General features: G+C 37.9%; 1 protein-coding gene across 1 annotated transcript; it reads right to left on the reverse strand.

Annotated features, from left to right (window-relative positions):
- Positions 1-17935: 17935 nt before the first annotated feature.
- Positions 17936-56792, reverse strand: eng (endoglin). The gene is made up of 14 exons (XM_030743344.1): positions 56666-56792; positions 55503-55650; positions 39624-39763; positions 32089-32199; positions 28606-28795; positions 26259-26427; positions 26021-26126; positions 25572-25776; positions 25088-25239; positions 24252-24482; positions 23947-24013; positions 18745-18855; positions 18601-18648; positions 17936-18526 (listed from the first exon to the last, which is right to left on the reverse strand). Exons 2-14 carry the CDS (start codon positions 55558-55560, stop codon positions 18405-18407), a joined length of 1710 nt encoding a protein of 569 aa, XP_030599204.1. The 5' UTR covers positions 55561-55650; positions 56666-56792; the 3' UTR covers positions 17936-18404.
- Between the last annotated feature and the right edge of the window lie 4156 nt (positions 56793-60948).

Here is a 60948-nt window from a genome sequence, read left to right on the forward strand (position 1 = left end):
CCCAATCAAATGTTACATGTCCATGCTTTTTACTGCAACAAATGAGGGTGATGTGTCTCTTTTCAGCTATGGTCAAAAATATCCATTAAATGGCGTTTCCCATGTTAAATTCAAGTAGGCTGCAAATCCAGAATTTGAACTGGATCCAGATGATGTTCAGTTTGGCATTAGTTCTTGGCGCACCGCAATGTGTACTGAATATCAGATGAATCCAATAGGTTTTGAGGGTAATATTTTGTTGTTGTTGTTGTTTTTGTTTGTTTGTTTTTGCCCTATGTGGAGACTAGGTTATAATTCGCTCTGAGCTGCCAGTGGGCTACTGGCAGGGTATACCCTGGACAGGTTTGTCGCAGGGCTAACACAGAGAGACAACCATTCACACTCACATTCACACTTACGGCCAATTTAGAAGCACCAGTAAACGTGACCCACTAAGTGCATATATTTGGACTGTAGGAAAGTGGTATGTGTTGTGAAATTATAAGCAGCATAGCATCTGAGAACATTTGATCATTGTAGAACTGGCATGTGCCACTGCAGTTGCTAATGTCCCAGTGGTGGTTTGTATTCTGTAAGACTAAATCCTTTGCAGTCATGTAGTCTGTGTTGGCTGTAAAACAACACTAATATTTTTCTGTTATTTCATTACAGTTTTCTATAATTTAGTAATACAGCACATTATTTTTGCTAAATCCAGTAATCAAATTACATTTGCAATTATATCATTATCTTGTGTTACAAAGGTTCTTCAATTAGCCTATGTGCACAATGGGTGGATTTAAAAAAAATAATAAAACATGTCTTTTCTTTTTTTTTCTGCACACCTGTGCTACAGTCAGCTCAGGCAGTCTTCAAATTTTGAGAAGAAGCAATATGGACAATGGGCATTACTTTTATTTTTACTGAACATAAGGAGAGGAACATGATGTTAAAGTACACACTGTGTCCAGGACAGAATCCACTGCTGCTAACGGGATATCAGTTCTTTGCATGTGTCTGCAACAACAGCATGCTAGCACACAGCTTGTAGGGAAGAGTCCAGAGTGATGTTAAAAGTGACTGTTTGCAGACACCAACCCAGAAGCCAGAGCCTGATCTTCAACAGGTAACAAAAGCAGTGATGAGCAGTCAGTTGTGTAGTATTGTAGCCTCTTCACCTGTTTCTACAGTAGAAAAGCAGTCATGATTGCAATGAAGTGCTTGTTGAGCTGGTTTTCAGCTTTGCTATTGGCTTTGTGTTAATACTTAAAAACTAAAAGACAGGGGCTGTGTGTCCTTATGAGGATACAGATTTCTGTCACTCTGTGGGACTGTAGGCAGAGATTTAAAGTAACAAGTAGTGTAATTATTTTCTTCAAGGAGTTATTAAGTAAGGCAAGGATTGCTTTTCATAAAAGTAATGTTTAATATATTTGTTCTTTGAATAATAGTCTTTGGATAGTAACCCCACCACAGTTTGCAATATCCCTTGATGTCAATTACTTTCTCTTGTTTTCTCCTGATCAGGTATTCAGTATAGTATTCACCACCTGCAGTTACTGCAGCATTTTTTTTTTTCCACTCCCCATGAAATACTTTGATAAGATATGCCGTTTCTGGTTCCTCCTTGGACACCACACTCTAAAAAGAAAAGAAAAATCTGTAATTTAACAGAATTTTTCCTAAAATTTTTTACAGAATTTTCCTGTTATTTTTAAAATTTGAAATATCAGTAAAATTAGACAGTGAATTACCACGTCTAATGTAAAATAATGTGAAAAACCTGTACCTGTGAATAAATGTGATTTTTAATTTAACAGAAAATAGTTTTGTTTTTGTTTTTTCTTTCCACGCAAAAATACATTCTCATGTTTAGCATAAATTCACAGTGCTAGTAGTCCCTTAGTTAGTACTTAGATGGGGGATCACCTGGGAATACCAGGTGCTTTTTAGGGTGGCTGTAGCTCTGGAGATAGAGCAGGTCACCTACTAAATGGAAGGTTGGTGGTTGAATCCCTGGTTGCTCCAGCTTGCATGCAAAGAATCCTTGGCATGCAAATTGAACTCCAAGTTGGTCTGTAATGCATTTATCACAGTGTGAATATTAGAAAGCATTTAGGTGTAGAAAAAGTTCATTTGAAATGTTATTTTGAACCAGGTGACGGAGAACAAATGGGCCTTACCAGACCAACCAGCATTTGCTTTCAGACAAAAACCACGGACACAAGAATATTGTAAAATTGTTGTAAAAACATCATTAGCTAATTCTGAGGGAGGAAAAAGGCTCATTCACAATGAGCAGTGGGGAAAACAGTAGCTACACATTGCACCTGTATGGTAAGTATACTAAACTCAAACTCAGTAGAATTAGCCTGCTAATCTTTACTCTAGCTTGGCACTAAATCTCTGACCAGTCATGTTGCATATAGAGTTGCTTTGCTAGCAAAGCTAATAACTGACGTAATGTTAGAGGTTTAAGCCGAGCAATAGTTAGCATTCCATACACATGCTTCTTTGGATTTAGACAGATTTACCTAATAAAGCATCCCCTGCACTCACACAGACTTGCTCTTCTTTCTTTCAGTAGATTCATTATATGGCAGTTGTCATAACTATTCTGTGAAAACCCCAAAAATGTTATTTATTCATCATGAAGTATGCATGTTGTATAGCAGGTTGCAAGTCTGACTTTGAAGATAACAGTGATTTCAAATGTCTCATTTAAGGTAATTATCAGCTTTCATCATCTCTGTGACAACATGAGACTTTGTGGAGCCATGAGAAAAGTACAAAGTTAAGATAGTCATGATTACAGACTTTAAGTCCTTCTCTCAGTGTTCCTTCCATCTGGTCCTCTAGTGTTAATTATTCTGTAAAGTTCTTGTCTCTGTATCACCCTGTTTCTCACTTCCTGTTTTATATTGCTAGTTATTTGTATCCTGTGTCTTGCATTTAGTTTTGCATCCTTTGTATCATTGTCTTGATCACTGTCCCTCACGTGCTCCCTGTTCTCTGAAGAAGTTTGGGTTTTCCCTCTGTGGACTTCTGAATACATCCTAATTAAAGGTTAGTTTTTACTCTAACCTGCTGGTTTCTGAGTACCGCATTTGCATTCCCTCTCATTCCACACATTATATTACAGTAAAGTACACATTTAGTTACTGGTTACTTTTTTTGTATTCAGCAGATGCCTCTTCAAAATTAATCCCAATAAAAGATGAAAAAGGGAAGAACAACACTTTGAGCAGGCAGCTCGCGGTCATCTTGCCCCAAAAATGTATGAACCTGCTCTCATCTGTGAAGAGAATGGAATGTCGGCCAGTTTCTCTGGGGAATGTCAGTCAATCTGCATGGTGCTAGGCTGTGACCACAAGTCCCACTAAAGGACTGTCAGTGTTTGTTCAGTTCCTCCTTGCACAAAGAAGCAGATGTTGGTCCTGCTCCTCAGTGATGCCCTTCTATGGTCCTGTCCTGTCCTGCTGTCCTTGTGTAAAAGCCATCTCTGGGTATCCCTGCCGTACTCTTGAGACTGTTTTTAGAGACACAGCAAACCTTCTTGCAATTGCACCTATGGACGCTCCATTCTGGTTGAGCTGGATTACCTGTGCAACCTGAATGGACTGCTTGTCCCACCTCATGCGGCCAGTAGAAAAGAACTTGTCTTTGTCCATCTTTCCTTGAGGGTGAGCAATTGTTTAATTGTGTTTTACAGAGAACCTGAACTGTACCTGAAAATCATAACTTTGCTGTCTACAAGTGTCCAAACACTTGTGTCTACAGGATCAGGGAAACTTGCCATGTTCAGTGTGACGCTAAATGTAGGCGTCCTTGGTTTAATTGGTAGATGTCATCATTTTAATTCTCTTTTGTTTGTGCAGCTCAAGTTTTCTGTTGTGGTCTATTTATTAACAATTCAATGTTACAGGGAGTAAGTGTGCCCTAATTGTTTAAGAGGCAGAATTGTAAAAAAAAAAAAAAAAAAAAAAAAAAAAAAGGTCACTCTCTAATATATGTCATAAACCCCATATAATAAAAGCCAGCTGATAACTTTTCGGCAGTTTTAAGACTGATTAATTGTATTTGAATAGTGTTTTACCATGCTATGCGCTAACATCACTATTTTTGCACATGTAAATACCTTTAATTTAATATAAAAAATCTGTAAAAGAATAAAGCTAAAACAACTATATATTGCCATTATATATATTATGTAGTTTTTGTTTCCATTGTAGTGTTTTCTTTCTTAACAGGGCTAAACCTTTGTGTGTTTGGATCACAGGGTGCAACTTTAACAGCAGTCAGGGAGCATTGTGGAGTTTAGCAGTTGTGAAAGTGTGTCATGATGGATGCTTGGGCCCAGTGTTGTGGAAAAAGTGATTCTACTTCACACCTAATGGACTGGCAACCCATCCCCTACACTGCTAGCGATTCCAAAATAAAAGCCCAGTCATTTGTTCAAGCTGACAACAGTGCTGCCATCTAATTAAAACTTTATGATCCAACTCCACCAGCATAATAAGACAAATACTCCTAAACACAGTATATTTTATGACTAAAATGCTGAAATCAAAAGAAATCAGAAGAGCTGCAAGCAAAACTACAGCAGGAAATGTATTGAATGTTCCTATAGATACTCATTTTATTCATAATTCATCATTATGTGACGTTCAACTTTTAATGTATTTAAAATAATTCTGACCTTTATCTAGTGTTCCCTCTATTTCATAACAGCAAAATCAGAAAGTCCATATCTCATCTCAGGGCAGTGGGCTTTACATAAGTACACATAACCACATAGACAGAAAAAGAAAGAAACATAACCAGAGCCAATGAGGCGAAACATCATGCTGCTTCTCACCTTTTCTTAAAACTCTCCAGTCCTGGGTATTTAGGCATCACAAACATAGAATAGTGCAATGGGCAAACAGGGAGGCTGCCCTGGTCTGACCTCACTAGTAATGGGATGGCTTTGATATTCCCTGGGCACACGACACAAGGTACTCCGATTAAAAGCCTTTTATTCACCGTGACCTTTCCCTCAACATCTTTCCTCAGAGAAATCGTCCCTCCTTCTACGGCCATCACAGTGACAGGCCATCCCCACGAAAACAAAAGGCCAAGTGGTAGGGTGACACAAAGTCAATATGGGAGACTTGTTGATGTTTGAACACGTCACAGCGTATCCTCTGGGTTTTGTTGTTTCTTTATAAAACTCACAGGGTGAAGAATGCAAACTTTGATGATTGATGTTGATTAATCACCATTGTTCAGAGTCTTATTCTTTTCCACCAAAATGTCAATTAACTATATTAATTAATGCCAGTGTTGTAAATATTATTTATCACATTCTTTCACTAAACGTTTAAATCCGTCCTTTGAGTCTTGGTTTTGTGTAAATCATTTTCATATAACGTTATTATTTTATAGTCCAGTGATCTGTGGTTGAAACAGTTCAGTGTGACACATACCTGCCTGGTTGCCCCAGTCATCATTATCACCACAATGATCACCTTCTCCATGCAGGAGAACTTACCCTCAATATGTCATGCCTATGGGTGGACATGGAAGTGATGGATTCTTCAATCACATATTTTGACTCTTATGAAATTTTGACAACCTACCTACGTCAGAGGTGTTTGAGATGTGTAGTTATTTAATGCTGTCCACAGTGACAGTGGTTACTTTTCATGTCTTTGTAAAATGAAATTGAGTATTGCTATTAGTATGTGGAGCTGTGACTGAATAAAGTGTGATGTCTGGATTTTTATAATGTCACTGCAGTGGTGTGGCTCAGTGATGCCTTTTTAATACTTTAATTTATCCCTACGGCACAGAGGAATACGCCGAAGACTATGAACACAAAGTACTTGCAGGATTAATTCAGTGTTCAAAAACATATGCTGATCGCTTTGTTTTAAACTTAATATGAATTGCTTCCATTCAGTTGGTTTGAACTTGAGTAAAACCTCACAGATTTGGAGCTGTGCTGATTACATCTTACAGTCTTTTGCCCCAAAAAAAAAAACAAAAAAAAGAAACTGCTCTGACTTCAGTTCATTACACAACCATATAGAAGATAGGGAGTGGGATGTAGCACATTCATAGGATGGCTGTTTGCTCTTGTGCATGAATAATTGTCCAGAAGACACAGAGGAAGAGAAAAAATATAGACACACTTACTAAGAAATATCACTTGATATCAAGGAGAACTGCTAAACACACGTTACAGTTGGTACTGTCATCTAGTTCTGATGTTGTCACATAGCCCATCCTACATAAACTCCCCAGATGAGGAATGACAGTATGGCTAAGCTGTTCTTGTGGCCCACAATAGACCCAAAACACTGATTACCATCAGTGGACAAAAGTCCTAAAAGTTTATCCAGCTTTACCAGATAGTGAGACATCACCAAATAGAAGTGTTGATCTAAAAAAAAAGTGAATATTATACATTGAAAGCTGTATTTCTGTATTGTGGGGATGTTACATTACAGAAAAATATTAGTATCATAACAAGATCTGTCAGTATCTTTCGATTAGGAAAAAAAAAGATAACACTGACTTGAAAATGTTGACTTTAGTAAGCACGTAGCCATTTCACAGATTTTAATTCTTCTGGCTTTTGTTCATTGCTTGGAAACTTCACTGCAAGAGGTCATTTTAATTTTATAATGTAATCTCCATAACACTGGAATTAAAAATTTGTTCCAAGCAACATATGGTGAAGGGCCTCTGCAGGACTTAAATGCTAAATATCCATCTGAAAAAACAAGGACGGAAATGCACTCTAAAAAATGCACACATAAAACCTTCTCTTTCACTGCAATGTGACACACGCGTAAACACACACGCACTTCATATCCTCGGTCTCCCGATATAATCATAATAATTTGATTTGAAACCACATTAACATGTATGTTGTTCCCCAAAATTCATTACGGCTGTGCTTTTGGCTCAGGGCACTGTTAGTCATTGTCCAATTGGTCCGTGCCACCCGCTACTAACTTTATCTCTCAGTCCAGCTTTCCATCCACTGTAGCCAAGTCCTCTCTCCCCCCACCCACAAAAACTGTCTTTTTTGCACAAGGCCCCCTCATTCATTCTAATTAAGCCAACTGAAACTAAATAGCAGAAGCTTTGTTTACAAGGGGATAGCTGCACTCAGCATTCTGCACACGGAGGCACTTGTCTTTACAGCCAGTCAGGGGTTTATCTAGAGCTACACTTACTGCTTACACTAATTTACATTTGTGTTTTCCTTTCCACTTATTTCCATATCTGCCACGGTGGGGCTAGGTTGCCTTCACAGAGGAAATTTATCAGTCACATTTAAGCTATAACTAACACAGGCTGCTTCAGCACTACAAAAAACATGAGTTTACACCCAGTTTTTTTGAGTAATTGAATGGTGATGCAATAACATCATCACCATCAAGGAAAACAGAGTTGCCAGATGAGGTCAAATAATCATTTTTGGTCTTAACAAAAATAAGCAAAAACAAGCAGGATAACAGTGTTGTTAAAAAAAAAAGAGAGAGAGAAAAGAAAGCATTTGACGAGTTCAAAGCAAACATCCTGAAAATATCCTTGAGGGCCTTACATAGCTGATGAAGGGTGAAACACCCAACACCATTACTTTGATCAAGTAAGAAGAGAGTTATGGATTATGAAAACAGAGTATTTCAGTGACTAAGAAAGAAAAATCTTATCTAATGTCTCATCATTTAATGTGACAAACCTGAGGAGTTAAATTGTGCCAGAGCTCAACTGTGCCTGACAGTAAAAGATAGATAGATAGATAGATAGATAGATAGATAGATAGATAGATAGATAGATAGATAGATAGATAGATAGATAGATAGATAGATAGATAGATAGATAGATAGATAGATAGATAGATAGATAGATAGATAGATAGATAGATAGATAGATAGATAGATAGATAGATAGATAGATAGATAGATGTGAGCACTTTGAAATTTTTTTTACTCATTGTTGTTTTGAGAACATGGACATAGGGTGAGCTAGTAAACACTACTGACTATTTTAACATGTAGCCACTGGTTTTAATCACAAGCATTTACCTCATGACTACATGTGAGATCATTTATTTATGTTCCAACTGTATTTTGGGGGACTTCTTAACATTACTATTGTTAATATTTTATTGTCTTATAAAAACAAGAATTTAGCTTATGATATTAGAAAAAGATAACTTAGCTTGTGATAACAACAAAAGACCATCTGGTACAGCAACACTAGCAAAGTTTATTTGACAGCTGTTTCTTATTGCTTTACACTGGAAAATCCTGAAATTCCTAGTTATTTTAAAAAATGAATTGCCTTCACAGCATGAGCTGAGCTCATTCATACTTCATATATATATATAAAAAAAATAAATAAAAAAAAAAACCCAGGAGCAGAATCTGGGCTGGCAGTGATATTGACATAGTGGCCAAACTGCGGTACTACAACTTCCACTTCACCCCCACCAGTCCACACTGGCACAAGAAGCAAAATTGTGAGTAATTGTTTTAGAAACTGATGTATATCTGGTACAGCTGTATGATAATCTCCTTACATTTGTGTGAGCAAGGACATTAACAGGCATGCTCTTTGACCACAAATTTGCACAAGTAAGGAGCACCAGGGACCCTCGTGTTGGAAGCATGGAAAATGTCTTGCCATACGTCCCAGTGAACATCATTAATTAGAATGAATAAGGCAACACTTTGTAAACCAGTATCTAACCAACCATCTTTTTTCTTAACTGCTTACTCAATTCCAATTCCACACCTACAGCCAATTTAAAATCACCCACCCATTAACCTGACATGGTTGTGTTTGGATTGAACATCCCAAACTCCACACAGAAAGGCCCCAGCCGACCAAAGCATTCAAACACAGAGTGGTCTTGCTGTGATGCCACACTTCCAACCACTGCACCACAGTGCCATCAAACCACAAGAGTCCAGTTCTCCTTCAGAGTTGTGCTGTGATTTCTACCTACAAGAAAAAAACTGCCTTAACAGAGAAGGATCAGTTTCAGCCTCAAACCTCAGGTCTGTGTACTGAAATGACTCGTTGATCTTTACTTTAGTGTGCTGCATCAGAACCATTCATGACAAGTCACCTGCATGACTCACTAGAATATACTGTACTATGTCATCTTGTACTGGTATATATTTAGATGCATGTTTTTTTATTTATTTATTTTTATTTTTGCCTGTGTGACTTTACCAGTTCACCTGATATGCTTAAATACTAGTCGGAGTAAACAATCCATCATTCCAGAGTTAAGGAGGAAAACTACTCAGGGGTGTTCCACATGACATATAAAACAAACCTGCAACTGTGAACTCATTTAAACACGGTAAACAAAATGTTCTGTGATGGACCAGCACTAGCAGACGAGAACAACCTGATGAAAAAAATTTAATCTGTTGTGGCAGTAAGCAGAGAGACAAACTAAAAGAGAAACTAAACCCGATACCTGTAAAGGATTTGGGTGAAGCCAATTACACATCAGCTGGATCACCAGGCAAGTGTAGAAAATGTTCAGCACCTACAGTGCTGCAAGAGCCTTTTTTTAAAGGGAAGTCATGGAAAACAAAGGTAGAGTCGGTAGAAAAGAAACTCTTCTGTTCTTTATTCCTTTTCAAAGAGCTATTGCAAAAGGAGAGGGCTACAGTAGCCCTTTCCTAGGTTTCTTGTAAAAGTAACCGTACATTAGGCTACAGGTTAACTGCAGCTGAATGTGTATAATAACAACACCTTATTTACTTCCTAGGTTAAAAAAAAAAAAAAAAAACGTATGAATGTTTCAAGACTCGATGTTGATGCAATAAGTAAACTCAACAGTCGTGCCTTTGCTCTGTCACATGAGGATGTCTGTCAGACCTACTTTTCCAGCAGTTTAAAATGCATTGCTGCAGGCACTACTTCTGGGTATGTAATTTCAAGAAGAATTCGGCTGGAGTCCCTGACAACCCAGCAATTTTAGGTGAGAAGACAAGTAAGGGTTTGGGGGGGGTCTCCAGCAGTGGGACCTGTTGTGGACCATCCAGTCGAAAATGTTCAACCTTGATGATCTCCCAGGGCAGCACTTTGCAGCTGTTCTCAGCACATCTGAGGATACAACTGGGGAGGTTTGAGGACACACTGGCATTGAGAGGCTGTGGGTTAGTTCTCTTAGCAGGTCTGCAAATAACACGAGGATACCCAGTAAGATGGACTGACATGTACCTATTGAAAAAAGCAGCAAACTAGCATCTGCTGATTGGTTTTCCCTACACCTATCAGGAAAATATTAACAAATTAGCTGCATCTGAACTGAGCTGTATCGCATGTTAGGGGGTATAGTTGAATTTCAAAATTCAGAAATGTATGAGCTTACCTGGTCTGCATCTATATTGCCCTCTAGTGTGCACTCTGTTAATCCAAGCGATGTTAGCGCCAAATAATAACGAAGCAATAATTCACAAATTTAAGTCAAGCTGCGTAATGTCAGAAGCAGGTTGCTTATTAAATATAACAGATTTTGTGAGGTGTTTTAAGACTTTTAATGTCCAGCTTGAAAAAAAAAATCGTTTTTTTTAAATTCACATATGCGATTATAATACTAGCCAGGATATGTGTATCAAATGTCACATTTCCAATAAGTATTTGCATGTAGGCGAGCAAGGTCTGGAGCAAAAGGAGCAAAGACTGAAGGAAAGAAAGTGTTGCTGTACACCTCTGAGGTGTTCTATCCAAACATCAACTCAGAAGTGTCTGCATTCTGAAGAAATGCAATTTGCTTCGAGCACACTGTACTGCCTTTAAGTTAGAGGATTACCCCGGACCGGGCGGTAGATACTCAGCGAGGTGTGTGCAAGTACATGGGCGCTTGTGAGAGAGTGATGTGTGGGTGAGAGATGAGGTGAGAGGCTGAGCCTGTACACAGGCTTGAAAAGTGTAAACAACCTTGTGTGCAGCACAGCGCCTCGGGGTGTGAAAGTCTGACAGAGAGCCGCCTTACTCTGTGCAGCTCCGGTTGTGCTCTGATGTAGCTTCCTGAATTCAACATGGCTATAAGACTTTATGGACTTCGTGTCAGGCTTTTACACTGCATTTCCTCATCACTTTGTTATTGATTTCATTTGCTTCAAAGGAAGGCTCATTGGCTTCTTCTGTTCATAGGCCATACAATCTGGGCACTTAGAGAAAAATACAAATTGTTGCACCATCTGGTGGTGGCCAGCAGTAATCCATTCATCAGGGTAATTAAATGGAATGGTGTTTTCCCTTGCAGCCACTCATTATGCAGAGTTAAAGGCAAATTTAACCGTATAATGACATCTATACTGGGATAGTTTATCTTTTTAATTTCATCATAGTCGCTGGTCACCTCTGCACAATTGGCACTTTATTGAGTACTAAGGTGGCGCTTGGGGACAAGACCATGAAATTAGAGACATTATTAAGAAAATATTAAGACTCTATTGCACCAGTTTTGTCCCATTCTTACTGATGCGTTTAAGTATTTTGTGAATGTTGAATGTTTCCACTAATTAATAATGCATTTAAATTGTGAATCATGTATGTATACATATACACAATGAATTACAATAATAACACATTATTATGAATTACTATTCATAATGTTGCATTATATATCTTATACATATCTTATTATTAATATGCTGTTTTCCTCCTCCTTCTGCGTGTGAGGTTGATTTTTTTTTCTACTTTAATGACACCATTCCTTTGTGTCCATTTTCCTCACAGCAAATACACACAAGCTCAGCTCACATGATTACCTTTCTCTTTCCAGTCTTTTCCTTTCTCTCACTGTGCTTGTACCATTTATGAAATGCACTCTGTATGCTGGTCTTACAAAGAGACAGTAGCAGATCAGAGGTAATGTTTTCTTTTTGTCTACTGCTTAACTCATTCATGTCATTAGTATCAGTCAATCCATCCATCCATTCATTTCTTCCGCTTATCCTTATATGCCATTAATATATTTTACTTATTTAAATGTAAACATAAAATGTATTTTTATATACACACATAATGTAAGTGTGCAGAATGCCGAATCTATACTGAAAGTAGTCTAAAAATAATGCTCAGCTTAATTCTAAAAATAATGCGCTCCCATAGAATATGTGAATTTTTTATGTGCAGGGATCTCAATTAACATTCGTATCAATAGGAAAGGCTACAAGTTAACCAATATGTTTAACAAATACTATCTGCAGTACATCACTTATTATACTCATCTGAGCTGACTGAACAAGAAATTGTTTTTCTAATGGTCTATTGCTGAACGCTAATGTGTTACCGACTCTGCTGCCCTTGAGAGCCTAGCAACACACTATGATGTATATTGTTGGGAAGCAACTCCTTGGCAACAATAGCTTTTTTTCACCCTTCTACTTCTTGAAATCTATCCTCAGAGCCTACAGCTCCATATAACACTGACATCTGTTTCTTTATTTACATATAAACACACAGAGTGCATGATGCTGTCAAGAGAAAAGAGAGATCTTTCTCTTACACAATCACACCTTAATTCTATAGAAAAGAGCTGACAACTGTTTTTACCCTGAGGCTATTGTTGAGAGTGTTATGCATAGATAACACATTTCACCAGGCACAGTTCTGCAAAAAAAAAAAAAAAAAGAACAGGCACGCACGCAGACGGACACATCACGAAATGTATCCCGCACAAGGCCAAATGGTTTCATGGTCACATATGGAGATGAATGTTGTCCATAAACATGGATTGTGTGCCTTGGCTGCAGTCCTGAAAAAACTGATTGAACTTGTGTATTAAAAGGAAGAGCTGGAGCCTAAAAAATGACCACAGCAGAAAAACACAGTCTTTTCATTTATATTGCCCAACAATAAGGGTTATATATGACTCACAAGGTCATTAGAGTGTTTTGAATTCAGTCAGTCGTGAGTAAAACTTTTTCTGAGTCAGAATAATAAAGATCTGGAAAAACTGACTACTTGATGCTGGTCTTGGAAATACATTAATGCAGGCATGCAAGAATAACATTAAATCTTACACAACTGCACTTTAGAGTGAACTATTTAACTCCCATTTACAATATTTTACAGCTGTAGATACTTTGTAGGTGACAAACTTATCTACACCAATGCAAACTTCTGTTTAGCCATAAAAGTGCCACTAAATTATAGCAGGGGCACTGTTAACCACATACTGAATAATTTGAAAAGACAAAATCTAATGTGATACAGGCTTTAATGCTGTTGTAATATGGCATGGAGAATGGGCCAGACCATATAGAGCATGTCCATGTACAGTATGGGTTGATACAGTAACTGCAAGTGTGTATTCAATAGTATAAAGTCTCTGCGCTGCACCAATATGGATTTGTTGTCTAATAAAAAAAAGAGCAGTCAACAGAAACCCTCACTTGACCACAAGCAAAGGAATGCTGAAGTAGCTGTCACAAGAAAAACAATCAAATAAATCTTAATTTTTACAGTCTCCTGCATGTTCAGCAATGATTTTATCAAATTGGTAGGCAAATGTGGTTTAAACACATTGTATTTGTTGTTGTTCCTGCATTTTCCACTTGTGTTATGAATACATTTGGGATGGTGCAGTAAATCTGGCTCTTTATTCCACATCAGTGCTCTACAAAGTGTGCTGTATTACTGCTCTCTGATATTACTTGTCCTGGGAGAGTTGGACTGTTCTGGGTGTTTGCTGTTTCCAGGGTCTGCCAGCTACAGACGCGTAAAGGTCTAAGAAACACACCAGGAAACATGACAAATAGTTTTCAAATGGAGTTTATTATGATAATTTTTGACAAAACATATATTTCTCTGAGACAACACATGGCATCAGGTGGATACGGTCTCAACAAACTGACCCATTTTAAACAGTAAAATGCCACCAACTCCGGAACAAAAATAACACTGCATCTTATACTTGATAAAATAAAAGCAGACATTTTGACACCTTGTTACATTTTTCTGTTTGGTAGGGATTCAGGTAAGAATCCTCTCACATAAATGTAGTAGTTTCTATTGTAACTACACACCCATGCACACACACACACACACATACACAGTACGCATACTCTGGTGTATGCTCACATATTTCATTAACTGTGTAGAGCATCTGTGGAGGAGAAAGCTTTTGTCAGAGGTAACGAAGGGATCTCCAGGGTTAACACTGAATTAACTGACAGCCTGTCTGGTTTTACTGTCAGTGCTCAGACAGTTACTGGGGCTGGCTTAACACAGGTGCAGAATAGTTATAATAAAAAAATGTAATGAAAAAACTTTTCAATAATAGCTGCATTTTTGACTATTTTAGGTGCGAATGTATCCTGGTAACTGTCAGTGCTGAATATTTAACTGTGATGCTACTATTTAGTGAGACATCCTGTCTTTGGAATTCAGAATGCACTTCCCCTTCACACCCAGTGAAGATAGTACAATGAATACAATACAATGTCAGGATGTCAGTTTGCAGAGATATCTCATGTTTTTGGACAGCAGGGGACCCTTAGGGTGAGGGCAAAAGTGAAACAGGGTAAAATCATTAAACCGTTATGTGCTGATGTAATGTGGCACACACTGTAGGTAATTACAGAATAATTAAAAACCTATATGAGATTCAAAAGCAATGATTGTTATACAAAACAAATGTACATTTTATAAGTGCCATGATTATGAATTGTCCCAGTTCTTTAAATACATAAAAGAACAAATCAGGTTGAGAAATCATTCAATGTAAGATTATCATACAACACTTACAAAAAAAAGTCAAAAAAAATGACATATAGACATTACATACAGGTTTACCTCATCATATTGCACAAATACTCAAGTGACAGTTTGTACTGGCCCTCTTTGTCTACAAAAAAATTACAAAGAAAATCAGACATGCACTGGGAAAGTATAAGAGAAAATGGGGTTACGCTACATTGCTCACATACAAAGAGAAGACATTTTACAACGCTGGCGGTTTGGAACATGTTTAAGATCATAATTAAAAGGTGAATAAATTCTTTTAGCAGCCCCAAAAGAGAAGGTGGATAAGTATTTCTAATTTGAATTTCTATATTACAATCATGTGAAAAAGAAAGTTTCTACGGGACTCACTGCAGTTCTGTGAAAAACTAAGTGCACCCCACGATTCAGTAGCTTATAGAACTACCCTTAGCACCAATAACTTGTTGTAACCTTTTTCTGTATGACTTTATCAGTCTCTCACATTGTTGTACAGAAACATTGGGCCGCTGTTCTTCACAACGTTGCTTCAGTTCACTGAGGTTTGCAGGCATTTGTTTATGCACAGCTCTATTACTTCTACAGTAGGTCCTGTTACAACTTTTCAATCGAGTTGAGGTCTGGACTTATGGGACCATTGCAACACCTTTACTTTTTCTTTTTCAGCTATACAGTTGTAGATTTGCTAGTGTGCTTCTCTTGCTGCAAAACCCAGTTTGGACCAAACTTTAGCTATTGGACAGATAGCCTCACATTAGAAACTAAAATATTTAAACAGAGGAGTGCATGGTTGACCTAATGACCGCAAGGTGCCCAGGTCCGGTAGCTCCAAAACAAGCCAAAATAATTACCCCTCCACTGTGGTTAACAGTTAGTATGAGATATTTGTTCTGTGTTTGTTTTTTCCCAAACATGACACTGTGCATTATGGTCAAACATCTCCACTTCAGTCTCAACTGTCCAAAGGACATTTTTCCAAAAGTCTTGTGGTTTGTTCAGATGTAACAAATGCAAACCTAATCCATGCTGCCCTGTTCTTTTTAGAGACAAGGCTTTCTCCTGAAGAATTTCAAACAACTCGTCCAGTCTTCTTCTAATTAAAAGTATTCTAACTATCTTCATAAACTTTAATATTTAATGTGCTAATTAGGCCTGTAGAGTCTGAGATGTAGCTCTTTGGTTTTTTTTACAATTACTCTGACCACTGCTTAGATTTGCTGGGGTGTCCATTCCTGGAAACATATAGTTCATTAATGATCAAATGGCCAAAGCTACTGCTTTTATAAAGGTGGTCACACTTGATGATGATCTGTTAATCAAGTGCATGTGACTCGCAGCACCTGGCTGCTACCAACCCTCTTAATTCCTATGGAAGCAGTAAGGGTGTACTTATTTTTTCACAGGACTACATAGAGTCCTGTGACAATGTTTTTTTCTGGGTTTTTTTTTCGTGATTGATATATATATATATATATATATATATATATATATATATATATATATATATATATATATATATATATATATATATATATATATATATATATTGCTTACACCAGAGTTGATGTGCAATGGCAATATTTTTAAGAGGTAAAAGAGTGGCAATAAAATATTAAAAACATTTACATTTTTACATTAAAATAAAAAGTGGGTTCACGGATCAACCGTCACTTTACAGTTGTAGTCCTCCCTAACATCCTCATCATGCAACTATGCAGCTTAAGTCTAGCATTAGCCAGGCAGTGGCTGATGCAGCCTATTAAATGTAAAAAGCAGAAGTTAATATTGCTAAAAATAGACAAATTTCTTGCAAATGACAGCTTCCTTATCATTATACAGGTCATGTGACAAATGAAAAATGAAAGTTTAGAACTGAGTTGAATTTAAATTCTAATGCTCTGTGACAGTGCATTCAGAATATGGCTTTACAGTATTGTTACTTTTGATAATGCAGAGTCAAAATGGGCTGTATTCAGAGCTGATTAATGTAGGCAGTTAAAGTTGAAAAGTTAAAGGTCAAAGAATAAGTAGGGGAGCTGTTTTGGGGAGAAAATTTACATACAATTAGACACATTTCACTTAAAACAAAAAAAATTGCCTTACACTTGTTTAATTCCACTTCTTCAGCTTAAGAATTAAATGTTATGTTTTAATGTGGTTATTATATTATATTTATTATAAAAAGTATCAGCTTTTCACTGTAGGTATACTTCCCACCTAAAGTAAGATCTCTAAGAGTTGGCATGGGTAACTCGCATTGACAGTGGCTTATTTTTAAAAGCAAAATCTCTGATGTATTACATCTGATGTCCATTACATCCATTAAATGACACAGAACAGAACATTACTGCCTGGCTACACTTTGAATGGTACTGAATGTGAGGAGGTCAGCTGGTCTTCATGTCAAGTATTCAAATGTAAATACAGTATAGTGTTCACTATAAACTGATGTGCCTACTGTAAGTCTACTGAGTGATGATTACACAACCCTGAAAACACTAAAATGCAATTTGAGAAAGGTGTAAAGCAAACTGTCACGCTTTGGTGATAGACGTAGTGATTGATGACCCTCATAAGAATGGATATTGTAGAATTTTAGAACTAACTCCTGGTTATGGGCAAACTCATTCAGTTCTGAATACAGCCATACACCTCTGCGCATGGTGCTTTGGACTACAAACGGTACTGAAGTCTTAATGATTCTGTATTAACTGCAACCTCCGTGCCATAAATGATAGTTTAGATTGTACTTAAGTAATTAGTAAATATATCTTCTAAAACACAGTGGTAAAGCAGCTTTGATTCACCTATTGGATAACACAAAAATGGCACCATAACTTTTGTTTCATGAGCTACATATGACCCACATGGTCATTTTAAGATTCCCTTAAAGTGACAGAATTAAAAAAAGAGAGAGAGAGAGAGAGAGAATAATTCACCAGAGAAATCTAGAGCTAAGTTTAAACTTAGCTGTAGACTAAATAATAAGAGGTAGCTGTTAACCATTAACTTCAAACTTTAACTCTGAAAAATAGCCACTGAAATGAGCATTTTGTTGACTTATTTGAGATCCCAACACATTGATCTTTTCAGTCCGCAAAATGCTACCGACCAGACTGACCGCGCAAAACAGCCCCTCATATTTTTGTAGCTTAGATGTGAATGCAAAACAGCTTTTCATCTGTTTTTCAAAGAATTTCTTTTGATTGGTTTGTCTCCTGTCTGACTATTATTGTGCTGCCAGCACACAAGCACAATTCATTGGAAGGAATGCAGTGAATTTCCTGTTAGCTCTTGTGGGGATATGGTTTGTTTTTCCTGTTGCTGCAATCCAATTTTTTTTTTTTTCTTTTGCCCTCTTTAACTTCCTGTCTAAGAGTTTGACTTTACAGAGAGGTAGCAAAGGTGAACATCAGAAGCCAATGATTAGACTTTGGTTAACCATCACTCAGCCCTCCCCATCAACAATTACAAGCTCCCAGATCACATCCATTTCAGATGTGGTATGCCAAAGACATGGGTTGCACTTTTTAAAGGAGAATTTACAGGAAATGGGAATGGAATGCTTTTCGAGCATTAATTAATTAAAAAAAAAAAAAAAGCGCAAAACCCATATAGGTGACTGAAGGAGGATGGTGGCCCCGCTGGGTGAAAATACCATATTCTCAAGCCATGCTGCTGGTCGGTGTGCTCTGGGTGCTTCCAATGCTAGCATTGGCGCTGCTGTTCTCAGACGGGGATGGGTTGGTAGAAACAGGTTGTCGCTTTGCTCCTGAGCAAGGACATCCTAAAGAAAGAAAGTACAAGGCAATAAGAACCTGATGAAAAGAAAAAGACTGATTAAAAAGTAATAATCCTTACCAGGAATATTGACTACAGTTGAATTCATCTCCAGTCCAGTTGGATACCCTAAATTAAGGAGAATTGGACAATTTCAAATCCAGACAAACATGGATTCAGATCTATTCTGGAGCCCAAACATTCTGTCCTCACCCATGAATTTACCTGTTTTGATTTTGATAAACCACAGCGCTCCAATAAGTAATACCCCAATCAGGAACCCTCCAAAGGCAATGCCCAGAACTCCAGACAGGCCAAAATTAAAGCATGTTGAGGCTGAAAAGCAGACATGCACAAATAATGTATGCAAGCTTAAATTTTCAAAAAAAAAAAACAGTAACTACAACCATGTTCCAATTCAGTTCAACACAATTTTAAAACAAATCTTTGGAGTCTTGAAATCTTCTTGGAACTTTCATGTTGTAATACAGCTTCAGTGTTATTTCTCCAAAGAACCACTGAAAACATTCTAAAGCTTTTGTTAACAGATTGTTTCAGTTAAGGTTTGTGAGTCATGAGCCTATAGTATACAGTCGTACACAGAAAGAACTTCTTCTATACGAAATAAAATCAGCCATACAAAAGGTTCATTATATAATAAGCACTAGAAGAATAAAGAAAAAGATAAACACAGATTTCATCTATTCACGCTTACCAAAAAAAATAATTTAGCGAGTCATTGCTCTTGAGGAATACCAGTATACTTCCAGTATAATGCATTTATTTTCTATGTAACCAAACATATCTGTGCACACAGAGATTTTTGACTTGTAGATAAACACTGCATCCACCCTTTTAAATATTCAATTAACTTAGGCTTGTCCCAAATCTGCACTGTGCATCACGATTACTACAATGTAATCTGCTTTGGAATTTCAATTAAAAAAAATTCACCCCCAACTTACCCAGGAGTGCCCTTAGAGAGTATCTCTATTTAAAAATGTTCCCGTGAGCTGCTGTTCTTACAGTTCTTATATTTATGTCTGATTTATGTCTGATGCTTAGAAGTTATAATTCCATATCCTCTGTAATAGAAAAAACTGGTTTGAGTTTAGTTAGCTCTGCAGTGTACACCGTTATAATTTACATCTCTATGAAACCACCCAATTTCAAGCCCATAATCTGACAGACATAACATTTAAGAGTCTCAGATCTTTACATGAGTTGACTGGGCTCAGCACAGATCCATGTGTCATACCTGTTAGACTAACTAAAATACTAATATACTCTTTAAAATAAAACTTAAATATACATATTGGTCATCATATAAAGTCACTGTTCAATGTTTTCTTTTGTTTTTGTTTATTTTTTTTATAAGCAACAGCATTTCTTCCATGTGTTATTAGATGGTTCACTTTGGTCTCATTCAGGCAATACAGTGGACGCCCTTTAGATGGTCTGCTGATAATTCATACCTCTACATAAAGGAATATATTAACAGGTGTATGGAACTCTAATGCAGGCAAGAGGACTTAATGATCATCATAATAATTCTTTCCACCCACTCCTGAAGTTGGCAGTATATATTAAGGGGTTATGCACCTAGTAAAACACCTTCTAGAAATCAATAAGGTATAGATAGAGTACTATTTACAATCTCTTAAAACTGCAGTCAGTGCTTTTGGTCAGTCAGAATTCTTTACAAAGTAAATTTATTTTGTGCTGTGGCATTTGCTCTGTTCCAGTGTAGCCATATACATTTTGATTAACAATCAAGTTTGCAATTTCTAAAGTTTTCTGAGCATGCTATGTACCAGCTTCCCCTGAAGAATGGATTTTTTTGACTAACAAAATATATTAGACAACACTGAACTGAAGTTATGTAAAAAAAAAAAAAAAAACTTTTTCTCAAAGCTGCTCTGAACAAATACTGGGGCACAAGCAGGTCCAACATATTTGGAAAATGACACAATTTTTCTGTACACCACAGTGGATTTTAAATAAAAAGAAATTAATAAAATAAACTAAAATGTGCAGACTTCCAGCTTAATTTCAAGGGGTTTAACCAAAGAACTGCATTAACTGTTTAGGACTTAAAGCCAATTACTTTACATACTCACCCATTTTCTGCAGTTCAAAAGTAGCTGGACAACTGACTGGCAAACAGGCCAGAGAACAAAAATCTTAGGAGTGGTTAACAGTCTGCTACAGTCTTAAAAAGAAGGTATACAGTGGCCAGCTCAGCAACAGCAAAACACCTAAAAGGCTACAGGAGACAGCTGAACTGGATCATTGCAGAACTCTTGTTGGTGAAGAAAACCTCCTTCACAACATTTAGATCACTCTCGGAGAGGTAGGTAGGTATATCATTAACAATGTCCACAATCGTGAGACACCTTCATAAGTGGAAATACAGGGGGTTTACAACAAGGTGCAAAGCACTGGTTCCACCAGAGGACCAGATCACACTTTGACAGAAAACATCTAAAAGAACATGCAGAGAATGATTGTATGAGAATGATGGGAAGAAAAAATGATGGAAATGGGGAGAAACGGTTCATGATCTGAAACATAGCACATCATCTGCCAAAAACTGTAGAGGCCATGTTATATAGCATGTATGGCTGCCAGTGGAATTGGATCACTAGTGTTTATTGATGATTTGACTGCTGAGAGTATGAATTTTGAAGTGTACCGGGTAATACTCAGATTCACTCAAATGCTCCAAAACCAATCAGACAGCACTTCACAGTGTAAATGGATAATGACCTAAAGCATACCCAAGAGGAGGCAATGAAATGAGATATTCTTCAATGGCCATGTCACTCACCAGATCTCAATCCAACAGAGCATGTTTTTCAGTTATGAAATACAAAACTGAAGGCAGAGAGACCCACAAATAAGCAGCAACTGAAGGTGGCCGCAGTAAAGCCGAGCAAAACATCTCAGGTGTGGATGGTTTGATTTAAAATCCACTGTGGTAGTGTACAGAGGCAAAGTTACAAAAAATGTATTATTTTGCAAAAATTTATGAACCAGAATGTGCATAATGTCCTAGCCTGGCAAGTTTTCCTTTAGTTTTTATGGTCTGGCAATGTCAGGAATGTATAACCTTGAGAAAGACATAATTTCCAAAAAAGCTGCACATTAGATCATTGACAGTTCTCCCCTTCACTCACTCGTCACAGTAAACTCTCAGTAAATATACCTCTGATTTGAAGAAGAAAAAATTAAATCAAATTAAATTTTTAAATCCTTTTAAATTTGAGAAACAAGGTTTTAAGTTTAAAAAGTTAGTGCTAAGATCTACAGTTTGATTTGTTCAGTATACATCTGACTGGCCTGAATTAACTGTCAAATTGTTTAGAGAATTTGCACCAAAATCAATATCTGGAAATGTAGTGTGGCTTTGCAAGGTTGCAAATAAACAACCTTGTCCCAAACCATGTAAGCTGTGAGAAGTCTCCACAAGAGCAGAGGCAGTATGTTATGTGTTATCTATCAAGCAAACCACTGTGCAAATACTGGCCTTCTCTTCTTCTTCTATTCTGTTGCCTGTAGAGATTCTCCCACAAGTATCCAGAACAGTTGGAGGAAACTAATCATCACCTTTCCATGAGTTTCTCACCTACCTCTGCTGCCTTCTGCCTCTGGGTTAAACATGCTAAGCTAGGTACTAATGCACAAAAGACAAAACACTGGGACACAAAAACCGGAAAACATGGGTTTGTTTTGCAAAAAGCCAATGCTACCTAACACAATGTGGTCATTTGAAAAAGATGTGTATGAAGCTAAGCTGTGTCTCCCTAAGTGCAAAACACATTTAACTATAAATTAGGGCAGAAATATACAGATCTTCTGAAAGCCTGATATAAATCACATGGCTCCATAGAGATTTATTTATTGTGTGAAAGCAAATACAGACCGTAGCAAAAACTATTAACTGCCGAAATTTGAAAATAATATATATATATATATATATTTATCATCTAAAATAAACATGAACCAGAGCACTGACACAGTGACACCTTGTGGCCATTTGGACAGAGTGCATTCCAGACAGCCAGCCCAGCTTGTTGATTTTACAGCAAGGTACATTCCTTGACCCTAAATGAGTGAGAAACATCACAGCAACCTAAGTATGTTTTCTCTGGAGACGTTTTTTTTCTTTCTACAATCAATTGCTGTGCTAGTTTGTATAAGTGAGGCTTTGACAGCAAAGCTGAATAAACAAGAGCAGGAAGCAGAAGCTTCAGTGCAGGTGGAGAGGAGGAGAGAGACAGCATGCCTGTGCTCAGACTCCCTGTAGCCCTCTGTATGAAAACTACCAAACAGGAAGGATTGCTGAATGGAGTAGTCAGTCCTGCCCAGTGAAGGCTTGCAACAGACTGCAGTCTGCTAGTGCTGCGGCTATACGATAACCCTTGTATGTCTGACACTGGCTAATGAAGTGAACAGACCTACCAAATAAGTGTGCTACTTTAAAGCTAGATCCCTCATTGTCTTTCAGTAAAGCCTGCTCTCAGAAAAGGACACATTTTTTAACTATTCAAGTTGAAGAAATACAAAAAGAGAATCAAAGAGGAGGACAACCAGGACACAGGAAAGCATGGATGAGTAGTTTAGTCAGCTTCCCCTGCAATACTGATATAAAAACCTTTATCTTTCTCCTCTAAAAGGACAGGGAGCATAAAGGAAGCTTAAGGCATAAACAAACCCATTACAAGTTTTACAAAGAAACTTCATGCGTTCTTCCATTTAATCAGCCTCTGCTTCCTCATGTCTTTTTTGTGTCGAAATTGATTCATCTGAAATTTCCTAGAAATTAATCATAATGTGTGGAGACTATTCTTTCTTTCAAGAAAGACATCTTTTCTCGTTTGAGTCAACTGTGTTGATTGGTCTGACAATAGCACAAAGCTCAGTGCCTATGTTTGGACAGCAGCGGAGTCGAACCCCTTGGAAACACAAAGGACTGCACCCCCCTCCCCCGAGGGCCATTATTTTTGATTGTGGCCACAAGGTCAGCCTGCAGACCTTCCTAAAGGACGAGGGCCTGCCCCACAACCCCTTATGGTCCTCACTGCATATCCACTATTATGACAACAGCCTGTGCAGCATTTGTTTTGCACTGAAAGCAATAATAGGAATGAAAATTATTGCAGCAAGCAACAACACTCTGACCAAGCACCAGACTAGCAATTAAGTCCTGAAGGCATGAAAGGTAATTTAAAAAGTTTTGGTGTTCCTACTGAGAGTTTGGAGAGCATATTCTTAGAGAATTAAATATAAAACATTCATCTGTCAAAAATTAATTTCAAACTCAAGGCCACCATTGGGACTTTTTTGTAACCATTTTTTTATTATTATTTTAAAGAAATAAAAAAAATTAACTCATCCACATTTTGGAGTTTAAACTGAACTCACTTGGGGGTTGTGGGCATGGTTGGGTAAACTCCAAATTCCCCTTGGCACTTCCTCCATATGTACAGTCCTAGGGAAGACGTGAAAACACAGCTCACCCAAAAGTTCATAGTGCCATAAATGTGTCATAAACAGCATTTAAACTTTGATAGCATGTCCAGTCAAACCCTTCTACCAAAAGGATGGTACCGACAGAGTTTCTAAATGCACAGCGACTGAGCTAAACATATTACGACTGTAAAATGAAACTGAATAAGCTGACATGCTGTGTTCATGTGAAATATTAAAATTGCTTGTTAAATTCTTACCACAGTGTAACAAAAGTCCACATCACATTCAATGTCCCATGTGGTGGATGTAAGCTCCTGAAACTGTTCTAAGGAGAAACTGAATCGAGCCCTGTTAGGACAAGAATTTAAGGGGCAGTCCACTGAAATGAAGGGCAGTTTTTTCTTCAGAGGGTACGAGCCTCTTGATTGCAAAACGCAGCTGTTCACCTTCATAGTCACGACTAGACCTCCTATAGTTTGCGCAGAAATCTGCAGAGAATAGAAGAGAAGTAAAATTAATTTAAAGAGATTTAATACTACAGGTTAAATGGGCATCAGGTCAGCTATGACAAATGAAAACAAAAAGAAAAAGAAAACTGTAAAGGATGCTAGTGTTTGGGACAGACTGACCAATATGATATGTGAACAATAAGCCTTTTAGCTGCTGTTGTGGAATAGCAATTTTTAGACAGATTAATGGCAAAATTGCTAGGAAAAACATATATATAAAAAAAAAAAATATATATATATATATATATATAGATAGATAGATAGATAGATAGATAGATAGATAGATAGATAGATAGATAGACAGATAGACAGATAGATAGATAGATAGATAGATAGATAGATAGATAGATAGATAGATAGATAGATAGATAGATAGATAGATAGATAGATAGATAGATATTTATTTCAATTTGCTGACCCACATTGAACTAAAAACTAATGTAGCTGTGATGGGCTTCACCCCGATACACAATTTAAAAAAACGGCCACAAATATGAAAAACTGTAAGCAGCATTTAAACACCATATTACCCATCATTAATTTAAGCAGTGGATAAGTTCAAACCAAAAGGTAAAGAGTCTCACCTCTGCATAAATTCGCTTGTCAGTCTGGACTTTGGCGTTAGGGTCTAAGGGTGACCGATAGTCTGCAGAGGTGTATAGCCTTATCACCATGGGGATGCCACCGGGGGAATTTGTCGTAACGAGATTGCCTGGTGCTGGAACAGTTGCTGGAACTGAGTGATAAATCAGTGAAATTAAAAAAGGCCAACAAAGAACATTTGCATTTAATAACTGCATCCCTGTTAATGAACAAGGATAGCTCTGTTACTGAGAACTTAAATGAGCATTTGAACTGCAGTATAGTTATAAAATGTATATGTTAATTGCAAGAATAATAATATCCAATTTACTATAGCTCCCATTATCCTTTGGATACTTTGTAGCTTTTAGCTTTGGTAATATGCATTATTTTGGGGTTACTGTATTTTGCAAAACTCAGTCTACTCCATTTGTGGTAAAACATCCAACATCAACAATGAAATGTGCTTTCATCTTATTGTCTTACCTGATGGGGTCTCTTTTTTCTGACGGACCAGTGAAATCCTTAACTCTTTTGGTTCTAATGTCAATTCAGTATAGCTGGTGAAAGTTGTGACATTAAAATACTCCAAAGCCTTCCTTTGCACATCCACTGCGTTATCACTGGTCAGTGTGAACACGGGTGGCACTGTGTACACGAATGTGTCTAAAAGCACTATTTCATTGTTGGACTGAAGAAAAAGGAGACAAGTTAAAATAAATCAGTAACAATCAGTTAACAAGCACAACTTCGCAAACATGAGACATCCTTTTATGTGTACAAAAATACCTTAAATGTGTTATCACATAAGATGCATTATATTGTAACAGCAATCTGATTAAAGTCAAAGTCTTTTTCATCTTTATAAACAGTATCTCACACCTAGTCCATTCTATATACTTCTTGGAGTAGTAAAATCTATTATGCATGCTTACAGCAAACGTGGTGTGTTTTAAACTGATGAAGCTCCATTTGGTGCCCTGAGGGCCCCTCAGGAACACGCGGTTTTGCTTCTCTGCATTGACGCGCAGTGATACATTGCTGAAATATGAAGAATATTACAAGAGAAATTTTGCAGGTAAATATAGCAACAACAAAAAAAGCAAAAAAGGAACAAGCAAACAAATAAAAAGGGGGGAAAAAAAAATGTATGTCTTGCATATCAAGGTTTACCGAATACTGGAATTCTCTGGGATGTTTAAGATATGAAGCTCTGTTTTATCGCTGGAGGTCTGTTGCTGTGGGAAGCAAAATTTGAGTGGATCTGTTTCAATCCTCATGAAATGCTTCTCCAACGGATCTTCAATTTCAAGTGTACAGTTTGGAGAGCCGGGCTTGGTTCCTGTAAAACCATAAAGCAATTATTTTCCATCATTCATCATTTTTTCTTGCACATGTATTACATTATGTAATACAGAAGACAAGAGCTCCAAAAATTAGATGTATATATTTATGAAACAGTGAAGTGTCAGTGTAATCTCTGACACTTTACTAATCTGCTGTGGGAGAAACATTAATACCTTTTGGTTCAAAGGTGCAGCTTACTACAGGGCCCCAAAAGTGCCAAAATGTGGGTTGATCTTAGTTTCCCACAACACCAGTCACAGCATCATCACACTAATAGGCAATCTGTGCCAAGAATATATGTGTGTTTGGACACACACATGGGGAGAAGTGGCTCATGCTATAGGACATTCAAGCCGGCTGCCATTGCTCCACTTGCAATAGAGGAGCAGTCTATCCAATCTTCTTCTAATTACTTAAAATCCTGTCTGGCTTGTAGCTGGATAACTATAATTCAAAAGTGGCTTCATTATCATTGCTTTACACTTGTCTTCTGCAAAAGCAATAGCATGACACGAATTTGAAATCACATTTCAAAATTTGACATTGATGAAACCCGAAGGACATGCACACATTTTCTACTCAGCTGCTCTGCAAGCCTCCAGCTGAGCAACATATTGTTGTGTGTCATTGCACAGACTTTTCAAACACCTACGACAAGGCCTACGCAAATGAACCTAACACCCCAATACAGGGAAGGCCGAACGATACAACAAAACAGAAATGTAAAATGTTCCACAGCTTGACTAATTATAATGCCCTTGTGGACCATGAGTCAGTTACAACATTAGCTAAAACTGAACACCCTGACAACAGCCTTTTCCTTACAATAAATAAGACATTTGCAGTGAGGGAAAGCACTGCCTAAAAGGGAAGCTGATCTGCCTCATACTGTAACACACAGTATTTTGGAAACCATGGAGAAGGACAGGGAATCATGAAGAGAGATTAAAACATAATTCCTTCTAAAATACTGAAAATTATAATAGAAATGGAGTACAAGCAGCTGTCGCTATTTCAGCTCCACCACTGTTCACTTCTTTTTAAATCCATCTAAGAGCTCTGCGTTGGCTCAGACTGCCTTGAGGAGGCTTTGCTAGGAAATAATTGTGCTTGCACTGAGCATCCTGCTGCTACCGCTGATGGCAATAACATCCCATAATATTCTTAATGTCCAGCTTTTACTCAGCCGTGAATGTTCACTTTAAATCTGTGTTTCTTTGTACCTCCATCTTCAGCATCAATGGTCATTTGTCCATTGCGTCTCTTTCCAAATGTTCTGCCATATGCAGTGACATCTTGTAATTACTGAAAATATGTTGATTAGTCCTCGACACTTTAGCCGAGCTCAAGATTTCCTCTGCCTACTTAAGATTTTACCATGTTGTGCTTAAAAAAATCAATTGCAGCTGCTTATTTAGCTTTTCATTTCTCTGACTTGTCCACCTACAAATGCACATGAAAACCCACTGGAAATCAGTGCACTGAAGACATTCAGTAATAGAAATCTTGTCTATAAAACTGAAAATGTTCAACTCAAAACATTTCTGAGCTTTTCAGTGCACTGTGCACATCGTCGCTATATATATTGCCTTTTCAGTTATTTCATCAGAAAGTGTTTTTATGCATACTTCAGATAAAAGAAGGTTAGTGATGAATACTCTCTATAGAGTGGCAGAAACAGCACCGCATCCAGCCTTGATTACTATAATGCAGACGCTCTCCTGAGTTATGTAAGCTGGAGCTGCATGATGTGCTGACTGTAATTACTTTGTTCTCTTCAGCACCAAACATGCTGTTTTAGACCAAACACAGATGCAGATAGCATATCGTAGATTTTAAAAGAACAAAAACCAAAAAACACAGTTTCAAGGTTCATCTGAAACAGTATTAAGCAGATAAGAAATATATTAGATACCTGTGTGTGTGTGTGTGTGTGTGTGTGTGTGTGTGTGTGTGTGTGTGTGTGTGTGTGTGTGTGTGTGTGTGTGTGTGTGTGTGTGTGTGTGTGTGTGTGTGTGTATAGATAGATATAAACACTGTCTCCTAGATATCTTCATTATATAGTGTATGTATAGCAAGTTAGCAGACCTTGCAATTATATTAGTGAAAGCTGGGTTAAGAGATGATAGTGAAAAAATGAAATCAAAATCCCCATTATTCAAAAATGTCTCACCTTGCATTCCTGTTGATGTGATATTTATCAAATTATGAAGAGTAGTGAATGAAGTCACACCCTCAAACTTCTGTGTTGCCCACTTTACCAGCTCCTCCTTCTCAGTGGGTAAACCTTCGACGTAATGGACATTGCTCTCCGGGTTCTGTACGATGCTGTCAATTAACTGAATTTTGGAGCCATTGCTTCTCTGTAGAGGAGAGGCCAAAACAAATGCATTACTTGCAATTTTTAGAAAGCACAGCGTCAGAATCAGATCCTAAAAGGCATGTCTGCTATAATAACACAGAACTGAATGAGTTGGCTCATTCACCTTGTGTCTGTTCAGATTTTGTTAGACCAAACATGTTTGGCCATCACTTTCATTCCACTTTTTCTTACCCTCCACCCAACTCTCCCCCTATTCTCTTAGCAGGGTCCTGTTAAAAAGAAATGTTTATTATGGTTAAGTGTCCACGAACCCAGTTGCACAACCCTGTTGGAGCCAAGGTCTTTCCTTTGCTTCCTGTGTGGGGCCAGGAAATGGGACCTTTTTTAGCTTTGTGCGTCACCACGGTCGGCTGGAATCTGGCTCCATACAAGGTATAAATACATACATCCATCCCAACGACTAGACACTGCTGTTTCCTTGTCTGGGCCAATGGGAAATAATGGCATTTACATTATGCTTTGCATGAATAAGAAAGCAGGGGAAGGCTTTAGGAATAGAGAGTGCAGATTTTCTAGAGCAGGCTTTTGAAATCTTCGTATGTAAAAATGTGCTCAATATTTAACAATTTAAAAAAGAAACCATGTGCTTCAGTTTTATTTTGGGCTCATCCTTGAATGGATTTTTATCAAGGCTGATTTGTTCTTGTGCACTTGAATGCCTCAAAAGCCAAAGAAGAAAATAAATGGTCCAAGTACTGCACCTCTTCATACGGCAAACAGTTGCATTCAGTAACACACATGAATGAAGAACACTTAATTACGACGTCACTGGCCAAAACTTTTTCTGAGAAATCTTTAATTTCAAGTGAATTTAAAAAAAAAAAACTGATCTGCATATTAAAGGTCACTTCACTTTATTTCATTTAATTTTACAGCTTTTTTTTTTCCTTTTTTATATATTTAAGTTAGCTGTATCTGAACTTTTAAATGAACCCTCCAAAATTAAATCTATTATACCTTTTTTTGTCTCATCAGTGCTTTTCTTCAACTACCATGCAGGTGGGTGCTTCGACTAGAGGTGAACACATTCAAAAGATGCTTGACATCCTGTTGCATTTGACCAAAATAATATGAACATGGAAAAAAAAAAAAAAAGATCTTTGAAATGTTGTAAAACATCCGGAAAAGATTAAATAAAAAAATCCCCCTCCTCCTAACCCGGCCACTATGTGTGGCTATTTGTGGGTAAGCCTTTGCGTCACAAGGAAGGGGAGAAAAAAAATGGTGAAAGCCGAGTAAGCCCGAGGGAGTCGTCAGTCTTTCTACATAAATATTTGATTGATGCAAGATCAAAAATAGTGTGAAGGAAACAACAGAAATAAAAGAAGGAAAGTTAGTCACGACAGACATGGAAAGGCCTCAAAGGCAGGATAGGAAGAAAAAAGGAAATAACAATGGCAATCATTTTAATGACTACAACGGAATTGAACTCGCATTAGTATTTGTAATATCAGTTTGTTATTGCGAATGCTTCCAGTAATGATCAAGGAACCTTTCTTTTGAGATAAATGAGACTTTCTGCTCACTGAGGATAACAGGAATTTCTTCTTCTACTACCTGTCAGTTACTCCTGGTATTACTGTATAGCGCCATGTTAGAAGCTAATTATTCCTCCATAAAATGTTATTGATTTATTTAAGTATTTCAAAGTGTGATAATTATGTTATGTTTATTGCGTAACGTATGAAATCTGGGGGGGTGGGGGCTTTTTCAACTAACAAGCTGTCACGAAACATCCATTAAAAAAAATGTCACAAGGCTTACTAGATAAAAACGCTGCTGTCACCACGTGTATTCAGGTCAGCTATGGGAGGTCAACAAGCGCTGTGACACTGAGCCAAGCTGTCAAGCTGGTGACGTACTTTCTCAGATGCTGAACAGATGCGGATTCTCTTCCAGTGCAATCTGCAGTAAAGCACTATTATCCCCCAGTGATACAGCTCATCCCACAAAAACATCCTGCAGTCACAGGCAATGTTGTCTAGGCTCTCGACAGGACATGATACAGGATGTGCTATCACACTGCTGTCAGCATATCAGTAATTGGTGACATTCCTCTAAACATGTCAATGTTTTTCAAGCGTATCACAGCTTCTTAAAACCAACAAATACAAAGAGCAGAAGACAAACAGAGAACTTTAACTTTATTTTTCACATTTGAAAGCCCACAGTTTGGCAGTCAACTATCAAATTTGTAATTGTTCTCAAGACAAAATAGCCAAACAGTCCAATCCAAATGTTTTAAACTAGATAATCAGAATATGTGGGAAGGACTAAAGATGATAAAATGTTCACTGTGATTTTTCCTCTAGTGGAAATTTCAGATCTAAATTCAACATCCATGATGAACTTACTCCAAGGTATGAAAAACACATCCGTCATTCCATGGGAACACAAAGCATTAAAGCCATTTGTGCTGGACTGTACAACTAAAGCGGGAAACTGACTTTAAAAACCACAATGCTTTTATGGTTTTTAAAAGGAGGAGAAGCCTAATGGTTTTAATATTGATTTAATCAAAGTTATTACAACTTTCCATGAGGATAAGGGTCCTTCTCTACAGATACTGGAACTTTTTTTTTCATTTTGAAACGAAGAGCTTCATCAATAACATATTTAGAAATAATAGCCCAGTTAGAGGCAATCTCATTTATTTGGTCATCTCAGTCCTATTTAAATCCTGGTTTGTTTGCTTTTTTTTAATTACCACTGCAGCACTTTGTCCTAACATTATTACTTAAACACACAATTGAATAAAAGTTTGGAAGCCTTCAGTTCACAGATATAATCTAAAAAGAGTGCATAAAAGTCAGAATCTCCAGTTTCATTGGAGCATTAATTTTACAGCCAGTTCCATCAGCCTTCCTCATTGCTCGCCATTCTAAAACATCTCTTACAGATTTTATAGTGTGGATAGTAAAAGAAAAAAACGAAAACACAAACTGCCTCTTACAGAGAGCCCATTGGGGAATATCCTTACAAAATCAACATGGTTTACTGTCTCTCCAAACAGACTCACAGAGCTGCACAGCTGTGTCAGCTTGACTGTGTGTGAAAACAGCTGGTTGAAGACAAGTACATCTGGAGACATATGAAAGTCATACATTAGGGATAAAACTCACTACTTATATGAGAAAAGTATGTGAAATCAGGGTGACGAATGAGCCAAAGTTAGCAACTTATTTCACATTTAAGTCCTCAGTATGTAAACCTAGTAAAACCCTAGGTGTGAGCACAGTGGTTGATACAGAAAAACAAAAAAATGTTACTTACATATAGGTGAACCTTGCTATTCAGTTCGTGTAAAGCATAAACGCTGCTTGATGCTGTGAGGATGAGGTGCATTGGCTTTGCATTGGTCATCTGGATTTTAATCATGGAATCCTGAAAAGAAAAAAAAGGATACAAGGATAAAAAATGGAAAATGACACAATTCAGCGGTTACTCTGAAGATATATTCAAATAAATTCAAACTGTAGTTTTACATATTTTTAGTGCCTATTTTTACAGTGGAAATTCAGTTTTACATAAGAAAGCTTAACAACTTTCCAAATAGTTTGGAGGTTCTGAAAGTGTTGCAGGAAAATGATGCTTGGAGGTGGTGTACATCTCCAGGTGGAACATTGGGACTGATAAGAAAGAAAAAGCAATCAAGTGTTATAAATATTCACTCGCACTGTTGAGCCATATGGGAGCTACTGCACAGTCTATTAGAAGTTTCCTGGAAAGCTTTCTACACTGAGTATCAAGTGTTATACAAACAGAGCAATAAAATCAAAACACAAAAAAAAGTATTTGAAATGTCTGGAAAGTACTTTTAGCAATGCTCCTGGCTCCTAGGGTAAAATTTTTTGATTGGGTTATCATACAGCGGGATGGAATTGGAAAGGGAAATGGAATACACAACAGTATCATAAATCATTTTGGGGGGATAAATGAATGTAGACAATGAAAAATATCCTGTGATGAAATGACAAGCATTAACCCTTAACACAGGCGAAATTTAAATTTAATATTTTCCTGAGATTCAAACATTAGTACATTGACTTAAGATGAATAACATCACGGATTTTTTAACCTGTGACATCAAGCAGGAAAAATTCTGAAACTTCAGCGTGAATAAAAAGGCGATAGTTATTATGGTCATTTTGCAGTGAATCACAATCTGACAATACTCAAACTTTAAAGGTCTTGAATAAAGCTGCTCACCAATTTGCAACCCTCCCCATCTGTCATTAAATTAATAGGCCTCAAGTTGACAGAGAAGGGAGATATTTTACTTGGAGCACAAAAATAGTTCCAGCTCCAGTTTAATACTGCACAACTTTGATTTCATTTCCATACTGGCCGGGGGGGGGGGGGGGTGTATACTCCTTACTTTTGTAATCATGAAATGTCAATGCATGTATCTCTCCAGACACATGGGCAACCAGTCATTTGAAGAGGGTCAAAAGCAGGCAAGATGAAAAGTGTCTTCAAGCGTGTTCCTTCGTTTTGACAGTGATATTTATAAGGTGATGCAGCTGGGGTTCTGTTATTAAATTTCCATGCAGTGCAAGGTAGAAAAACATACAAAGCTGTAAAGTTAATTATTTACCACATGTGCAATTAGATGCAATTTTATAATGTATACTCTATGTCTTGGTTGCATTCAAACTATCCCTAAAGGTGCAGTCACAAACACTTAACAGGATGTACAGTCTTTTATTAATTTATCTATTTCTTTTCATTTGCAGCCCGCTTGTCTTAACAATGACTAACCTTGGCAGTTGTTATGAAGCATATTATATGTAAAACTCTATTAACATAATTCAACACATAATGTAATATCCAATTAGCTATTTTTTAACCACAGTAGCATAATGGTGATGTGATTTGCTAATCACCACCCCAGTCACACTATGAATCAGCCTTAATTATTATGCTCCACATATGCGTGGGGCAAAGCTGGTGCTGCAGAGGTTTATGGATGTAAGTGGTGGTGAGTAAACCTTTTGAATGTGGAATAATAAGTCTGGGTTTAAAGACCTTTCCTTTTTTTTTTGACACAGACTTAATTCCAATGAATTCTGGTTCTTTTACTTCGGCAAAAGCCCCAAGATAATTGGGTTTAGAAAAGTGAAAGAGTCATGGATTTGTAATCAGCTCAATTTTATGACTCAGTGCATTAGAAATGAACAACAGCTTGGAAAAAAAAAAACAAACTTGGAAGCATTGCTCTAATGTGAGGCTTTCGCGGGAAGTTAGCGTCCACACAACTTTCTGCTTTCATCCACTGGGGATGCTTGTTGACACCAGATGTTTTATTCTGTTATATTGCGTTTATTTGAAGGTAGATTGTTTTCAGACAGAACCTGTTAGGGAGACAATGAGCTTGCTGGGGAAACAGTAAGAATCCCTCATATTAAATTCATTTACTTGCTACCTGATGTTGCCAGAGCGTGATCCAAGAGAATTGTGATGAGCTCAGGCTGAAGCTATGGAAATTTTCAGGCGCATACAGAGCAGAGCAAATTAAGTCTAAGGAGACCATGGACAAATTGCCTATAAACCAAACACAGATGAATTCAAAAGACAGCCTTGCACGCTGAGTGCTATGGACAGAGGCATCACTGATACACACACACACACTATAACCAGTGTCTAGTGGACGGTTTTGCTTAATGACTTCTGCACCTCATAAATGTGTTCAGTCCCCTATTTGAAAGAAAAAATGTCTAAAAGGGCCACTCCAGTCCCAGGTGAAGATATGGTGAAATTTGTCAGTGAATAGACCAGTGGTTAGGACTGCTTGTAAAAGCAACATGTTCACTTTTTTTTTTTTTTGGCATGAAAATAATAACTTGCCACAAGAACCTGGAACATGGTGTCTAAAGCTGTTAGATATCCACATACTCAAATGCTGCTCTGCCCATCATAACAACATCACACTCACTTTGACTGTAAAGATAGACCCAATCCTACATTAATGAGTCTGGGTATTTTAGATTCCTGTGATAGCCCAAAGGAAAATCAGATATCATTAAAAGAGACAGGGGCTATAAAATAATATCACAGACAAAAAAAAAACAAAAAAATATGAGCAACTGCTGTATATGATTTCCATGTGCCTGTCCCTATAAATGTATAATGCTTCTGATACTGCGTGAATGCGACAAAGTAAGCCACAGGAAATCCCATTTTGATTCCATCTTCTGTGCATAGTATATATTATTAAAAATAAGAATACAACTAGATTGCCCCGAAGACAGACCAACCTTGGAGAGTGCTAAAGTTCTTTTGTAAAAAGAAAGACCTTCATTTAGTTTGTGCCTCACTTGTGTTACATGTGCGTAGAGCAAAATGAATGAACGGTATTTCCTGCTGAGTTCATTGTGCTTCATACAGAGATAACTCTCAGTGGTGTTTTCCTTAAATACCCCTTTCTAATGAGCTTTCTGTCTAATTTCCCTTCATCCTTTTGTGACTTTCTTTCTTTCCTTTTGAACTCTGACCCTGATCATTCACCTTTGCTACTTTTGTTCCTGTGCTTTCAAGATACAATTGTTTTCCTTTTCAGGGTTTTTTTTTTTCTTGAGAGCATTTTTTGAAGGGCCTTTGCTGATGCAGTTTCCAGTTATTCTTTTGACTCTCTCCCTTCACTTGAATCGGTTGTGTTGGTCTAGTCTCGGCCTGGTGCCAAAAGCCTGACTATCCAAGCCTGTGTCTCTGACATCAATGGGTCCTGTACAAGCAGCTCCTCCCAATGAATTCTCCTGGCCTATGTAGCCCCCTTGATGCTCCCTCTATAATTCTCTGTGGGTTCAAACTGTGACAGTCAACTATTCCTGGCAGGTTGTAAATCACTATGAAAATAAAGGAATGGGAAAGAAGGTGATAAGACAATTTGGAGGACAAAGAAAAGAGGATGCAAGAGCAAACCTCCCTTTTGACTGGAGAGTTTGGCATAAGATGAATATGTTCCCATTTCTCTTTGTTTACAAGAACAGTTTTTTTTTTCTAAACAGAAAGCCAAGAACAGATATGGGGTGTGTGTTAAGAGATCATGTCCACTTTTTTCTTGCTTTTTGATATGATAAAACATCCACTCATGTTCCCATCAAGAGAACAAGATATGTCAGTTCTGCAGTGTTCATTGCACTACACTGATCCCAGACCAGATTCCTTTTGTGACCTCCCACCAATCCCACACAGAGTTCAAATATTTTTCAGACAACTTACACCATTCTTTCCACAAACTTAGAACTATTTTGCAATTAAATTTTCTTTTTCTCCCACAGAACATAATGTGCCTAATTTCACTCTTCAGGCCTAATAAAAAGACTGGGAACCATTTCCTTTCTAATATGCTTTAAATCTGTTTTGTCATCAAACTGCATTTTCGTCTGATTTACAGTCCATTAAATGAGACTAAAGACCTGACAACATTTGCAGCAGTAACTGTGTCTTTGAGACAAAGACAATGATCTGCTTGCACAATGTTAGGAGCATTACTTGAAGCAAAGAATGGCATATGTGAGGTAACCAAGCTTCATTGTTAAGACGCTTATGTTAATGTTTCTTTCTATATCATAAAGTTCCCAAGGTACCCCTTGGAAATCACATTTAAACAGTTTAGCTTGCTGGTAAAGGTTTCTGCTAAAGGATGACAGGATTCTCAATAGCTTTCCTAGGAGAGGTTAAAGGAAAGGACCTTGAGGCTTTTATTAATTCTGGAGCTGATGGATGGGCAGGCAGGGGCTGTATTTCACCATCCTGTGACAATGTCTTAGCAAGGCTGCACACATCTGCTTCCCTTCTCATAATCTCTACCAAATGAAAGCAAAAAACCAATACAGTGAAAAATAAAACGGGATGATCAATAAATAGCAGTTGCTTAACAGAAGTTGTGTGAAAATACTACATGCTCTAAGCGAAAACAAACAGCAGAAGTGAACAAACAGAGGAGACTGATAAAGAAATGACTAATGTGAGCTGACCAACAATGTTGGACAGTGAAAAATGGAGTCTGGCCGAGCAATAACAACATATAGATTAGAACTTTTCTGGAGTTACTTTTCAGCAACATTCCCTGAAGCAAAAGGTTTGGAAATCAAAACATCCAAATACCCTATCAGCAGTTACTGCATATATTTGTTTAGCTGGAAAATGAATTCTTTAAACGCACACCAAACTTGCACAATGTGACTTTTATAAAAGGCTGGAAAAAGCTGCAGTGTGTTAAGAGAATTTTATGTCACATCAGGCATCTGTTAATGGTTAGCTAGTTATTAGGCTGGAAATGGAGTTTGTGTGTTTATTTGTGTTTTGTACTGTGGGAAGATGAGTGAGGGAAAGTTTGCACGCAATGTTGACCAAATTCAGTAAAATGTATGTAACAAAACAAAAAAACACGCCAGATGCACTATTCTTCCTTTTGCCTTTTCTGCCTTACATTTCTCTCATAAAATGTCAGGTTCCACACACTGCTCTACAATAGGACATTTTTAGCCTACAATTTTTCTCCTGCTTGACAACCATCAGCATTAAGATCCCCGTCTTCGCTCATCACGTCACAGATTCCCCAACCTGCAAAAACTGTTCCTCATCAAGTCTCTGTGTACACATGGGACAGGTAGCAGTGCATCTTTCCTGGGTCAAAGTCTTTACATCTCTTCGTCAAGCTGACGTTTTGATTTGTCATAGCAGAAAAGGCGCAGATTTGACAACTAAACAATAATGTACGTCTATTCTAAGCTATGGCACTAAGAACATGTACATACATTACCAGGGTTATAATGGAGCTCAGCCATCATTAATTTACATAATTATACCTGTGCCTGTTCTACTGTGAATACTAAAATTTATGTATTTGAAAAATACCTATCCTCCTCTACCCTTTCCCTTTCAGTGTGCCTTTTTTAAAGGAATAAAACAGTTCGAAACTACACTTAATTAGCTTAACACAACATAATGTCTGGTCACATGGACACAAAACTGTTTTCATTAAAAAGGAGTAATTTAAGATATTTCTATCATAAATAAGTTAGTGTGGATTTTTCTTTTTACTCTTTTATCAATTTAGATAAAGAAGGGAAGTGATTAATAGCCTATGCAAGGCCTTTAACACTGTTACTCATTAATTTGAACACATTAAATCAGATAAAATCATATCTGTCAAATTGTATCAAGTGTGTAAATTACATGCTGTCATTAACAAGAGCCATGGGAGTACCAGAAGGTCCCATGTTATGCCTATTGTTATTTGTTTTGCAAATTAATGAACTCACATCTGTGTGGGAAGGTGTCAAAATCCTCATGTATGCAGATGATGCAGCCATATGACCCTCTAAAAAAACTGTGCCAAACTATGCCAAAAATTACATAAATGAAATTAAAATGCAGATGTGCTCATACACTGAGGTGTTATTCTGAATGCTTCACTTGGCTTGAAATCGCATGTGAAGATGAATCATGTGCTGAAATGTAAATTGGTATTTTTAGAATTTAACTACTGATGCATTCAAAGTACCTATTAATGAAATTGCTGTTCATGTTGGTCTCTGACAAGCCCTGAAGTTTTTTTTTTTGGTCACAGCATTCACAACCCATTAAGATATGGGTAAGAATTAAAAACAGTATAATTACTGTGCCATAATCAGTAAAGTGCTAAACTTTGAGAACTAATTTTTGTCAAGGTATTGATAAATATCTCATATTACTGCACCTCCATCATTTTAAGCTCTGCAAAACCTGCTCGAGTATATTGATCAGAAACTAAAGGTCAGCTGCTAACAATGAGTCCTTAAAACAGGCTCTGCATTTACACAATCTTCCATTTCATTTAAGGTCAAAAACTGCCACAAGCTGCCTGATACTTTTCCAGATATGTCAAGGTTTAAAGATGGTACAAGAAAGGGAAAGGAGGGTGTTTGTGTATGCTTTTAATGAGTGTGTTTCTGTGTGTTGGGGAGATTGACTGAATTGGTGATTACTCACATAATGTATAATCAGTGTTTTGATTTTGTGCAAATTTTAGTTTATGTATTTATTTTGCATTTTGTACTGTTGATTGCAACAGTTCTTGTAGTGTTTTTTGTGTCTGTATACAATGAAATTTAGCTCTTGGGATGAATCTGTCATAATACTGAAATACTGGAATTATATGGAAATTTATTGGAACATTTTTCATAATGACAAAATATAATACATTTAAACTTAAAATCTGCACAGTGCATGTCTGTTTATGGGTGCTAAAACTAAAATATTCTTTACCACAGTTGACCACTATCTAGAACTGGGTATGGGTAGTTTTTAAAACAGTGTGCTTTATTGAAATTTAATGCTATGCCACACAAAATCAGATAACTGTGTAAATAAGTAAATGGGCAATATTAAATTCAACATTATGCTCCAAAATGACTTCTCTCTGTTTGTAACAATGAATGACACATTTCATTTCTACAACAGTGTGAACATACATGCAGAGCTTTCTCCTTTTCAGCATGACAGGAAGTAAAAAGTAGTGTATGATGAATGAGCAGATGATAACATACCCATGTCACACAGGGGAATTTGAAATGAAATGACAACTAAGCTGTGTTTGACAGGTGGCAGCGGTTTGATTGGGAAACATTTGAACTTTCTACATTGTGATGTTTACCTAAAGTTTTATTTAATGGCATTTCTTTCCATAAAAATAATGGTATTTTTACAAGCTTAGTGTCCCAACATTTTGCTCTCAATCAAGCAGTGCTTTCCCTTGTAGACATTTTCTTAATTATTCCTAGATAGTCAGCATTAAATTTAAATAATCTTGATGCGCTTACCTCCTTGTCAAAGTTCAGGTTAAGGATGTGGACCTCTGCCTTGTCTTCTCTGACAAAACTGGTCCAGCAGCCAATTAGCATCTCACTCACGATCCATGGCCCGCCATTACCCTTCTTTGGGTTGCATGTCTGACTTGAGACTGAAAGAAATCCAGTAATAACAGTTAAGCAAAAACAGCACCATGTTTTCAAGTTGAAGTCAATTATTCATTGCTTCCAACATCAATATAGAACTCCCTGTATTCTCTATTCTGATGTCTTAAATGCCAAGTATTGCAAGGTTTTGACTCCATCTGTAACAATCCTGTCATATTTTGACAGAACAGGAGAAAACCCAAATGAAAACCTTTATGTGTGAAAGCCAAAAAGCCATTATTTAAAAGATAGATAAACCCAGCAATGTTACAGATTTCTTGTCAGACCAGGGCTAAATTTGGTATTAATCATTTTGAAAGCTTTCCCCTGGTCTCAGAGAATGGATGTTAAATGTGTGGCTAGGACTACATTGTTTAAAAACAGATCCGCTAGTTCACGTTTATCAGACATGTCAGGACGCGGGGCTGCAGTCATTCATCAAGCCTGCTCACTCTGCTCCCTGCTAGAAGCCTGCTGTTTAACCTGAGGATCCAAGTCTTGGGAGGTTGAATTAATCCAGCCAAGGGTGTTTGATCACTGGTGAGGGTGGGTATAAATGCCTGGCATTTGACCTGGGCAACAGGTGTGTGTGTGTGTGTGTGTGTGTGTGTGTGTGTGTGTGTGTGTGTGTGTGTGTGTGTGTGTGTGTGTGTGTGTGTGTGTGTACTAATCAATACATGAGTGCATGCATGCTTATTCTAACCTGTCTAAAGTTGCCAGGGACAAAGTATTTGCCAACAAACTTCCCCTTCCTTAAGAAAAACAGTAAGAGTGGCAGGGTTATCCTAGAGGTTCTGTGGCCACATCATGGGTGACACAGTCACTAGTTTGGATTTACTCCTTACAGAGTCTGTGTTAGCCCACCTTCACTGTGGAATGAGCATTCATGGAATCAGCCAGAACTGTTCTGCACTCAAAAATTTGATAAGCATATCCATTGTGTGATGTATATAAGCAACATATGCCTAAGCATCCGCTATACATGCCTCAATCATCCTCAGAACAGCTGGTGCTGAAGCACATAAGTGAGCAAGTGTGATATCATAACAGAAGCGACAAATTTACAAAGCAAATGCTGGATGGCATACCGCTCCACTGACTTTTATGATGTATTTGGTCTGTTTACCTAGCAGGCCACAATTCATCACAGAGGAGATCTGGAGTGAAGCAAATGAGACAAAGAGAGAAGAATAGGCTTGAAGGGGTTAATGGACACATTGAGAGATTAGAAAGCTAACCGGATGTGCCTTATTTAGAAGTGGCACTAATCAGCGGCCTTGTTTAAGGCAATGTCATCACTGCTGGTGGGCGAGAGTGGCCAGAGATTGCGATAAAATGGGTCAGAAATGGATGAACGCAACAAACAACAGCAAGACAGAGGGAGCAAGAACATGTTACATAATAAGCTCTTTCTCTTCTTTAATGGGCTGGTTTTGGGGGGCTTTCAGTCATTTGATGAATTCACATGGGTTTTTTGGGGGGATTTTTTCTTAATGTTGCCTGTGATCTACAATATCTCTGATGAAAAGCAGGCTGCTTTTAATTTGATCACAGTTAAATCATTATTATCATATCACTTTTGAGAATTCTCTTTTTATGTGCCATGTGACCTTTTTCTCCTAGACTGGGGAGTACAATAATTTATCTTAAATTAAGGACATATTTGGCACAAATTAGTGGATTTGGGAGAGCTGTATCATTTGTAACTCATCATCTTCATATGTTCCTTAGTCTTTAAACTGAAACTTTTCTTGGAAATCCAGATGGGGAGCCATCCATACTTCTTTGCTTTCTCTTTTTCCCCATCTCACCCCAGAGGTCAAGGCTGGCTTCCTGTTATTCTGGCCTTCTGTGTTAATGTTTGTTGCTCAATAGCCAGAACCATAAAGTTATTTCTCTCTTGTTCTGCTTTCATAGAGTCAACGGCCCATGACTGTTGCCCAAGAGGTCTTGGCATAAATCACACTGACCACACAAGAATGTGCGTATATGTGCGTTTGCATGTGCGTGCATGTGTCACTAGTCTCCTTTTTTACGAGTCACCATCGGCTATGAAGAACATTCATTCTGCCCTCTTGCCCCCGGAAATGCCAATGGCCTCACTAAGCGGTTTGCTGGTAAATGAGGTATAGAGGAACTATTCCATTCCCTGTCCTCTTTATCTACTTCTATCAGTCCCCCCCATTTTCCATTCCATGCGAAGACATGTTTATGGATGTTGCTGATTTCCTATTTAGATGTTAGGTATCAGGGGTTGATATAAATAGAAAATATAATTGAGAAAAGAACATACACTCAATTCATGAAATACAATTTGAGCTTAAAGCTTTCTTTAATCTTTATTGCCTTCTGTTTCAGTAGTTACATGTCATGTCAATTAATTTATAGATCTGAATAGATTACATCTAAATCCTTCTGTTATGAAAACAGACTTAAAGACAGATTTATTCAACAGGAGACAAATGAAACACAATCATAGCAAACCGATCAAAAGCTAATAAAATAAGACCAAGTGTGTAGCCAAAATCAATAATTGTCAATTTGCTGTTTGTAAAAGACCCTTTGGAGAAGGTTCATATTTGTGGATTAAGCCAATATCTGTGACTGATGAAAACCATACTGCATGACACACTTGTCTGAGGCACCATAAATAAGGAGGGGGGGGTCTATCTGCGTTTCCAGGTTCTATCTGCTTTCTTAACCCTCAGGGCATTCCACAAGAGGATGGGAGACAGGTTCAGCAAATGACAGACATCTGTTTACCACGTTCAATTGTGCATAGTACCATCAATCCACTATCAACACTGTGCCCATTTTAGGAAATCTCAGGATCAGCTTGACATTAACTATGTTCTGCTTCATAGCTCTACTTTATTTATTTGTTAGTGGCTATGCATAAAAATACTGATCTCATTGAGAGGTGATGTAGTCTATCGGATTTACAGTACTGTGCAAAAGTCCTGAGTGACCCCTCATTTCATATTCCAAGGAGCCAGACTTCCTTGAAATTTTTTTGAAAGTGGCCTTGAGCAGTAGTTCTAAAGGTTTCTGAAATTTTTCTTTAGGCATTGGCTGCTTTTCACTCACTTTCATTCCAGTCCTTGTACCTGACCATTTTCATAGGACTTTTTTGTTTGTTTGTTTTGTTTTTGTTTGCTAAGCCACTTTACACTAACCTATGGTTCATTCAAGCATTAAAAAAAAAGACACCTAACTCAATGGATGAACCCATGTTGTGTCTACACATAACTTAATAACAACTGACAATTTAAATTGTATCTTCAGGCACTTAGTTACCAGCAGCCTGTTGCAAAAACACATTTGTTCCAATTTCTCCAGTTGAATCTACAAAAAATGTCAAGGATAACACAGTTTGACAGGCATAAAATAGCATTTTTGCACCAACAAGGTGGTTCCCAAGCATCTATCAGCCAAAAATTTGGCATGCTGCGACGTGTGTCCATAAAAAGCTAGACAAGTGGAGGACAAAAGAAGAAGTAGCAGGCCTAAAAAACTATCTACAGCAGATGAACAGTACCTGAAAGTCATTTAAAGAATAAGGGAAAATCCAGCAAAAATCTGATAAAGGACCTGAGAGATGAGTCTGGCCCTTCAGATGATCCATGTACTATTTGTCAAAGCCTCATCAAAAATGGTGTCAGTGGAAGGAAGGGTGGCTGTCAAGAAGCCTTTCTTAAGGAAGGGAAACAGATACAGAAGGTTGAGGTGTGCCAAATTACACAAGGACTGACTGAAAGCAAGTGGCAACAGGTCTTATGGAGTGATGAATCCAACTTCTCCAAAACTGCATTTTCATCAATGGTGTTGAGATCTTGTCTAAATTGATGGATTTATGAACAGTCAGATTTTGATCCACCATGAAATACCATCTGGAAAGCATCTGATTGACATTGGTCTCATTTTTCACCATGACAATGATCCCAAACACACTGGTAATGTAATAAAAGCATACTTGGATAGAAAAAAAAACACAAGAGAACATTATCAGTCATGGACTGGCCTCTCCAGAGGCTGGACCTTAACATTATTGAAGCAGTGTCACCTTGACAGAGAACGAAACAAAAGGCAGCCAGCATCCAAAGCAGAGCTTTGAATGTCCTTCAAGAAGCCTAGAGAATTATTCCTGAAGACTAGTTAAAAAAAATTTAAGAGTTCAGGCTGTGCAGAATAAAGGTGGTTACACCAAATATTGACTTTCAAGTTTGTTAGAATTGCACAAATTGTTTTTGCCTTTATACACTATGCACGTTTCAATAAAATGCTCCACCAATTTCCCATTTTCTTTTAAAAATATAAAGTAATAAATTGTGGCTCAAGACTTTTGCACAGCACTGTATTTTATAGCCGCTAGTACCTAAGTGGGTAATAAGTATCAAATGCACACGCCTTGACAACATCACAGCGCCCTCCCTTCTTACTCCAAAACACATGCATACCATAAAAAAACATATGCATACATATGCTCTCCTATTCCATCCCCAGACTATCCTTGCAGCATAAAACAGTGCATAGACATCAGGCTGACACAGGGATAAAAATGTCTCATTAATGTGAACAACACCGGTTCTCAAGTGCTCATTCGGTTAACATTACATTTAGCTCAGCATGCTACAATCTATTTTGTCACGCTTCACGTTTCACACGTAATTTCACTTAGCAGCAAGGTCAGGTCATGTTCTTTATGTAAAAATGTTATCATGCTAACACTAGCATTTTATGAAAGTGTCACCAATGCACGGTCAGAGTCAGAAAGTAAGCCTCACAAATTAGAAACAAAAAGCATTAATTACATTATGTTAATTTTCATATTTTTAGACTGCAGCTCGTCTGACCAGCAACTCCCCACTAAACAGATTATCGGCGTGTTCGCCTAACTGTTCCCTCCATTGTTTTCAGATTTAAATTAAAACACTTTGGAAAAAAATGTAATTAATTCAGGATGCCAACCTGAACCTCTCAAATGAAGTATCACTGTCCAGGAGGGAGCCACATAATTATGAAGAGTGCAGTGTAGCTGAACTGAGGCCAGAGGCTGTGCTTGGAGACTTAGAAGTGATTTATCATTATTAGGATCAAAGGTACCCATACATATTGCTGATATCCTAACTTTGCATGTATTTAAACTCAAACATGCTACTTTTATATTTGTGTCTCTTGCAACACGCTAGCTGTATGCAAGACTTTAAAACACAGGCTACCAGTGTCAAGTAGAGTTTGTGAATGCACAAAAGAACAAAGTGTGCAGTTCCAAGTTGAAGAGTATAATATGGGCACCAATGGTGGCATTCGCAAGTGCAACTCTCTGCAATACAAGCATTGTAGCATCACAGCTCTCTATGTATTCTACCACGTTTTTTTAGATTCACCATTAGGCAGTCATCACTTATGTGTGCACGATGCATTTCAGTCTAAATTTTTTGCTCGCATCATAAATCCTAGAAATGATGCAGTGTGGTTCCAGACTGTCTATAACTGCCAAGGAAAGCAGAAGCACATATATGAAAAAGTAGAGTTCACTTTTCAGTCAGCTTCTCATTTTGAACATATTCTAGAGTGTCAGCATCTTATTGGTCAGCAGAAAGAAAAAGGACTAAAGCTGACTCAAATGCAACAAGCTCCTTTGTGGGAAAGGGGCTATTCATTTCATGAACCTAAAAAGTCAAAGTGGTAATAAGAAAGCTTGCTTGACATATTCAGACAATTTTGGTTTTACAGAGACTGATGTTGTACATAGTAGGTACACACAAAAATAATTATTCATTTGCACTATTCACCACAAAAATATGCGATTTGGTTAGTTTTACATTATATTTTAGGGTATTCTTAAAGACATCAAAAGCCCAAGACTGCTTGTGTGCTGCATTAACTTGAAGCAACCCCACTGTGCAGAATACTGACAGCCAGTAGCGAGTCCTTGAGTTTAAAAAGTTCCATCACACCTTAACTAAACGCTGATTTCAATTCAAAGCATCGAGTACTTGCTGTTCAATAGCGTGCTGCCTTTCCATTCACCTCAGGAAAGCAGGCAGGCTTGATTTCATGCCCGATCTTTCACGCACTCCCTCATTGTGAGTCACTGTGGAAAAATAGAGCTACTTGCCTTGAGTATATGCAAAATGAAGACTTGCAAAACTTGCAGCTGGATAGTTTTAAAGACAGAGAGAGACAGAGAGGGAGGGAGAGAGAGAGAGGAAAGGGAGAAAAAACAGGAGGGGGAAACCCTGGCAGCAAACAACATCAAGACCAGCTGTCTCCCATGGTCCCTTGGGGTCAAGTAAACTGTTTGTGTCCAGGGTCAGGCGACAGAGTCGTGACGGGGAATGTAGAGGGAGGGTCAGCAGTCCTACCCTAGTTAGTCAGAGAGGGAAAGGGGAGCTTCAAGGCTAGCTCAAGTTTCTCTTATGATTACACACACACACACACACACACACACACACCTATTGTCCTGGCACTTCCGCGACTGTAGATTGAGGCCTGACCATCCACAGGAAGGTAAACAAGCTCTTATCAGTGCTCTGCAGGGGCCTGCACTGTCCCCTGGCCTCTCACCCCTGCATGCTACACAGTACACACTCCATACAACACACAAGTTTCCTGACCATCTCACCTCCCTCTCCTAAGCCCTGATATTTTATCCAAAAAGAAAAAAAAAAAAATGCTGATTAGTCTTGTTAGTTTAATAGCCAAGTCCTACTTCCAGTATTTGCTGGAGAGGAATTACGGATGCGATAGCGGGTCTGGAGACAGCCTGTCTTCACACTAGCTCTGTTTACACCTCTGGGAACCATTCGTCCGTCGTCTCATCATTGTCGTAACCCCCCCCCCCCCCCTGCCCTATCTGCTACCACTATTTAGCCACTGCTGCTGATTAACTTCATGACACACATGCAAAACATATCATTTTAATGTCAATGCTCATATTTACTCTTAACTGATGCATTATATTCCAGGTGCTTAATGGGTATAGTGTTTCTTTTCTATCCACTTATTTGCTTAGATTTTCCTCCCCTGTAGTGAAAGAGCACTAGCAAAACACAATTAATCATCTGAGTGTTAATTGGTGGATAGACAGACTAATTTAGCAAGTTTCATGCTAACTGCGTGCAACCAAAACAGGCTGAAGCGTTAAGAGATTCACTGCACAGTGGCTGCTCCTAATCATTCAAGATTGATGTAGCTTTGCACAACATATGCTTCATGTAGAACCAATAGAGATTAACTTGTTTTTCTTGACTGAGTTTTGCCAGTAAATATTAATACTTTCCGACACGAAGGATGCATATTAATGAAGGTTCTGATATTTTCTTAACATATTCTAAGTGAGTGAGGTCAAGGGTGCAATTCATGATCCATGGATAGAGCCACCATAGTGCACTACACGGGACTGCAGAGGTTCTCAAACATAAAGTGATATATTGTAAACACTTATATATGGCAACTATTAAATGTTATTCTCTGATGCTGTTAAATGCTGCTGACATCAATGAATTAAAAAGAATTTATTGTGATCAGCAGAGAAGCAAAAAAATGAATGAAGAGATATTTAAATATCTGTGGCCACGAAAGACTTCAGTGGGCCTCAGAGGTTTTTGAATCATCTCAAAAAGAGATCAATGAGACAGCTTCAAGTTTTTGATTTCATTTCACTGTTTAACTAATGGAAGTGTCTGGACTCCGGCACGTTATTTGACAAGTGTAACTTTATTCCCTGCAGCATCTGTGAAAAGATTATAAAGTATCCCAAGTTTGACTGTTGGATTTGTTGTAGTTACAGTATATGAGCAGATTAAAATAATCTGTCAGATGTCTCAAAGCTTTCTCTTTGACTCACATATTCTGCTTTCTGACATATCACAGAAATACAAGCAAATGAAATATCAAGCGTCCAAATCCAGTGAGGGCTCTCTCATCACATCAAACGCACGCACACACATTCTAGAAAAGCACACATACAGCCAGACATCAGAGAGAAATTTCAGCCCTTTAAATACAGATTGACCGGTTTGGCACCTGAATCAACAGGAAGACTACCCGCCCAGTGCTTGAATCAAGAGGCACTGCCATTTTAAAACACTCAACGGCACATTGTGCACCATTAGAAATCAGTGTATCGTCTACTGAGAAAGCCCATATTTCCTGTTTAGTAAAGCACTGTGTACAACTAAATTGTACAGTTAACAACTTAAACACATCTGAGCTAAAAATTCCACAGTTCATGTTTGTTGAAAATTAATTCAGGCCAAGAGGAAACTCACAAGCAGCTTGTGCTAAAACATGGCACAAGATATCTGAAAGCTTTTCAACTCCGTCAACGAATATGGGACTAATTCTGACCTGCATAACCATTCATTAGAAATACTTGTCTAAAGATTTTGCAAAGTAAAGACAGACCATGAAAAACATTTGCAAATATAACCCCACTGTGACTTAGCACCTCTGACTTGAAGTCATAAGGTGAGTCAGATGACCTGCCAATAGTTCATCTACTAAATCCAATACTGTACAGGTACATTTCCTGCTTTTGTGCAGATCCCAGGGGTGACTGTGGCAGACAGACCACAAGATAAGAATACATAACGCCATGCCTTATCTCCACAGACAGCACGCATGTTGACATGGGTACAAATGGTCGCCATGCTGACTAGGCATTTATCTCGCCCAGCACTAATGAGGCATTCAGTGCTCATACAGCTCCATAATGAAAAGCATTGGGCCAGAAGGCACGAGACCTTGCAGTCACACAACAATGATGTTCAGGACACAGCTAAGTGCCAGCATTTTAAATTTATATGATGATGCTGCACTCAGGTTTCAGCAGTAAAGAAAACTTGCAGAGCCATTAAGAAGAAAATGGTCTCGTTTAGACAGCATAGGGCCAGACACAATGTAGCGTGAACTGTTTTTCATATTTTCACCCAAAAATATCTGTTCTAAGCTATTTAATACAATTTACAACAAAGAGGGTCTTGTCCAGTGATACATTTGGCCTCAGTATGAATATAATTTTAGGGTTTTTTTTGGGAGGGGGGTTCCAAAAATGACAAGTTTTTGACAGTTGTTTATTATTATTACTATGGGGCAACACTGTGGTTTGCTGGTTAGCACTGCTGTCTCACAGCAAGGAGGTCTTGGGTGTGAATCTAAGCCAGGGCCTTTGTGTGTGGAGTTTGCATGTTCTCCCCATGTCTTCGTGGGTTCTCTCCGAGTGCTCTGGCGCATATTTGTATAGTATCAGTCAATAAAAACTGAATTTCATTGTACATCCTGTATAATGACAATAAAGGTATTCTATTCTAATACATTTTAGTTTCTGGATTTTTAATTTTTATATCTCAAAAGCATCTTTGTGTAAGGTTACCATGGCTACAGGCATTATTCTCATCTATGGCAAGGTTGATGCGAGAGGCTCAGTGTCCATGTCCCTCTGCCCTGCAGTGATACAAAGAAAATGGACTTTCTCAGAAAGTTTAACATTATCATTTACAAACTCTGTTTAAACAGAGCTGCTCTCTGTCCATCCTCGTCCATCCTGCAGCTGCATATTTTCTTCAATGAAGAGCAGCAGCTTTCAGAAGATCATCAATTCACTTGTTCACTACAAAAAAAAAAAAACTCTTTCTGGCTTTGCCTGGTGAAGAGAGTCTAAATCATTTCAAAGCCCAGACAATATCTGACTGAAATTAACATTAACACTACATCAACCATGTTTCATTAACTGTATCAGATTAAAGGTGGGGCAGGCAGCATGTTCTGGGTGTCAATTGACAAAAAAAATTTTTTTTAATCCATAATAACCTTGGGGCAGCATATTGTAATTCAGGTGGTCTGAGATGGAACTAAGAAAGCTTTAGCCAATCACAGGTCTGTTCAGTCCAGATTAGAGATCTCATTTATAAAAGACGGCTTAAGATCAATACTACAAGTACACATGAGCACAAAAGCCAATAAAGAAATGCACAAAAAAAAGTGAGATTTATAAAACTTGCGTACACACACCTGCATCCAATGTTCCTTTTAAAGATCAGATTCTGCCTAGAAATGTGTGCGCATGAACCAATTTTGTATCCTGCCTTCTAAATACCCATACTCAACCATAAACAGTGAAACACTGAGCAGAATTTAAATTGAGACCTGACACGGCTTATGTATTTTTTACAGACAGCACAAAAAGAGATTTCTTTTTAGCTGTCAGTGGAAATGTTTACTAATAAAAAGTTGCAGTATTTAATTCCAAAGACTGAAATAGTAAATGGTTTGTTTGTCATAAATATTTTAATTAACTTTTTATTTGTTAAATAATTTTTATTTGACAAAAAATATACAACTCTCTTTTTTTTATAGTTTTAATCTTGACACATTGAGGTTATCTAGTTTTCTCACATGCAGCAGTTTCGCTTTAATCATGAAAAATTACCTGTAAATATTTTCCATCCCAGTTTTTCTTTGATGAAATTAACACCAGTCTTCTCAAAGACAAAGTGAAAATGGGGTGATAACGCAAGGATTTTAAACTATGGGCTCCCTTTTGAGATATCCTTTTGAGATATCATCATGTATATGCCACACTGCCCGCCAAAGCTGTCTTGATATCCAGTCAAGTGCCGGGACATGGTGTTAGTGAGGCTCCCCCACAATGCTTTCTGTATTCAAACAGAGGAAAAGCAAGGCAGTCAGAAATGGATTGTTATTTGGGAGGGGCATAACACTGAAGGAGATTGAAATCGGTCTCAGGCAGCGACAAGCGGTCGCGTCTCCCTGCCACCCAGTCTGACTGCAGGCAAAGCTGGCTCACTACAGTAAAACAGGGGAAGTGGAGTGTTTTGACTCTCAAAGCCATTTTTAACATGACGTGTTTTTTTTTTTTTCTTTTGTCGTTTTTTTTTTTTTCTGCTTCAGCATGCTTTCTGAGAAACCTCCGTCATCTCTTTCAATTTCTTTTAATCTTTTTACAACCCTGACATCCCCTTTCTGTCAACTAATAAATTCCTCTTTTTGTTTCTGTATTTTTTTTTCCCCCGCTTTCTCTTTGATCTGATTATTTTGTATAATTAATAGCCTTGCATTTTCACTTATTACTACTTAAACTTTCACTCCACATCCACATGCTGCTATATCTTTCAGTGTTTACCCATTTTGCCTTTTTTCTTATCTTTCATTTTTTTTAATCCACTATTTACTTCTCTTCCCCCAAATCTTTCTTCTGAACCACTTATCTTCCCTTTGACAGTCACATAAATTTGATCCCCACTCCCTCACTGTCTCCATGAATCAGCCTTTATGAATTCTGTTATCTATGTTTGTGTTTCTGTCTGTCTGCCCGTCTCTGTTTCCCTCCTTAAGACTCATTTTCAGACAGCTTGTCGTCCTTCTCCAGTGGTTCGCTAATCACTTTTGTACTTTTCCTTTAGCCCGTGGCGGGAGACTCGGGGGTAAGCAAAAGTGCAGCAGGAGGTCTGGCAGTTAACATCATGATGTCTGTCTCCCACTGGGAAAGCTGTTGCAGCGGGGGGCATATTCAACACGATTTTCCTGCCAGGAAATGCCGGACTCACAGTGGATAAAAATCACTAAATACAAAGACTTCAGTCAGACGCAAAGATAACTGTTTATATGTCCAACTGCCACAGTCAGCTTAAGTGGTAGCAGTTATTGTGCTTGGTCTGGAAATAATAATCTGAAAATTGTCTTCAAAGGAGGTGGCATGCAGCTACCTCCCATATAATAAGCAGCTAGCGAGACAAAATCTGCAGCAACGCCTGGATAACAAAACTATGTACATGCTAAAATGTCTAGATTAAAAGGCCAACAGGGGCATTCTGCTGATTGTATACACAAAGATCAGTTAATTTGTCACAGCCTGAAAGTTGGTTGCATAATGTCCTCTGTATCCTGGAGGGGCTTTTTCAAGTCGGGCAAATTAACCCTGATGACATCATAAGGGTTATCTCAGTTTGGGCTTAGAAAGTGAAGATTAATGAGAGATTTATAAGAGAACGTAGGGGTGTTTACGAAAGCAGAGTCCTTAACAAGACAGGGAGGCACCAATTGTGGTGCCAGCAAAACAAAGAAGTCTTCAGTCTTTCAGATCTCCATCACTATTTTTTGAACATTTAGCCAGTGCAGATTGAACGTGACACAACAGTCATCTTATTTGCAGATAGGCCGAGAAGCAAGGGAGATAAATGTTATCACACTCATAAGGAATGGTGCAACGCTAGTGTCACTAAATGCCTCGAAAAACAACACAACTGCAATAAAGTGTGACACAGTAGCTGTCCTACAGACTGACAAGATAAAAAAAAAAGGGCTAGTGACAAAAGCAAAACATTTATTAAACGTTTATTAGAAGTGACTTACTCTGCTGGCCTTAACACAGAGGAAGGAGGGATTCAACTGTTGCAGTGTCTATAAGAGTTCGGCACAAGCAAGTAAAACTATTAAATAACTAAAGGGATTCGGATACATTGGAGCTCCAGAGGCGCTCAGAGATAAACCTGCAGCTTGGACCATGTAAGACCTTCAAAACAAACAGCTACATTTTGAACAAAACTGACCTCACAGGGAGGCAGTGTAGTGAAACTAAGACCAGCGTGATGTTGTCTTTTTTACTGGAGCCTGACAGAAGCTTGTCCAGAGAATATGGATGAGCTGCAGACACGAAGGAGAGAGGCCTGACTGATCCCAACACAGAGAGAATTTTAATAATCACGCTGTAACATGAAAGAAAGGATGATCTTTTCACTGAAAGACATAGGCAGAGGGTGACTTTACAGATAATCCAGAGCTAAAGAAAGCACGGCCTCACAACCAAATTTATCCATGTTTGTCAAATTGCAGGGTAAGTATAAAAGTCACGTCTGGGTTCTTAAGAAAAGAAGCCAGGAAGTCAGCGCTAGAGCTGGAGTCTGGAGTCTGGTGGGCTTAACAAGATGACTGCAGTTTTACTGATTTACACAGGGACTGCTGTGAGGTATCCACCTTATTATCATCTATAGAGTCTCTTAATTTGGCCAGATTAGTTGGTTTAATACTCTACTATTGTAATAGGAACAATATTTCAGTCCTTTGGTCTCAGACAACACAACAGTAAAATGATAAGCGTGCAGGAACATTAGGGAAGAAATCCTAGTCTGTAAGTTTTTTTACTGCTCATTCTTTAATGCTAATAATCTGTCCAAAGGTAAATGAACACATGTTGGAAGACCAAAGGGAGCTCCAAGGAGCAATTATGTTTCCAATTTCAGAAAATTAGGTAGACACATATGACTCTTGGAATTATAGACACAGACATAATCCTGTGGGTTTTCTAGGTCATTTGGTGAGATTTTGCATCTGTCACCGCATAGAGTATATAATGTACCAATAAGATCTATACATGGTCTACTTGGATTCCTTTAACTTTGAGTTTAACAACTGTTTGAAATTCCAGCTCTGCTTTAAACATCACACGAGGATTTCACGAGTCTTATTTCAAGGCGCTGACAGGGGTCAAATATATGGAAAGCTTAAATAAAGCTAAAGCAAGACTGACCTGAAGCAAAACACAATATGCCATTGCTTTCAGCTGGGTGAGAGTTTCATGGGATTTGTGGCAGGCTGCAGGCTATTTTTGACTTACTTTTTTCTGTTTACCTCTTCTTTTTAGTTGCTTTCACATCATGTCTTCTCCCACAGTGACTTGAAGTTTACTTGGATTCGATTAAATACGCAGACATCAAATCACAGTAGATGTCCCGCTAGTGACATTTTTCACATTTCCATATATTTATGGAATATATACTTACATATTAACTTATATATTTATCATCAGTCTAGAAATTTGATTTTATAGTGCTGGCTACAGCGTGTCACATGTGGGGACCTTGCTTGATTTGTTTAAGAGCACATTATTAATCCCTGGATACAATATTAGAGAGAATTATTAATTAATACGGCACTGGTACCAGACTAAAATAATTTTTAAAAAATCAACTTAAACAAGAAATGATGTAAAAGGAAGTCATACGTGTCACCCAGTTTGAATTAATACACAGAGAGTACTCTGCTATTTGAAAACGGTGGCACAGCTCCCTCTGGGTCTTCTTCTAAAGATGCTGCAGCAGATGCAAAAATAAGCAGGAAAAAAAAAAGGGAAAATTCTCAGATCCTCATTCAAGAAAGAAAAAAAAATGATAGCAAATACAGAACTATGTGTCACAGAGGCAATTAGGACTGAGCAAAACAGCTCCTCACAGACTCCACCAGCAGACAGCGAGACTGATCCCCTGCGGTGGAAGCTACATAAGGTCAGCTCTCCATAGGTCTGCCAGTTGGCCAAAAAATACCTCTGTATTTCTGCCACCAGCACCCCTGCTGAGAGGGTGTTTAGCACTTGTGGCAATATTGTGATTTGTCATACAGCAGGTCAGCGCTGAAGCCAAATTCAGTGAATAGGCTTGTTTTTCTGGCGCATAACTTTAACAGTGATGTATGCTTGCCTCGGCTACTTTGCTTTATTTAAAGAGCAAGTTGAAAATGTCACTTTATTTTTCTGCTGTATGTTTACAGAGCTGCAGTGTGGAAAAAGGTTATTTGGCACTTAAGTGTTTTTTTTTATACATATTTAAGTACAGCATTGAAAAAAATGAAAGCAGACAAGCTAATTTAACTGACAGTTAATTTTAAAGCTGTATTAAATAACACCGGGGCACGCTGTGCTTTCTTCTATGACATTTAGAGTGAGGGGATTTGTATTTTACATTTACAGTCAGCTATTAAAATGAGGCTTGTAGCTTTTTAAAGCTTCACAATTCAGAACAACCAGATAGGGATAAAATGTCTCCCTAAAGCTAATAATAAAAGATTGTCCAAATTAAAAAGAAAAACAATTTCATATTCAGATTAGCACGTATTCTATTGGGGAAACAAAAGATGTCTGTAACAAAAAATTGTGCACTTTAATCCACTTTTAACTGCGGATATTTTACAATGAAACTTTTTTTTTTTGCCTTATTTGTTGAAAACCAGTTAAATTGTGGCCACCCCAAATGCCAAACTGCTGCAGGGAAATGTGAAGCAAACACCCTGAAGCATCACTGGAGGTAAGAGAGCGAGGCTGGATTATGGCCTATGGAGATAGGGAGGGTTTCTGATCCTTTTGCCACCTTGTAGGGATTACAGGTTTGAATTCGATATGAGCAGCCACATGCAGCCAGAGGAGGGAACGGTGGAGCGGACAACAGAGGAGGATCACATGAAATCTATCAGCATCCACATGTTTCCTGGATCCGGACAGTCTTTAAAGAAAATATTTTTTAGCACTAAAAAAAACTGAAAAACTAGACAAGGCTGACTTGGAGCTACAATGGTTTTTGAACCTGTGTCATCATGTCTTAGTTGCCTGCTGTAATAATATATTGTATATACAGTATAATCCATGATTTGATTTGTAAGGTTAAACCATCATTCAAGAGACTCTATCACATTTTTTTTTCTCTTGAGACTGAAAGAAAAATAATGTCAGAGCACAAGACAGGAGAAAATTTATATCTGCATTTGAACTTTAGGCTGGCAGAAACAGTCCCTGGAGGTTTCAAATCTAGTGTCTGTTGACTAGGTTGATACTGTTTTCTTTTTTTTTCTTTTTTCTACTTAATAAAATCAAGATGCAGCAAAAAAAAAAAAAAAAAGGCCTAACTTAGCATCTGAACTGCTAAAATACTCAATATCAGCTGTCAGACTTACCAAATGCTGCAGTAGTGATGTACAGAAGAAGGGCAAACCGTGTCACACAATTCTCCATCTCTGCTGCTGAAGTTTAAGGTGTTGGAGAAAGCTGAATCTCAGTCTCTGGGGTGTGAAGACAGTCGGGTGGAGGTTGAAGTGTGCTTGTCTAGAGGCAGAGCAGCAAAGACCCTTACAGTGGAAGAGCAGACAATTCCAGTCTTAAAAGGCTGAAAGGTCAGGAAGTAAGAAGCCGGGAAAACAGTGAGGAGACGTGATGGCTGATAAGGCTCTGACTAACTGCCAATTTCGAGCATGTCACTCTCAGAGTAAGCATGCGGTGTCAAACCAAGAGTCCACATGTGTTTTATGGAAAGGTTAAAGCATGACTGTAGTCTCCACAACCATAAATATGATAGGAACCATAAATATGGTCTTAATCATTTATTACCAACATCTATATTCTAACTGTTATTGGTGATTTGTAAAAACCTGTTCAGTGCAGACAATTTAAATTTCTCCCCATAGGATGATTGGAATTTCCTCATGAGACAATCCCATTATGTTTCTGCCCGTCTTCCTGGCGCACAATAAGGGTCTGAACCTAGAGGTTATCTGGTGGTCACTATACTTCTGGCCGACGGTTTCAGGAAGCGCTACGGCACCGTTTTCTTTAAATAATACCACAATGCCAGCATCAGATAAGAAGGAGACTGCTCCTGTTATATGATTCATATAGAGGGAAAGGAAGAGCCTGTGTAAACTGTTTATGGAGTTCCAAAGCAAAAACAAAATGTCTCGTTAATTCGTTATTTCCCTGGACATCTTGCTGTAAGACAAAGATGTCTTTAACCATGCGCTAACGTGCATTTTAAATGTCACACATGAGCATTAATAAACTAATGAAAGTGGAATTTATCAGGCGCTGCGGTAATATAGAGCGTATCATGTCCTAAGCACAAGTACCCACACATAATTACTTGTTTTCGCAAGTCTAATGTTTGGCATCTTTGCAGCGTTACCGTTATTTGACCTAAACACGCGTCAACTGTTTTAAACGGACATAAAGTCGGAATGATCCAGATTCTAGGCAAAGTTTTATCAAGAGGCAATAAGGAAACGGACCACAGATCACTGAGGGTTACAAAGGTGAAGCAGAAAACGTTATGAATAACAAAACTTACTTTTTAAGTAGGTGTCTACCACAGATAAAGTAGGCTTTTTAATCCACGGGCGAGGATGTGGTGCATTGAGCAATGTAACGATGCCAGTACTTTCCAAACTTTTTGTGCTGCCTGGGCGGTGCAAATTTACTTCTGCACCCCTCCCACCGGTATGCTTTTTTTTTTTTTCAATCTAATAAGCACTCCCTCTGTCATGTCATGGCATGGCATACGACTAGTAAGATTTTATACTTCTTTAAACCAATTGTGGCAACGCATGGGGCGTGACAATACAATTATTGTACAAGTTTTAAGTACAATTATTGTATTTAAAACTTATTTAATGCGGGGCATGGTTAGATAAGAAAGGAAAACATGCCGTGCATTTCGTACAAGGGTTGATGAATGATGATCACAGCGTTGAAAGAAAAATCCCTTCTATGACACATTGTAGCTGTACTTTCCAAAGCGGGCTGGGATTTTCATGAGGAGGATGAATAATATAAAATGGACTTTTATCGCAAAGGATATGAACCGTTTGGGAAGCAGCATCACCAGCAACTGTTTTATTTGGCACAAACTGAACACTGATCATCTACAACACTCACCAGACACTTTATTGGGTACATCCTAATAAAGTGCTAGTTAACACAAATATCTAGTCAGCCAAACACATGGCAGCAGTGCAGTTAGGTAAGTAGACATGGTCAAGTCTACTTGTTGAAGTTCAAACCGAGCATCAGAATGGGGAAGAAAGGTGATTTAAGAGACTTTGACTATGGGCTGAGTATTTCAGAAAGTAAACTGAGGCTCACCAAAATTGGATTTGTGCTGAGACATTTGGATGGTGGGGTCAGAATTTCAGAATCAAATCAATAACAAAAGCATTCGCAATATTTATAAACCTGCTGTAGCAAGCAAAATTACTGAACCTGCAGTCAGTGCTAAAAAAAAAAAAAATTAAATTAAAAAATTAAAGCGTGTTCTCAAAGATATCGCAAGATATCCAAGTTTTAGTTCCACAGTTGTCTGGATGTGTTTGGAGAACACCATATGACACATCTGCCACACAACAGAGCGCACACGTTACTGATGTCAGTAGGAAGGTGTTTCATTAATTACTGTCACATTTGGTCCTTTCACATCTGTCAGTCTGACAAGAAGGTTCAGATGTCACCTCATCTCATGTACGTACATACTAAATCCAAGCTGCCCGGAGCTGATGCCACAGTTTTATGATACACAAATTGTTGCTCGTTTTGTGTAATGTACATTAATTTCTATTTCCTTTCTCATATCTATTCACATACAGTATTGTCCCCAGACTGACACGCAATTGTGTAATCTGAAAGTGAGTTTTTGTATGCCTCAGGGAAGCATAATCGGTGTCATTACAGTGCTATTATGGAAATTACACACCTATTATCAGGTAAAGGTCAGTGCTGTGTTTAATGGTCTATACTTAGGAAACTGATGCATAATTTAAAGATATTCGCAGGTACATTTTAGTCCGAATTATTTACCAGGTGTCAGTGCAGGTGCTCTTCCTACGTACATTATTTTCTACTACCTCCGCAAATGCAGCTAATTACATTTTATGGATGCCAAATTTACCATATCGGACAAAGGAATGCAGTCTGTGACTCCTGTTTGTGATGATGATGGTGCAAAGTAACAAAGAGGCAATATACATTATTCTGTGTATTAAGAATTGAATGAAAGAGTGATACAGTAAGTATGGCAGCTGCAGCAGGACAGCAAACCAGAAGTCAGTATGGCAACACATTTTGTCTTGAGATACTAAGTGAGCTCAGTGTCTTTGTTCTATTCAGGTGCCGAGACAGCTGTCATGTTTCCATTAAAAGGCATAAAATTTAACCAGTGACAACAAAAAAAAAGGGGGGGGGTGTTAAGAAAACACATTCTGTTAATATTGTCAATTCATAGTTGGTCACACCTAACAGTTAGCAGCTTACTCACAAGTGAGGTGCCATCAAGCAGGTGAGGATGGCACAAGGAGACATAAGTAAAAGAGCAATAAGCCTTAACAAGGGGAAAAGCAAAATATAACAGAAACGTGGTATTTAACTTTATGTATCGATTTGACCTTCCTCATTGGGCCACACCTGCTTCCTTCTGGGCTCTTCAACAAAGCAGAGGCTTAAGTGACACTCACTTTCTCATTTAAGCCACAATTTAGTCTTTAATCAATATGCAATCTTTCATTAAAAAAAAAAAAAAAACCCTTTTGGCTTTTTTTTTTTACATTTCTGTCTTTTCAATGGTAGCAAATCAGATTTCAGTCATCATTAAAGTTTACTTCTTACACCTACAACCTGCAAAAATGTATTCATGAAGTAGGCATAACAAACAGAACTGAGTCTTAAATATACTGCTCAAAAAAAATCAAGGGAACACTTGAACAGTCTTAACTCTGATTTTTGGTGTGTTTTTGTTGTTGTTGTTGTTGCATTTAATCAATTAGTTATTTAATGTTTCAAATAATTTTATACTAGCACCTTGTAAAAAAAAAATAAATCTTGTGATATTTATTACATGCTGCTTTGTTTATCCTGATGAAACCCAAAAATGGAAAAAAAAAAAAAAAAAAAACTCAGCTTTTCTTTGAACTGTGTTTGGTTACTTCAGCCTGACAAAGAAAGAGTAAGAGTTATAAAGAGTAGACACAACATCCTTCTTGTGCTGAACAGACTCAGAGGAGTCATCATCGTATCAAATCAACAATGCAACAAAAGCTTTCACAGTAATCACAAAACTGCTGGAGCAAACAAAGTTGCACAAACAGCAAGTCTGCAGTTGTGTGTTTCTCTCGTTTTTTCCTCTTCCTAATGATTTGCATGTATAATATAGAAATATAAAAGAAGAACTTAACTGCCTAATTTACCTTCATATGCACATGATGGCTAGTTTACTTGCACAGTGTATTGCACATAGGACTATTCTAGGCAAAGCATGACTGTAGATCATATGCATGATAAAAATAAAAAAACAACACACTCAAATGACTGCAATGCTCTGGTACTTTACATTGCTTGCATTTAGCAGATGAGGAGTATGTCAGAGTTGGCATTCACTTCAGGTATTTGATCACATCTGAAGCTGACTAAAGGACAGTAGCTCTTTGCTTCAATGGCATTCCTTTTTATTGGAGCCTGCCCCCAACTCTCCACCCCCACCCATGCGTCCTTTTTCAATAACAGGAAACAATCGGCCATCGTCTTTCATCACAAGTTGACGTTGGTTCCCGCACGGTGCCACTGGGTCTCTGTGGTGGTGCCAGCCAGCCCGTGCTATGCAGTCCATAGCAAAGTAGAAAGAGAATAAAGTCTATGAGCCAGCTTGCTTGTTTCCTTATCGTACTCCAAGGGGGGCTCTGACACATGGCCTTCCACTGGTAATTTCACAGACTGATACCACATGAACAGAAGACTGTCAGTTTTATAAAGTCATTTAACCTACTCCTACAATCCCCTATGGTGTTTAATTGTCAAGACTCTCATTATAAAAAAGTCCCATTTGCAAAATCATATCTCACCTTTTAAATGTAATCCAGGGCTTTTGTTAGAATGCATTTATCTTTGACTTAAATGAGAGGCCCTGGTTATTTTTAGCCTTAAAACTGTCTTTGGCAGTCTGAAAGCAGGTTATTTTCTCAGCAAGTCATATCCCCCAAAAACTACTGTATGCATAACTGAGCTGAGATAACTCCCATGAGATACCTACTGTCTGGGTTACAAGAAGCCCAACAGCCTTTGTTTAAAAATTCTAGCTGATGTTAGACCATGTTGTGCAAATAAATGAATACAGTTATTGTTTGTGCACACATTTTATCTGTCTTGGTTGAAATCTTGCCTGTTAACCAATCTTAAAGGATGCTTAAAGGAACCATTAACTATTAGTTCTAGTGATTGGATGATTTAAAAAATGTGTTCACTATCTGCAAGCATGTGGAGTCCTGTACTGTCTGTTTTAAATGTTTTCCACAGGGGGGTGCTAAAGTTAAAATAAAAACATCCAAGGCTTTAAGGAAATTAGCCCTTGGGTTGAATGCTCAGATCTTCCCTCCTTCATTGTTCATGAAGCAGGTGTTAGACAAATTGGGACTTTGTACAAAATCTATAAATAAAGAAGAGTGCAATGATATACAAATCATTTAAACCTAATAGGGAATTAGACTTCTAAATGCTGGAAGCTGAGTGAGGAAAAACATTGCACAGAGTTTAGAAAGGAATTGAGACAGGCTCTGGGTGGTTGTGAAGAATTACCAGATGACTGCAGGTGAG

This window comes from Archocentrus centrarchus, chromosome 12 (genome assembly GCF_007364275.1).
Source record: "Archocentrus centrarchus isolate MPI-CPG fArcCen1 chromosome 12, fArcCen1, whole genome shotgun sequence".
Taxonomy (NCBI): domain Eukaryota; kingdom Metazoa; phylum Chordata; class Actinopteri; order Cichliformes; family Cichlidae; genus Archocentrus; species Archocentrus centrarchus.

Excerpts from the sequence above, each read along its gene's own strand:
- eng (XM_030743344.1), bottom strand. The coding sequence starts at position 55,560 with ATGGAGAATTGTGTGACACGGTTTGCCCTTCTTCTGTACATCACTACT. Across the intron at positions 26,127-26,258 it reads CCAGAGAATTCCAGTATTCG|CAATGTATCACTGCGCGTCA; the intron begins GTAAACCTTGAT and ends TTCATATTTCAG. Across the intron at positions 18,649-18,744 it reads GTTTATCAAAATCAAAACAG|GGTATCCAACTGGACTGGAG; the intron begins GTAAATTCATGG and ends TCCTTAATTTAG.